Source organism: Artibeus jamaicensis, unplaced genomic scaffold, assembly GCF_021234435.1.
Source record: "Artibeus jamaicensis isolate MK-2021 breed Jamaican fruit bat unplaced genomic scaffold, CSHL_Jam_final contig_519, whole genome shotgun sequence".
Taxonomy (NCBI): Eukaryota; Metazoa; Chordata; class Mammalia; order Chiroptera; family Phyllostomidae; genus Artibeus; species Artibeus jamaicensis.
The window spans coordinates 23947688-24008635 of record NW_026521871.1 but is presented as its reverse complement, the minus strand read 5'-3'; the positions used below and the strand labels follow the sequence as shown (position 1 = coordinate 24008635).

The following is a 60948-nucleotide window of genomic DNA, read 5'->3' as shown; positions in this document are numbered from 1 at the left end:
GACTTGCAAAGTACCTGAGGTTCTCTGGGATGAGGTAGACCAGATGGAATGAAACATGGTCCCATTAGCTTCGTAATGAGTGGTCAAACACCGTGCCTGGCCTCAGGACAGTTCTGCAGCCCAAGCCCTTGGAAAATCTCAGCAATAGCTGATGGACCTAAAGCTAATGATGACCAGCTGGGCAGGCAGCTGTTGGGATATTGGTCTTGTGGCAGATGAATTATTTTAGCAGAATGGGACCATGAAAGACTAGGAGCCCAGCAACTCCTTGGCCAGATCATCTTAGACAATTATTTCTCCTCTCTAGCCTCAGTTCCCCTGTCCATAAAATGGAGTCAGTGAAACCTACACTACAAGGTTATTGTGGGGATCAGATAAAAATAACATATGTAATATAGTGTAATAAGGAAGAGGGAAACAAATATCAATTTCCCTCTTCAAAGTCTTTTCATTGTGTGGTTAATTGCTTAAAACTTGGGTGGACGGCAAATGTATTTTTAAACGTTTATGAAAGATAAAAGCCCTCCCTGGCCTCTGGTCTATACCCACACAGCTGGCCTTTGGCACACTAGGATCTCACTGCTGGTGGGAGTCGAACAACTCAATTATTTGTTTCCAGAACTTTGATTTCCTGGTGCATTATCTTATACGATATGAAGGAAACAAGGGAATTCTACTGTTATTTCTATGAATAGACCATGATTAAACTGTTGTCAGGAAATCAGAACAAAAGGAAAAGCTTTGCACTCGAAAGGCCCGTAATCAGCACTGAAAGGTCATACTGGCATCTGTCATCTGAGGCGGAATGAGGGTTTTCATTTCCCCTGCGGGTGACAGACTCTGGGTTTCCAGGTTTTAATCTCCCAGTTTCAGCCCCATTCAACAGCAGAGTCAGCCTGCTGCTCGGGGCTGAAACACAAGGTGGGCACATTTGGTTACTTCTGTTTTACTCAGAGCAGCAGTTTGGATTTGAAAGAATAATGAGGATGAGTGAACCAGCCCTCCATGCGGTTTTAGGAGGGACAGTCTGTCACAGGGTGTGATGGACTCATTCTCTCAGAAGTCAGCTTACAGAAACCCGGCAGAATAAGACTGCCCACAGGACCAGGATTTTGGAAACAATGTTTAAAACAAAAAAATATTTTACGGCAACTAGTTCTGTACGTCCAAGCAGTGAACTCAAAGCGCTGAGTTCCATGCCATGGAATTCAGGATTAATCAGAACAAATAACACATCTGCACACAGTCCAATTTCTTCCTCGATCACCTCTGTATTTCTGTATGACATCTGTATTTCTCACTGAGGTTCAGGTTTAGAAAAGATGGATATACAAGTGAACCTTGTACTTATGATATGGGAAGTTTTGAAGAACTTTTGTTTACCCAAACCCCAAGCACTCTAGGAAGAGCGATAGGGCTGTCTGGGAAAAGCAAACAGCAGGATATTCACAAGGGCTAGGACTAGCACCCCCGCGGTTAGAACTAATTTCCGCATTTAGCCTTTGTGCTCTGCTTCTGCCACGTAGCTAGAACTAACTTCCACATTCCGCTTCTGTATCCCGCTTTGCTATGTAGACAGGAAGACCCCGGAAACTATATAAACCTCAAGAATCCTTTGTTCGGGGCTCAGAATTTGGAGACTGACTCCTATGGGCCCGTGCATGTTAATAAACCTCATACTCCAGAATCCCTCAGTGTCTGGTTGCTTCACTTTCCTGTAACACTTAGGCTGGGGGTTTCAGAATTTAAAAATGCACAAAAGGTCCATGTCATAACTTTCCCAAGTCGGAGTTCTGAACCAGGAAAATTTACCTCCCTCCGGTGGGTATACATCTGAGGGGCTCGCTGTCATCCTCTTGACCCTCATGGACATCCTCGCTGTCGGGGGAGGGGGGTGAGGGAGCTCTGGTGGGCTGCGTTTTGGGTTGAATGCCATTAGGAAGTGATGACTATAAGGAATTAACAGCTTCCAAATAGTCAAGCATGGAAACCAAGCTCTTCAGCATTTGGGTCACTGGTAACCACGGGAGCGGTGGCTCGGCTCACTCCGTGAATGAGTGTGTGCATGTGTGTCGTGCAGGCATGCACACGCATTCGGTGGAATTAGAGAACTAAAATAAAAGGTTCCAAACAGTTAACTGCCCAATTAGCTGGCCTTGCAATTACGGGGATGTGACATTCAGTTAAAAACGCAGTGATTGTTTTAAATTAAATTGTCTGTTTTGAAAGCCATCTCCTGGTTCAGCTGCAATACCAACTGGTTCTTACTGTGGTGCCATGGCTTTCGAAGGGCAGGCACAATGGTTTCCCTCACACCAAGTCTGCGTCTGCTTTCTTAATTAACAAAGGTGAAGTGAGGGAGGGGACACACGCGGTTGGGAGCTGGGGGCCCAGGTGGACAAGCGTTGCTGTGATTTCTCAGGCTTGAGGGTGCCGCCCCCCCCCAGTCTGCATCTGAGGAAATATTGCAGGGGAAGGCAGGGCAGGCCGGGAAGGACGCCTGATCCAGGACGTCATTGTGCCATCAGCTAAGGCCTCTTTAAAGCAGGGTGGTATATGGGCAAAAATCAAAGACAAGGAATATGAGCAACACTCAGCTTCCAGAGACTCAGCAACATTATTGCTGGAGGTCTGGCTGCAGTCTTATCAGCATTCCCTGCTGGCACCCAGAAATCTGAGAAGGGGACAGAACCAGAAACTCTTCATCCTCCTTTTGGTTTTCGAGCACCTGGTCTCACAGACTGACCTGCTCGCCCACCCAGGGCCCAGCTCCAGGGGCACAAGAACCTTGGTTTTCTTCGCCATTCTTCCCTCCTGGCATAATGCCCACCCACTGCCCACTCAGAAAGACAGCACAGCCCTCAATTCAGTGGGGCTCACAGTTTCCATATGTATTGTTTTCAAATCCTTGAGCTCAGAAAGAAGGGGCCAAGGGGAATTGGGACTTTGAGGGGCCCTGGGAACTCCTCTGGGACAGGCCTCTTCTGCCTTGGGTGGCAGCTCAGACCCAGAGCTCAGGGAGGGCTCTGCACCCAGTGAATAGTTAATAAATGTAAGAGTGTCTGTCACCGTGTTCCCAAGAAAGCCCCTTTGGCTGTCACCTGTGCTATGAGCTGTGGCGTTCCTAATGGTCATACTGTAAGCAGGGCACGAGCTGAGTCAGGCTCTCCCCACCACCCCCAGCTTGTTCCTCAGTTCTTGCCTCACTTACAGGAGATGAATTCAAGCAAGAGACAGACATGTACAGTGGAAATGAGGCCGCCAGTGTATTTAGGGAACACACACGAGCGCAAAGCTGGAGGCAGGCACACAGCTAGTCTGAATTCCCCACGTGGGGAGGAAATGGAGTTGTTAGTATGTTAGTAAGTTTGTTCTGTACACGTTTGCTGAGGTTACAAGTGGGCACCCAGCTAATCCGAGTGTGCCAACTATTGGGGTTCAGGGGTTATATTCCTTAGTTGGCTTCTAGGTTCCTTCTCCTCTCCTTTCTTAATCTTGGGAATAACGCACAGTTACAATGGCTTTCTTTCTCAGCTCCTAAAGGCTCTTTGTCTTAAGTTAGTGAAATTGCTACAGAGGCTTCCTTTCCCAGCAGAGAGTCTCAAGGACTCCCCTTCTCCTCGCTATCCCTGCTGGTGTTGTCAGAATGCCTGGCAGTCGTGCTGGACCAGACTCAGGACCGTGAGTCCACGGGGAGGCACATCTCCCTCCTCCTCCTCCCTGCCTTGGTTTACTGCCCATTCTACCTAACAATATTATAGGTCAGGAGCCAGCACTTGCTTAAGAGTGAGGGGGGCTTTGGGATCTGGGCTTACTGCAGGCTCTGCTGCTTCCCAGCTGGGGGAACCCGGGCAGGTGACTTACATGTGCTGAGCAGCAGGGAACCTGTCTGTGAAAGGGATTTTCCTTTTTGGTACCTGCTTTACTGAGTTACCGTAAGAAAAGGAGATGCATAGGAGGGGTCCACCACTGGTAAGTACTCAAACCTGGTGGCTTGTGTGACTGTCTGTTTATTATTCCCTTCAAAGCCATGGCTCAGTGGCAAAGCTGGGCCTCCAGAGGAGATCCATCAACCCCTCAGCCTTGTGCAGAGGCTGGGGCCTGGATGCTGAGGCACAGACCGACGGGCCCACTGCAGAATCCACCCTGCACGTGGCCTCTGTTAGGGTCTTTCTAAAAATGGGACTGGAAAGCGTATCTCTCACACTACTTGAAGACCCTCAGTGGCTGCCACTGACCACAGGACCTAGGCAGGGCTTCTTGCAATGACAGAGGGCCCCTCAAGCCACATAAGATTCGGGCAGAGGCAAGGTCGGGAAGGGTCTGAGGGTCTGTGTGGGTCAGTCCAGTTCTAGGGAAGACCCAGGATCAGAAAAGAGACAGATTTGGGACAAGCATTTCAGGACCTGGGGCAGGCTGAGAGGAGGGGTCTGCATGCCAGCTGGACCTGAGTGGCCGGGGAGATTTTGAACTCTCTTGGTCCCATCGCTGTGTGGCCGCCTTTCCTCCTGCGTGTGAATGGACGTGGGGCAGCACCTGTGCGGTTTCAGTGGCTGGTGTGAGAAAGGGGCCCTCACCATGGGCAGGAGAGCTGGCAGGTTAGAGAAACTCCAAGTCCAATGGGTTTGGAAAATAGGGATGTTTTCCCCTCATGGTTCTAGAAGTCCACAGGAAAGGCAGGCTCTGGGTGAGGGACTACAGGTGGCTCAGCAATGTCATCAGGAATGCAGGTTCTCCCCAGGTCTCAGCTCTGCCATCCTTGCTGTGGCCACCCTCCTAAGACTTTTCTTTAGAGTCTCGACATAACTGACAGGGAAAATGGCAAGTCCCCACTTCCTTGTGAGCAGGGGATGAACCCAGGAGACCTCGCCCCAACTGTGTAATGTAAATCTTTCCCTTCAGCCTTCTGGGGCAACTGGGGGCACCCTGACTTCAACATGGTTTCCCTCTGGCGCTGGGTGGATCCCAGAACAAATCTGAGACTCACCTGGAAAACGGTCATGGGAGACTGTGGGTTGGGTATGCGAGCAACCTCTCCGCAGGTCCTAACAGACACATACCACACACCGCACATGGGAAGCAGGCCAGGTTTACAGGACTGTGAGGTCCTGGAGCTTCCCAAAGGCCCACAGCAACCTTGAGAAATGGGCAAGGATTTGTCTATCTGCTTGCCAGAAAAGGACTCAGAGAGGTTGAGAAACTGACTCAGGGTCACACAGGCAGAAGCTCAGCTGCAAGTTTTTCCTTGCTCTTCCTGCTCACTCGGAGCTTGTGGGTGGTCTAGAATCCTACACAGGCCCAGAGAGCAAGAGGGAGGCCTGGGGGTGATTAGGTTGATATGTGACAATCCACTCAGGAACAACCCCGCCATGTGCACATCCTCGAACTTCTGACTCTCTCCCAACGCCCACCCCTTAGCCACCAACCAACTGCCCTCTGGCACCGGCTTTTCCCGGCACCATCCCTGCTTCCTGCCCACAGGCCTGCTTTTTCATCTTTTCCCTCCCTGCCTTTGTGTGACCTTTGTCCCAAGACTCTCCATCATCAGCTAATGCCAAAGTCCTCCCTGCGTGGGTGTGACAGGCAGGGGACTGGGAGAGGAAGGACATTCCTGTGCAGAACGGCGGGGGCAGCTCCCCCAAAGCAGCCACGTGAGCAGATCTGGGTAGACTGGCCCAGGTGTTGTCAGCTGGAAGATCCACTCTATTAGGGCAAACACTGATTTGTCCATTTGAAGATGGGATTCCTTCCAAAAGGTTTCTTTGTTGATGTTTGGTGCAAACCAAGGGGTTGGGAACAGGGTGCTGGACCAGCTGGTTTTCGAAGTAGCCAAGGGACACAGTCTGCTTGTTGGCTGGTGGGGCTTACCTTTGCTCCTGAAGAGGGACAGGGAGATGGGTCTTTTTCTCCATATTCTCATTCTGATGGGAGAACCAGAATCAAGGAGGCTTCCCTTCCTCAGGGCCAGCAAGAGGCACGGGTTCCTCTGGCCTCTGTGATGCCCTCCGCCAGGCCCATGCAGTCGGAGGTGGCATCAGGGTCCACCTGGGTGTCCTGTTTGTCAGGATGGGCGGGGTAGGACAACATGGCGGCTGAACTACAACCCGGGAAAGACGGCTGACGTCCAATCAGAGAGCCAGAGCGACGGGCTTTGTGAAAACGGATATCCGCATAGCAACCGGAGCCTGAGGAAAGCCACCAATGATATGTTGCGCTTTGTTCAAAGGGGACCAATCCCCAGCTCCCATGAAGAGAGCCAACGAAGATAAAACCCTGCCACATTCCCTGCTGGGGCAGTGACTTCTCGGGCCAGCACTTTGTGGACCAGAGAACCTCGCCCCGGTGCGCAAACTCCAATAAAGCTCTGTACTGCCTGACTCTGTGAGTCATCGGCATTTCTTCCTCCGTGGAGCCTAAGAAAACCTTTCACTGTTCTTTCCAGGGTCCCTTCTCTTCTTTTCCAAAGGAAGTCTCCCAAACTTGGATGGGCCCCACTAGAGATTTCTAGATACCCTGCGGTTTTTCTGCCTTTTCTAATTCCTGGGTCTGGAATAACTGAGTTCCAGAGTTGCAGGGGAGGCTCTGGAACACTTGCTTTGTCCACGGGTTAGGAGAACAGTGGCTAAGCATTTGCTCAGCCTTAGCTCTCTGGGTGATTTGGGGACAATCAAGTAACCACTTTATGTCTGTTTCAAGGGGATTTTAATAGTTTGCCTTTTCTCCTGCTTTTTACAAAGATTACAGATGACAACAAGTGTGAAAATGCTGGGTAAACAGGAAGACGTGTCATAAATGTAAAGGTGACTCTTAGTAATCCCAGTGCAGTGCTGCACTTTATAATTACTCCCCATTTGAAAACAAGACCCTGGGAGGGGGCGTGGCTTTCGGATGGGTGGTTAGTTTCCTTAGGCTCCACAGTAACTGGGAAGAGTTCTGGAGTGGAGGTCAGGAGAACCTGAATTTGAGCCCCAGCGTCCTCCATCACTAAGTGATCTTAGCGAGTTCCTTCTCCCCCTTCTACAAGGGGTGGGGTCAGATGACCACTAAGCCCCTTCCTGGCTCCAGTTCTGTGAATTTTATTGAAGTCCTTCCTTATCCTTATAGTCAGAGTTTTAACCAGGTTCGCACTGGAGACTCTTGACTCAAACAAACAAACAAAACAAAAAAACAAACCAACAAACAAAAAGCTTTATTGAGGCGCAGTTGTCATACAACAAACTGGAAACCCGACTTGGAGAGACAGAGCTGCTTCCCAGCTCATGCCTTTGTTGGCTGCAGAAACTCACTCCGGGCAGAGCGGGCACTACCGCTTCTCCTGGCTCCCAGGGTTCCCACTGCTGGGAGCTCATTAACCTTCCCCAAATGTCATAATGGGGTGGAGAAGGGACCTCTGGGCCTGTGGTTGGAAGAAAAGAAACTGTGAGAGAATGATGACTTAACAATATTAACTAAATCCTTGGAATCCTGACTCTTTCTGCAAAGGAGAGGTTTTTTTTTGAACTCTTGCATGTTCCCAAGACAACCTACAAGACTGAGAGGGAGGAGGTGAGCCACACCCTGGCAACACCCCAAAGCCGGTCTGCAAACGAACCTCACAGGCAACTGCATCTATTCTGGGAAAAGCAGATGAACCCTATACTCATATTACACACAGAGAAAAGTCTTCCTCTGTATTCTAGATAATCAGCCAGGTGCTCAACCGCTCTGTAGCCACCGAAAATGTTATAAGAGAAAAACTAATGACACCAGGAAAGTCCCCACTAGACCAGCTCCTCACCTTCTGCTCCACTGACATTTGGGGCCAGATCGTGCCTGGTTGCAAGGGCTGCCCTGTGCATGGCAGGGTGTTTGGCGGCAACCCTGCCTTCACCTACGAGATGTCAGTAGCGCCCCACCCCCATATGACAACCAAAAACATCTCCAGACATTGCCGACTGTCCCCAGGGGTAAAATTGTCCTATTTCGGTTAAACAATGGTCCCACTTTGTTTTTTTTAAGAAAGTGATTAAGGACTGGTGTTTTAGCCACTGTTTATTGTGAGACCGCTATGTGCCAGGTGCCATGTGAAGGCCATCCAGACGGAGTCCTGATGGCTGGGACTAGTGGATTACCGGGGCCTCTCATCTTCTTCTCTTATTTTGAGAAACACATAAGGCAACAGGGTCTTCTGATTTCTCTAGTGAATTGGCAGGGTCTCCCTCTGCCTCCCACCTGCCCCAGCAAGGAGGAGGGGCAGTGTCGGCCGGGAAAAGACATTCCAGTCCTGGTCCTCGCCCTTCTTAGGAGCGTGCATTTAGAATCCTTCTCACCCTTTCTGAGCCTCATTTACAAAATGAGGCGAATGATACCTGCCTTGCTAAGCTGTGATGCTAAGAAACAAAATTTGTGAGGAGAGGGAACATACCGGCTTTGCTTACCACTACCTCCACCATGACTGGCCGCTGGGACCGGTTCATAGTAGATGATCAATAAACACTCCTTGGATGAATAGGTCGATGGACAAAAATGTCTGGCATCTGTCACAGGCACTGGCACCACTACGTACCCCATAAATACTCACTCACTGACTGTGTGTGCGAGGCAGCCAGGCAGAGGAAAGAGGCACCAGTGGGTGTCAGCTGCTAGACAGAGCAGGCCACTGACTGAAGCCACCTCTGCCCTTGTGGAATTTGTGATCCAGGAGGATGGGAAAACAGTGATCCAGGAGGATGGGCACACAAATTACAAACATTAAATAATTGCAGGTGTGCAAACTTAAGCAAAGCAGTGGCATCGCATGCACAGAAGCACACCCAGTCACAGGCAGCCAAGACCACTGCCCAGGGACCTTCGCTGTGGCACTGTGGTTAGCTAAGGGTCTAGGCTCTGGAGAAGTGTTACAGAGGTTTTCATTGTCTTTTTAAAGCTTAAAACAATGGACTTTAATTAAAGAAAACATTTCCATTGAGCTTGTAAATACTTAACAGGAGTTAAAAGTAATTAACCAGTCTGTTTTTTGTTCTAGTTCAATAAGTGCTTTCTTTTATTAACTTCATTGTCCTTTAAGATTGGGATTAAGGTTTTTCTGCATTTGGAAAAGGTCACGGTTGCCCAAAGATGGATGGGGACTGGAGTAAGGCAGCCTCTTGCACTGGGAACGCTGATGGGAGACCCGGCTCTGCGAAGCTGTGTCCGCCCCCTGGCCCTGCCACGTCCCGCCTTTTACCTTCCTCTCCCCACCTGCCAATCCTCAGTATTCTCCTGTGTGCGGGGATGGTGTTACCTCACGGGGCTGTGTTGAGGAGGAAGAAGATGAAGGGGCTGCGGTATGTACAGAAAGCACCTGGCTTTGGGTGACTGTGTGGCACACACAAGGAGGGGTCAGTTCATAATGATTCCTCTCGCCTCTTTCTTGTTCCCTTCCCTTCAGTGACAGCCTCTCCCAACCATGTTCTCTCTTTAACACGCAGATTGGGTGATAATGCCAGCCGGGGCGCGCTCACCCTCCTGCATCCTTGCACTGGTCTGAGCAGACTGGGAGCTCCTGGAGGGCAGCGGCTGGGAGGTGCTCATCTACATGCCCCTCAGAGTCCATTTGCTATCAGACACTCTCCCCTCCCTTCCCTGATCTGCTGGCACTGCCGGAAACTACATTTCCCAGGCTCCCTAGCAGCAGGGTTTGGCTAGTTTCCACCCCTGGGAGCACTAGTGGGAGATTGGGAAATGGAAAGAAAGGAGAAGCCAGAGTGCTTGTGTAGTCTTCCCTCTTCTCTGTTGGGGGTGGCAATTTGGGGGGAGCAATGGCTGTGTCTCCTCTGATAACCATGGTCCACCCCTGCCTGGCTGTGGCTTCTGATAACACCACTTTCCTCCCTGCATCCCTTTGTGCCTTGTGGGTGGTACTGGCAGCTCCCTATTGTTGCTAAGCTGTGAGCAGCTTCAATGTCTCCTATCTGGCTTCAAAGCTTTTCCACCTTCAGTGTAAGAACGAATTCCCTCCATGTAAAATGCCTCGCTCAGCTGTTTCCCTGACAGGAGCAGATCGACATAGTCTGTATCTCTAGCCTCTGGCCACCGAAGGAGCTCTCTGAGCTCTTATTGTCTGGGTGTAGTTCTGTTATAATTCTAGAAAAGGTGAATTTTGCTTATCTTTTCCAGGCCTTCTCCTTGGTCCCCCCTCACATTCCAGAACCTTAGCAATCCAGAGGCATGAGGAGCAACTAAAGTGAGGGCCAGCCCCAGAAAATCCATAAGCAAATCTTTAAAGTTCTTGAGAAGTTTGTGTGGTTCATTACTATTGCATTTTCTCAAGCCCCAGCATCTAATTGGATCCATCTACATAACAATTGTAATCAGTGAGCCAAAATTAAATATCCCCCACCTTTGCCCTTCTAATCAATCACAAATCACGAGTTTAAAGAGCCGGTTCAAGAGGAAAGATCGGCCCTGGGAGGCCAGCTCAGTCCATCAGTTCTGTTGGGTTCTGCACGGAGGCAGGACCTAACCCCCAGCCGGGAGACTGCAAACAAATCACTTTCAATGAGGTCCTGTCTGCAGCGGAATTAGTCTTGAAGGAGACTTACAGTGAATGCTGATTTAAGGAAAACACAACCTGATTACAGATGAGTGGGAGGGAATGGCTCTTGTGGCCTGAATGTGCCAGGGCTCTGAAGCCTGCTAGGGTAGGTCTGGATGCCCAGGAAGGGGGAGGACCACCCTGTCCCTGAAGGGGCCCCCTCTTTCATGGAGGGTCTCGGACTCTGAAGGCAGACTCACCTGGGTTCATAGTCTGCCTCCGTTACTCACCAGCTGTGGGGTCGGGGTGAGTGTTGGATCTGGTCTGAGCCTCAGTTTTCTCATCTGCAAAATGGGCTCCTCTGTCATAGACCCAGGAAGAGCTCCAGGACAGAAAAAGTTCTCCACAAAGGGCCTTTTATCATCTCCTTGAATACCCTTTAAGGACTCAAGCCAAGTCTCTAGAGGGCCTGTAAGCATACTTGCTCCGTGTTGACTTTGCTAGTCATATTTAAATAAACCTTCCTGTGCTTTGGGGGAGGTGGATAGAAACTAGAGGAAGTCCCTGGGGTGCATCTCAGCAGCTGTTGCTCTGGCTGTGGTCTGTGTAGCTGGGTTAGTCAGGACAGTTCGCTTCTGCTTGTCTTCTGCATTCCCTCACAGCGAGTCCATTCGCCCCAAGTCTGTCGTCCTCCTCCTCCTCTTCCCTCCCCTCCTTCTCCTGACTTTCCCGTTCTTTCCTCCTTCTCAGCCCTTTTCTTCTCCCTTCCTTTCCCATCCTTTCTCTCCCTCTTTTGTCTCCTCTTTCTCCTTCACTGCTCCTCCTTCCCCCATCCCTGGTGACATCACCACTTCCTGGCCTCAAAAGTGTCTGTGGAGGGCTGCCGGCTCCTTCAGTCCCAGCTCAGCCCTCCCTCCCTCCCTCCCTCCCCAGCCCAGGGAGGTACATGAGGGGGTAACATTTAACCCTTGGAGGGTGGCAGTGGGTGATGGGGGCACGTGGCCTTTGCGATCATTGCTGTGTTACTTCGCGTGTTAGGTCTAACCCGCATCTCTCTAGGGTCGCCCTCTGCTAAGCCATGTGGAGGATTATTCCCTCCCTCTCCCCAAACTCATGACCATCTTTATCGTCCCGCCTCCTCTGTGAGCTTCATGCAACTGCTGCCCGGTGCAGGGCTCCTTCAAGTGCCTCTCATGTTCTTCCCTCTCTTCCCATGACCACTCCCCAGCCTTGACATGAGCCTCTCCCCGATTCCCCCAGGAACATGTTACAACAGCCTCTGAACAGGTGAACCGGGGTCCCTCTCCCCACCTCCATCTGTCCTGCCGACATGGCTGGATCAATTTTCCTGGTCTGTGTATTGGATCATGTAACCTGTGCTCAGAAGCCTGCACTGGCTCCCATGATCCTCCCACTGAAGCCCAGCAAGGCTTTGATAGCCTGCCCTGCTTAGAGACAGAACCTTCCAGGTGCCTGGCCTCCCTTCTTCCATCAGGGCAGGCAGGGCACTCCCGCTTGCCCCAACCCTCTTTGCATTTTCACCTCATGCCTTCTGCACCGTGCCCTGTCCCCATCACCCATTGCCATGCCAGGGCTTTCAGTCACAAAGCTGCTCTGGAGTTCAACATCAGTTCTCTCACAGGGCTCCGCATGCACAGGCGGGGGCTCCGATACTCATCAGAAAGATGTGTAAAGCAGCTCACATGACCTTCTGCCACCTGTGGAGATGGATGGGGCTTTTGATTGAGAGAGAAAGAGAGTGTGTATGTAAATGCACATTTAAAATGAATCATGCCTTTAAAGAATAAAATAAAATAAATCATGCTTCAACTGAATGAGGTAGGTGTGCTTGCCAAGCCCCTGACAGCCACTCATCTGGGAAGCTTGTGACAACACAGGTTCCTGGGCCCTAACCATGACCTCAGAGCCAGAGTCTGGAAGGGGGAGGGAGCAGGGATCTGTTTTTAATAAGTCCTCCTGGTGATCTTCAGACCTGTGGAGAACTGGAGGAAGGATCTCAGTGTTAAAGCTTTTAGAAGGCAGAGCGTTGCGGAGACGGGGATCACTGCCTTTGCCACGCATGCGTGCGTCAGTGTGTGGGGCTGGGGCGGAGAGTGTGCCTGTACAGCAAGTGCTAACTTAACGTATCAGAAGGTCCTTGGAAATTGTTATTTTAAGCAAAACAATGTACAAGAAACCAGTTTTCCTCCAGGCTAACTGATATAGACAAGAGTTTATTTCCTATGGCATCTGATTACAAAAAAACCCACCAAACTTTTAAGTAAAGACCCAAAGCACATCTAATATCAAACATTGAAATAATGTGAGCTCTAAATACATTTAAGAAAGAGGAATAAGCGAAAGTAAGAGAATTACTTTCTACCTCTCTCATTCCAGGTCAGGGTCTTGGGTGGCTAGAGCCTATCCTGGCGGAAACCCACCTGGGCAGGACACCCTCCTATGGCGGGTGCTCTCACCCACACCCACCCACATTCGGACGGGGGCAAGGCAGACGCCCCGATGAACCTGCCCATCTTTGGAAGGTGGGAGGAAAATGGAATCTCCGGAGGAAACCCACAGACATGGAGACAACGTGCAAACTCCACGCCGGCTGTGGCCTTGGCCTGGAATCAATTTTTTATTTTCCCACGAATGTTATAATGAAACAATGTTATTCAAGGACCTGCGGTACGTGTGTGCATGTCTACTGTGTATGTCTGTATGTATACATTATATACATACACACACAAATATGGTATTAACTGTTTCAGTCAATGTGCTAAATCTTTTTTAAAGATTTTATTTATTTATGTATGTATGTATTTATTTATTGATTGATAGAGAGGGGAAGGGTGGGAGAAAGAGAGGAAGAGAAACATCGATGTGTGGTTGCCTCCCGTGCACCCCCTACTGGGGACCTGGCCCACAATCCAGGCTTGTGCCCTGACTGGAAATCCAAACAGCAGCCCATTGGTTCACAGGCTGGCACTCAATCCACTGAGCCACACCAGCCCTAAGATCTTCTTTTAAATTTAGTCTTCATTGTATTTTTTTCCATTACCATTTAGTCCCCTTATATCATCCTCCCCCGAGCAATCATAACACCATTGTCCATATCCATGGGTCCTTTTTCCTTTTTGTTCGATCCTTCTGTCCCTCCCCTCCCCCTACCTAGCTGTCATCTGTTCTCCATCTAAGAGTTGGTCCCCATTTTTCTCGTTAGTTTGGTTTGTTCATTAGATTCCACATGAGTGGAATTATATGGTATTTGTCTTTCTCTGACTGGCTTATTTCACTTAGCATAATGTTCTCCAGGTACATCCATATCGTTGCAAAGGGTAAAATTTTCTTTTTTTTATGGCCAACTAGTATTCCATTGTATAAATGTCCCACAGTTGTTTTATCCACTCATCTACTAATGGACACTTGGGCTGCTTCCATATCTTGGTGATTGTAAATAATGCTTCAATGAACATAGGGGTGCTTATATTCTTTCAAATTAGTGTTTTGGGTTCCTTCGGATACATTCCCAGAAGTGGAATAGCTGGATTGAAAGGCAGATGCCCTTTTAATTTTCTGAAGTATCTTCATACTGCTTTCTACAGTGGCTGCACCAGTCTGAGTTCCCACCAAGAGTGCAAAAGTCTTCCCCCTTCTCCACACCTTCACCAGCACTTGCTGTTGATGTATTGATGACAGCCATTCTGACAGGTGTGAAACGCTATCTCATTGTGGTTTTAATTTGCATTTCTCTGATGATTAGTGGTGCCATTGAGCATCTTTTCATATGTCTATTGTCCATTTGTATATCCCCTTTGAAGAAGTGTCTATTCAGGTCCTTTGCCCATTTTTTAATTGGGTTTTTCATTTTTCTTTTGGTGTTGAGTTTTGTAAGTTCTTTATAAATTTGGGATATTAACCACTTATCAGATATATTGGCAAATATATTCTCCCATTCTGTGAGTTGTCTTTTTATTTTGTTGATTTCCTTTGCTGTGCAAAAACTTCTTAGTTTGATGTAGTCCCATTTATTAATTTTTTTCTTTTGTTTCCCTTGCTTGGGGAGATATATCCACTAAAATATTGCTATGAGCAATGTCCAAGATTTTGCCGCCTATGTTTTCTTCTACAATTTTTGTGGTTTCTGGTCTAACATTTAAATCTTTGCTCCATTTTGAGTTTATTCTTGTGTGTGGCGTAAGAAGGTGGTCTAGTTTCATTTCTCTGCATGTGTCTGTCCAATTTTCCCAACACCATTTACTGAATAAACTATCATCAGCCCGTTGTGTGTGCTTGCTTCCTCTATCAGATTTTAATTGGCTATTTAGGTGTGGGTTTATTTCTGGGCTCTCTATTCGGTTCCATTGATCTATGTGCCTGTTTTTATGCCAGTACCAGGCTGTTTGGACTACTATGAAATTGAAGAAGATACAAATAGGTGGAAGCACATACTGTGTTTATGGATGGGAGGAATTAACATTAAAATGCCCATACTACCCAAAGCAATCTATGGGTATAATGCAATTCCTATCAAGATTCCAGTGATGTATTTCACAGAACTGGAACAAATATTTCAAAAATTTGTATGGAACCACAGAAGGCCCCAGACAGCAACAGGGATCCTGAGAAAGAAGAACAAAGTTGGAGGAATCACGCCGCCTATTATCAAACTGCACTGCAAGGCAATGTGCTAAGATCTTATTCAATCCTAATTAGCCCCTACGAAGCAGGTTTCACACTCCCCATTTTACAGAAGGACAAACAGAGGCTCAGGGAGGGGGAGTAGCTGCTGCCTGCTCACCCAGCTGGGGAGTGGTGGGGCAGGATTCGACCCAGGGGCTGATGTCCAAGTGCATGCTTGAGCCTCTGTGCAATGCTGCCCATTTGTGAGCCGGGACTTTCATGGGACAGGTTTTCTTTAACAGTCAAGACCAGGCCCCCTGGTTTATAGCTAACCCCACCCTCTCTCATGGTACTCCTGGAGGCTGGGCTTCTGGGGTTCTGAGAGTCTTACCCAGCAGGCCCACCCTTTCTCAGTATAATCCTCAGTGGATTATAAAAGATGACTCCTTTCACTTTGTTCCCGACAGCCTTGCCAATGCTGGGGCCGGGGGGAGCAGTCCTGTCATGGTCTGGTTTTGACATCTGCTGAGGGAACAGAACTATGAGGCAGGTGATGCTCTATCTCAGCCACAGTGAGCATTGGACTGGGAAGCAGGCTCTGGTCCCAAATAGGTACCTCGAATTTGACTGCTTCTAAATTCAGATGAATCTTCGTTGAAAAAGAATGATCAGTAGAATGAATACAGCCACGATCAGTCCTGCACACTATCTGTAAACAAACTCATTGTTACTCCTCATTTGTGGGAGAAACATACTGAGAAACTCCCACGAGAGAAGTGGGAGATTTAAATTATATTGTTTGTTCTCTGTAATTGAACAAGTGCTGTGTGCATGTAAGAAATGAGTACAGTGTTCTCAGAACACCCCGTGGACATGAAGCGCTGCCAGATAAAGGAATCCCAGGGTCGAAGGCTGGGCTTTGCTGTGAGTCTTTTCTGAGCTATAAAAACACTAATTCTCACTGCGAAATTCTAAGAAGGGAATATAGTTCTCAGCATTTCCAAGGTTCATTTGACCATGCATCTTTTTACAAAGGGTTAGCAGACCCTGGAATATATTTGCAAACCCTAGGATTAAAAATTACTAGTAAGTATAACTCCTTACATGCACAGAATGCTTTATAGCTGGTCCCCAATGAGCTTCCAGATATGATTTCATTCAGGGTTTTCTCAAGGGACGAAGGAGAGGGTCGTCTGAGATTGTGGTAGGCAAGAGCAAGACTGCAGGTGGCATCAGCAGAGGAACTTGGGCTCCGGAGAAGCTCCAGTGAAGCTGGGGAAAAAGGCCACTTCACTGGGTTCCCAGTCTCCCAAAAGAGATGGATCCTCAGGAGGGTCCCACTCTCCCTCAGAGCCCAAGGGAAGACCAACCCCCCACCAACCTCCCCTAGGTCTCCAGACAGCATGAGGTCCCAGCCAGGCACTTCTCTGGCTTTCTTGCTGCAGGAACACAGAATGATTGTTGGGGAACACAACCTTCCAGAAGGACCATGTCATGGCTGCCTGTCCTCAAGGGCTTGAGCCAAGGCTGGCTCTGGGCCACATGGCCGGATGTAGCCATTCTCTCTGCCTCCAATTATATTTAGGATGCTCAGGACCAATGAATGACCTGATCACTCAAATCATATCAGAGTGTGCTAATCCAACATGCTAACCCTCTTGGGATAAACTTACTTTTCAAGGGCAACGTTTGCCTAACGGTGGGATTGCAGGCCCTGCTGCAGAGTGATGGAGGGCACGTCTTTGATCTGCTGTGCCTTCCCAGGGCCCCATGAGCAATCCACTGTAAATCCATCCCCGTTAACCACTCTGCTTTTCCAGGTGCACCACTGTACTTGTGTATCCAGCAAAAAAATACAGTCTTCTCAGTTATGAACCTAATGTTCTGGACCCACCAGAAGGCCTTTGCTACCTAACAACCACTCATTTGCACCCCTGGGACTCTGCAGGGAGTAACCACATAATGACCACAGCAGGAACCAGGTCCTGTCTGAAGAACTTTGTATGTATTACCTTGCTTAAGTCTCACAGTGACCCAGTAGAAGAGATGGTGACTCCTCTGCAGAGATGCCAGTCTGCCCAGGGCTGAAGGGCAGAGGGCTGGTCTGGACCGAGAGCAGCTGGTATTGCAGACCTGCAGAGGCCTTTAGAAGTAGCTCCACCCATGCTGCTCAGGCAAAGTACAAACTGGAAGGCATATGCAACTTAAAACAGAGTCTCAGAGAAATAAATGTGCTATCAAAAGGAATGAATCTGAAATAGGCGATATTTAAGAATTAGTAGGGGAGGCTGTGTTGGCCAGAGAACATTTCCAGGTAAAACAGCTCCCTCCAAAACTAACAAAAATCTAACACACTGCCATGGCTAGTGTGTATCAGTGAATTGAGTGCCAGCCTGTGAACCGAAAGGTTGATGGTTTGATTCCCAGTCAGGGCATGTGCCTGGGTTGCAGGCCAGGTCCCCAGTTGGAAGAAACCTATAGATGTTTCTCTCACACATCAATGTTTCTCTCCCTCCCTTTCTCCCTCCCTTCCCCTCTCACTAAAAAAATAAAATTTTAAAAAACCTAACAAACCACACTAAACAAAACTAAAATATAAACAACAAAGCCCCACAGAAAATCACCAGCAGGCAATCACCTCTTCTGTGTGTGGATAAAACTTACAGTTCTAGAAATAAAGGGACAGAGATAAGAGTTCAAAGTATGGAAATACTTTTTTTTTCATTTAATGCCAGGTTTCAAAGCAGGAAGAATACATCTGTCACTGTTGTACATTCATTCTGTTTAAAACCCACCCAGACCCAGATGCCTGAATGGGCTTGCAGGAGTAGGAAGGTCCCCACGGCCGCTTCTCAAAGCCAGTGAAGAACTCTGCACTGGGAGTGTGGAGCACGCCCCCTCGTGGCCATCACTTCTTTTTGAACACCTGATGGCACACCTGGTCACCGCATGTCAGCTCCTGCAGCATCAGAAAGTGGACGAGTGATGAACAAGTGGGGCCTTTTCTTCCCCAGACCCCTGGCTCTCTTGGTGTCTGTGATTTGGGTGGGGAGGGTGGGGGGAGCTGTACTAAAGAAGACACTTATTCTGGGGAGAGAGCATCTCACAGATCCAATCAGCTGGCATGCCCTGCAGGTAGCAGTACTTTGATTTTGACACTTGACTTGAACTTAACTATAAAAATGAAAATTTCAAGGAAATTGCCCTCTTGGGTAGGATTTCTGCTACTTTCATCATTAAAACAACATCGCCTAATTTAGAAAAAGCAGCAACACCAAGGAGAAGAAAAGGATTCAGTGGGGAGAAGTGTTCAGATGACAAGAAACTAGGAAGATGCTGGCTGGTGAGCTATGTCCCTCCACTCTGTGAACTTTCTGGCCTCTGGACATTAGAACATTGGTTGGAGGTGGCCCAGGCAATGAAAGGGTGTGGTTGCAGAAGGGCCCCCAAGGCTGCCTGTGCAGGCAAGGTGCTGTTTTTCACCTAGAGAGAGGGAGCCCCCAGGCTTTCTGCACACCCCATGACCCTTTGAGGGAGGGGGAAAAACAGGAGTGTGGGGACCACCACGAGATCATTGCAGTTGACAATGAATCCATTGTCTTAACCACAAGGACTGTTGGGTGTTGTATTACAATTTAAAAGATTTGGCATCTAAACCAGAGCAGATAGGGAAAATAGTCAATGGCAAACACAGTGAATGCCTTTTATTTATCATCAGTCGTGACACTGCCTCCGAAATAAAGATCTCGATCTCAGGTGAGGCAAGGCTGGCTCTGAAGGGCACAACCGTGACCCTTCAGAGCCAGCCTGACCTCAGGCTGACCTCAGAGCCAGGGACCTGCCCAACACCACAGATGAATGAATGAATGAATGAATGAACGAACAAACAAAGAGCCATTCATTGAATGAACCACTCAGTTAACAAATGAGTGACTGAATGCACTAAGGAATGAATGATTTTTTCATTATTTGAATGTTTGACCCATAAATTGCCTTGAAAATTGAAGAATGAAAAATTAAGCTACCTATACAGATATAGTTTGAGGGTATCAGCAACAGTACCTACTGCTCTGTTCTAGTACCAAATAACCTAAAACATTTTGCAATCAGGTAGACATACCTTATGATAAGAGGACAATATATGTGGTCTACAAGCAGTTCAGAAGCCTAGCTGCCCCCCAATTTGTTCTACCTGCACCCCAACCCCTCTTTTTCCAGGTTCATATCACTGTGAAGAGGCCTGGTCCCACCTGCTTTTGGGACATATTAATTCTGTACCTCACATTCCTCCCCAGCTGGTCTTTAATGGGTCCCCTGCATTTCTCCATGTGTCTCAGCCCCTAACTCAGCATTTTGAACTTTCATTTTAATTGTAGCCATTCACAGAAATAGCCATATAAATTTCTTCCTGGAGTCCCCTGAGCCAGATAGGAATGGCTTTCTCCTGGGCTGGAGCTCAGGAGAGGAGTGCAGGGCCATTTTTCCTGTCAAACTGCCTGGCTAGATGAACAGGCAGTCGGCCTGAGCACAGTGAAAGGGAGCTGGGCTGACTCCGGGACTTACCAGGTGTAGCTTGTCCCCTTCCACCCACTGCCTCCAGCCACGGTTCTCCTTTTCTCCCTTCTGCACGCACACAAGGACATCGCCTTCCCAGGTGATCAGCGTCTGCAAGACAAGTTCCCATACAAATCAGCTGTCTGGTCTTGATTGGGGCCGAACAAACCTGCACCTGCCACTGCAGTCCTGAAACTGTTCCTGGGCTCCTGCTGGCCCTCCAGTCAGAGCCCTCTGTCTCGACCAAGATCCTTCCAGTTTCACTTTCCATATACACCTGCCGTTCCAGCCACACCAGCACATCACAGCTGGTTCTGTCCCCTGTTAAAGAATTCCACTCTTCCATTTTACCCTATGGCAAAGATAGCATTCCAAATGACAGGGGGGAGGGGGGAAATGATGAATTTGACTGTATGGTGATGTAAAATTTCTAGAAGATAAAAATACTTCAGAGGCAACAGATGAATAACAAACAGGGAAAAATAATTGTACCACATGTCAGGCAAAGATCTGATTCTCTTATATAAGGAGCTCCTATAAATCAATAAGAAAAAGATCATTAACCTAATAGGAAATTCAACAAAGGACGCCAACCAATAGCTTACAAGGGAAAAAAACACAACCCTAGCAGATGGCTTTTAAACATAAGATATTCAACTTCACTCATAATAAGAGAAATGCAAATGAAGGCTGTTTGTTTTTTTAGATACAATTCATCTTAGAGTCAAAGATGAAACAATGATAACACACTGCAGAGAAAGAAGCAGGCACCTTCGGGCATCCAGTCAGTATTAATCTTGTATTATCTTTCAAAATATAACATTACTATACTAGAACTTCTACTTTGGGGAATTTTCCCTACAGGAATCACATTGTGAGCAGTGCCCACTGCCTGTCTCGTTTGCAGGGGCCGCACTCACGGCTCTAGGGCCAGACTAGTCCTCCCGAAGTAGGAGGGTAGACCCGTCTCTGGTCCTGGGTCTCTTCCAGCAGCGGTGCCGGCTGGTTGGCATCACGGGGCGGCAGCAGAGAGGAAGAGCCTGTGTTGCCTGAGCAGCAGGTCGGAGAAGCCACAAATCTACTAAACCTCAAGAGGCTCAAATCCTTGTGCACATATTTAAAAATCACACATCCCCCCAACTTCTCCTCTGTTCCCCCTTTTACCTTTCCCAGCATGTGCCAGGGATAATCTTTACTCCCCACAGGTTCAGGGCCACCCATTTCTGTGCCAGAATTAGGCTTGCAGGCGCACCTCCTGAGATAAGGCGTCATTCCCACCCAAGCAGTGGTTTTGTGTGGGTGCTGACCTTCCTCAGGGATGTGCAAACCATATTACCCTTCTATGAACAATAATATGCTAAGGACTAGATGTTTACCTTTTTTTTTGTATCTTATAAACCTAGTTGGTGATGTACTGAACTATGTCTTTAATTGTACTGCTCTGCACATTCAGGTCCATTTTTTTTGCTACAATTCTGTTTTCTACAGATTGTTTAAGTCTACCTGTTTCTCAAATAATATTTGACCTTGATCATATTATATATTTTATATACAATTTTTTCCCTCATCCTGTTACTCCTCAACACATTGCTGCAATAGACTGGAAGCCTCAGAAATTCTGTCGGTGGGTGCCTGGTCGAATAGGGTATGGTTCCTCCCTGCTACGCAGCTCCTCGGGCAGTTCTACACTTAGGGAGAAGAGCAGTCCCCACAGTATACAGCTAGAGTCTAAAAGCCCAGAGCAGGCCCATGTGTGTAAAACCAGAGGGTTGTCTGCATGTGCATGTGTTTGCACAGGTTCCCTGAAAGGAGGGAAAACAACCTTTAATAGTGATTGTCCTGAGGAGCAAACTGAGAGGCTGGGGGCAAGGGTGGGAAGAAAATTTTAGTTTTCACTCTTCAATTCTGCTTAACTATCTGTATGTATTAATATTCCCCAAATTAACTTAGCAATGAAATTCTACATGCTTTCTAAAGCCTCACATCTTAGAATGTCTTGGAGATGCTTAATGTACAGGTTGTTCTAGACCTTCTGGGAGGGAGATGTTGGCTGGAATACTCCAGAGTCCCCTTCCAAACAGATGAGAAAGGAATACACACTTGTTGTGGCCTATCCTTGGTCTCGGACTCAGTCCCCTCCCAAATGGACGAGAAAGGACTTGTGTCTTCTATTTGGGCAGGGATTGTGTCTTCTAACCCCTTCTGCCCACAGTGCCTTACACATCAGGGACACCTAGTGCATGTTTATTGAATTAGTGTGTATCTCCCCTAATAGACAATAAGCTCCATGAAAGGAGATGCCATGTCCACTGTTCATTTCTGCAACCCCAGCCTCGGCACAGCCACCAGTGCATAGGAGGTGCTGGATAAACCCTGGTGAATGTATCTGTGTTTGATTTTGTTAAATGGGATCTTGAACTAAACCCACATAGGGGAATAAAGCAGCATGTGTATTCTTTTTTGATGATAGTTCTTGACGATGACTCAGCCAGCCTATCTCTTTGCCTTAGTTTCTATGGTAGCACTGGAGTGCATACGTGTCCATCAGATTGGACACTGGATGGTAATTGTCCATCTACCTGTCTTCTTTCATGAAGCTAGGAGATCTCTGAGAGCCAAAAAGGGGGTCTGATTCATCACTTCATCAATAGCTCCTGACCTGGAGCTTTGCAAATTTGTAATAAGAACAAAGGAGAAAAATGTCTGGTGCATGAGGGCCTGTCCTAATATTTTCTTTTAATAACTCATATTGGGAGGCAAAGTTAAAAGTTATTTCGACCCTCAAGTACATTGATTACCAATGAATCATGGCAACACCTACCTGTTACAGCCTCAACTTTACATAAAACAGGCAATAGTTGGTGTCCTTTATCCCCGTATCAGAGGGTGCTTTTAAAAGAGGCTCAGCTGCCTTAAAAGATCTTGAGGCTGAGGAAGTGGAAAACCATTGCTTCTGAGTGGAGGGTGGGAGAGGGAGAGCATTCCATGAGGATGAAGAGGATGTGCCTGCAGTGAGTTGAAGAAGGAAGCTGGGCCCACACTGTGATTTCACTCTTATGGTGTCCACCGTTGACATCGCTACAAACGGTCCTTTGTGGTAAATTAGATGCAGGTACTGTATCTACGTTAAATTTATAGAAGTTGATAAACATACTGTGGTTACATAAGAGAATATCCTAATTCTTAGAAAATACACACTGAGTTATTTAGGGGTAACAACAGATTGCTTAGAAAAAACAAGTATGTAATAGAGAGAGCATGCACAAGAAATAAAGCAAACGGAGCAAGATGGTGATAATAGGGAACTCTTGGTGAAGAGTGTAAGGATGGTCTTGGTCATATTCTTGAAGCTTTTCTGTAAATTTGAAACACTCCCATGTAAGTATGTTATTTTTTAAAGGGAAATAGCTCTCTGTTGAGCATTGAAGAACACTGTGAACACATTTAAACCCTCCCCAGTGCACCTGCCCCCCCGTAAGAGTTATTCCTGCAGGGCCCACCCTCCTCTCTGGCAAACCCTGTGGCAGGGGACCTTCCTGGAGGAGGCTGCTTCTCTTGGGCTCTTGGGTGACATTATTGGTTCTATTGGTCCTAGTTGCTATCATCCTTATCTGCTTTTCTCTGCCCCAATTACTTATTTTTAAAATTGAGATACGATTCACATATGATAAAATTCACCCTCATAAAGTATATGATTCAGTCAGTTGTGGCATACTCACAAGGTTGTAAAACCAACACCACTATCTAAATCCAGAACATTTTCACTGCCCCAGAAGAAACTCCACGCCCATTACCAATCACTCCCTTCTGTCTGCCCCTGGCAACCACCTTCTCTCTGCATGGATCTGCCTCTTCCAGACATTTCACAGAAGTCATACAACATGTGGCCTTTTGTGTCTGACTCCTCCCACTTGGCATAATGTTTTCCAGGTTCAACGGTGTTGTAGAATGAATCAGTACTTCATTCCTTTTTTTGCCTGCATGGTATTCTATTGAATGAATATACTTCTTTTAAATTCAATGTTATTTTGGGTGGCTTGTATATTTTTGAAAGAGACTTAAAATCCCCTTAGAAACAAATCACGGTAGGCAGTGAGAAATATGTGTGACCCACAGGAAGGAAGAAGGGGGTCCCCGGGCCCCTCACACAGGAGTCAACCTGGTGATCAGCGTGGTTTTGTTGCTTTTGCTTCGGGACGGCAAAGCACTGGGCATGTCAGGGCCTGACTGAACCTCTGCTGCCCCCTGCCCCCAGGCCTCTCCTTCAGACTGCCGAATGGGAGATGTTCAGGGGGGCTCCTGAGGGGGGTGACCAAGGAGTTGAGAAGTGGAGCCCTGGAGAATAGGAGCGTGGGGAGTACTACACAAACACACCTATGCACATGCACACACACATGGGCACACGGACACACAGTTTGTGTCTGCACTCAAGTGTGCCACCACTCCCTGTTGCCCCTTTCTTGCTTAAGGGTTCTAGTCAAGTTACAGGAAGTAGGTAGTCCCGGGGGCAACTGCTCTGTGCTGATGTTCTTGGGAACAGCCCTTTGCTAGAGACTGAGCAGACTCGGTCCTGGGTACCTGTCAGCCCCTACGAGAGTGAGAGTGAGTGAGTAAATGAGAGAGAGAGAGAGAGAGGGAGAGAGCGCCCCCCTATGTTTTCCTGTGGGCAAGCAGAAACATAAGGTGGGAAGGGGGCTTCTGTAGGGCTAAGAAATGATCCTGGGGCAAATGGGGTCTGGGGTCTGAGTGAAAAGCAGAGAGGCAGAAAAGAGTGGGTGTTAACAGTGTTAAGAGACGGAATCCTGTAAGAGTCAGAAACGGCCAAAGGAACATGATTTATTTTAGGAAGGGCAAGTTCTCTGCCATCCAAGGTGATAAAAAAAACAAGCCAAAGAGAACAGGCCAGTTTTTCAACCCCAAACGGAAAGACCAGGGGTAATAAATCATTGTGAACTGATTAGGTTAGGACAGAAGAATGATGCAAAAATTCAGAGCAAATTTTCCTATGAATTCTGATATCTGATGAATTGGCTTTCTAGCCGCACAGTTCAGAAAAGCCCTGTCGATCTATCAACCTCTCAGGGAGGGACTCACAAGGGGCCACTGCAGGGCTTGGAGGCTTAGGCGGTCGTGCCAAGTCTGCTCCGATGGAAGCATTTCCAAACTGCTTTTCATTTCCTACTCTTCTTTAGCAAGGAGCACTAAATAGAATTCAACCTTGTTGTGATGGCTGAGATTATGGATGCCACAGGACAACCCGAGAAATAAAATGTGTCCTGCTCTCTTGGTTTTGGAAGTCAATAACAAAGAATGACTAATTTTTTTCTTCCAAGCCCAGGAGAGATGCCAGAGCTCCTGTCCCTTGTTTTGGGGGAATAATTGAGACCTCTGACTTTGAAAGAGCTCCTGGAAACACGAGAGGAGAGGAACTCTGGGGAGACCCAGGCTCACGGTGAACTAGGAAGCTCAGCAGGGAGGGTCTTGCTTCCTGTGGTACTCCAAGGGGCTGGCCTCTGCTGAATGTGAGAGCACAGGTACCTGGGGACAGGATACCTGGCCCCACCAGCCCCGGCTTAGGAGCCATGGCAGAGGTCCCAGTGGCTACGTTGGCAGAGATGGGGTGGGTGGTATGTATATTCAAGCTACTCACCCTTGTATAAACTACATGGATACTGACAATGAGTGCTCAATGGTGACCATGCAAAATGACAAACCGGAAACCCTTTCCTGAACAATGTAACCCTTTGGGTTCTCATATGATGCTAAGATTGGGGTGGGAGAATCCTTAAATTTCACTGAGATGGACTTCTCCCCATTCCTATTTGTGGAGACTGACCAGGTGTAATTGAATTTGGAAAACCAAAGACAGGTAGGTGTGCTGAGTGTGAGTGTGGACAGTGCAACAGTTGGCCTCTTGGCTATGACAGCACAGGGTGGCCCTGGAAGAGAAAGAACCCGACCTCCTGTCACCCCTGCCTTCCCACCACCTCACTTCTCCCCGCTGCTTCCACTCGCTGCCTTATTGACAAACTGCTCCCCTGGGCGAGGTCCTGCTTCTTCTGAGCTCCGGTTCCTGGGCTGTGACCTAACTCCCCACGCTTGCACTCAGGGCTGTCTGCTCGCTTGCAGAACCTGACCTACATCCAAACTGTTCAAGCAGCTGGCAGCCTGGCCTTCTGATGCAGGGGGACTCCTTCCATTCTGTCCATGAGTTAAGGTGATGCTGACACAGGAGCCACAGACTTGCCTGAGATTTCTCTAAGTTACCACGGCTGGAGAAACCCTGACTTCATTTCTAAAGTATACTGAATTTTTGGTTTGCTTTGCATTGCATTTAAAAACAGCAGTGGGGTTCATTGATTGAGATATTTCATATAAAAACTATGAAGTCTCAACATCTCTTGGAAAGAAAAAATATATACCAACATGAGGCCTCAGTTCTTCATGGAAATGTGTGGCTGGTGCTGAGCAGGGTTGCCCCTCTGTTGAAGCTACACTATTCAGCTCACACAGTTGAATCCTCTCTGTTGATACTCCACCTTGCCCCTTTCTCTTTGCCTGCCAGCCCAGGTCAAACCCTGGGGAGGCCAGTATCCTTTAATCTCTCCTTTTCTTGTAAGCTCAGTGCAGACGCCAGCTTGCCTCTTCCTACATGAAATAACAATGCATATTGCCAGCATTATTAAGTCCATTCTGGTCCCCCTTCCCAGGTTGTTTCTGTTATTCTTTCTTTGTGAAGCCAAAGAGCCAGCCCCCATAGGGTGTATGAGTGAAAAACGCCCACCGAAGTTAGTACCTTAACATTCCGGTTGTCCATGCCCTTGGTATTCTCTTCAAACTCCACTCCAACAGTGAAGTCCAAGTCATAGTTGCGGAACGTGCTGTTGGTTTTTGTCTTGAAGTTATCGCCATCTTGATTAATGATCTTCGTCTGATTCAGGCGCACTGCGATCTTGCGGGTGGCAAAGTCGATATCTGTTGGCAAAAGGAGGTGTGGAGGTTCTGATGTGCTCGGCGAGACTCATTCATTTCCTTAACAAAGCCAAGCAATCAAGACCAGAGACACAGGTTGGGGCAGGTCACATTTCTTTGCCTAAGTGGGAAACAAGAGTTATTCTACACATGACCAGTATGGGCATCTCAGTCAACTGTTGGGGACCCCAGGGTTTCTCATGCCTTTCAGGAGCTCTGGTGGCAGGGGCAGGTCACAGGCAGGGCTCACGCCTGAGCTGCAACTCTCCAATCTGTGTTCATGGACACACATGCATGCACACATGCACACACACACACCTCCACCACAACATCTCCATTCTATTTATTTGACATATTGGGTTTCTTTTTAAGAGTTTGCTGAACATAAGACTTCATGTTTTAAAAAGAAAAAGGATTGTTTAAAAATAACTAACTGGTCTAGACAGTAAAGATGGATTTACTGGTCTAGGTAAAGATGGATTTTGTTAATGTCCACAGCAGGGAAGAACATATACAAACTTCCATTTTTAAAGCAGAGTAGGGGCTGACTCAGCTAGGCTGTCCTCCCCCACCCATCAGCCCCCAGGGCAGCAGTAAGCATACTCCAGACACTTAACAAAGACTTGCTTGGAGATTTGTTTTGTTGTTTTTCAGGAAAGGGTGGGTATTTGTTCATATTTTTATTATGAAAAATGTCAAACAAACAAAACTGGAGAGTGCTAGAAACTCTGTATTCATCACGTGGATTCAACAATTATCAAGATTTGCTTCATGTATTCTATCTATGGCTTTCCTTTGTCTTGATACTTTAAAGGGAATCTTATTTATTCCTTAGAGACAATTAGTAAGTAAAAGGAAGCATGCCCTTTAATGGAGTGTTTCATTTCCTAAGCTTTGCCTTTTACAGTAAGAAGTTAAGTGCTGAGCTCACCTCCTCACTAACCTCTGATTATACATAAAATATCACCCAAGCCAAAAAGTCACTATCCTGTGGAATAAACCTAGAAACAGGATAATTCTGGAACTGCTAAACTTCTTTCCTTGCTATGAACATCATTAAGCTCTTGGTCACTAGCCAAATTATATTTGGCCCCCTTTATGCTTTTAAATTCTCTAGATATCTTTGGATACCAAACTAAGTCTTTAATTTTTTAAAAAATCCACCTAGAAGATTTCAAAACCAATAAATTGATTCTATTACACCCCGAGGTAACCTCAAGGGCAAGGACAGGTCAGATGCATTGAGTGCTGTTTCTCCGAGACTTCCAGCCCCATCTCTGTGATAGTAGGCAATTAAACCTCACACTTTGTGCTCTCTAGTTGGGGGTAAATACTGTTGTGTCATGAGAGAGACCAGCAGTTACCAACAGTTCAGGACTTGGTCATTTTGGAGAATTAACGCCTCCTCTGGCTGCACCCCTACCCCTTCTGCTGCCCTTCCATGGGAGCCAAGCATCACTTCCCTCATCCTCGCTCCTCATTTCCTTTCTCACTCATTTCCTTCTGTGGCCACTATCACTCTCCTTCTCCGAGAGAATGAGGGAGAAGCCCAAGCTGGCTGCTTGGACAACAACAGATTCACATCTGCATGGGAAAGGGCCCTGGCTAGTCTTTTGGACCCTAAATTATATAAAGTCAGCTTTTATCATAAGAGAATAATTTTTTCTTTTTTTAAATATATTTTATTAATTATGCCATTACAGTTGTTCTATTTCCCCCTTCATTCCCCTCCACCCTGCACACCATTCCCCCTTTAGTTTATGACCACGTGTCTCAAGTTCTTTAGATTCTCTATTTCCCATACTATTCTTGCCCTCCCCCCTATTTTCTACCTACCATCTATGCTACTTATTTTCTATACCTTCTCCCCCTTCTCCTTCTCCCACTCCCCTGTTGCTAACCCTCCATGTGATCTTCATTTCTATGGTTCTGCTCCTGATCTAGCTATCCTCTTAGTTTGCTTTTGTTTTAGGTGTGGTTCTTAATAACTGTGGGTTTGCTGTCCCTTTCACCTTGAACAAATAATAAAGGAGAATTTCCCCAATCTGGCAAAGGAAATAGACTTCCAGGAAATCCAGGAAGCTCAGAGAGTCCCAAAGAAGTTGGACCCAAGAAGAAACACACCAAGGCACATTATAATTACATTAGCCAAGATTAAAATGAAGGAGAGACTCCTAGAAGCAGCAAGAGATAAGGGGACAGTCACCTACAAAAGAGTTCCCATCAGACTGTCAGTGGATTTCTCAAAAGAGACTCTACAGGCACGAAGGGGCTGGAAAGAGGTATTCCAAGTCATGAAATCCAAAGACCTACAACCAAGATTACTCTATCCAGCAAAACTTTCATTTAGAATGGAAGGACAGATAAGGTGCTTCTTAGATAAGATCAAATTCAAGGAGTTCATCATCACCAAGCCCTTATTATATGCAATGTTAAAGGGACTTACATAAGAGAATAATTTTAAGTAACATCAGTCATCCCAGGAGGTAAAAGGATATCATACCTGAATTCTAAGTTGAAAGGAGAAATCAGGTTCGAGTCAGCATGTGTTGAGCCTTAGATCAACTATTCTTCACTACTCTTTGTTGAGAACCTGCCACACCTAACAATTCACCAGTGAGTCCCCAAACTGGCTGCCCATCAGGATCGCCTGGGGAAATGTGAACATACAGATTTCTGTGCCCTGATCTAGACCCAGAATCTCTGGGTAGTTCTAGATCTTGGCTTTCCTCATAAGGAGCTGTTTGGAGAAAGACTTCCAAGGTTTAAAAAATCTAAAATCTACTGTTTAAGCATTTAGGTGATGATGAGGGGGCCTCGAGTGACTTGTCTGAACACACCCAGCTAGAACTGCAATCACAAGGGTGTGCTAACTCGAAGGACCCCGTGGAGCAATCAAGTGGGAAAGAGAAAACTGGTTTTGAGCGTGGGTGACCTAGGTGGGAGGAGCCAGGGAAATCAGAGACTGAACTAGTTTTATGGGGGAACACAGGAGATGAGTTTTGGGTAAGGTGAATCTGGGGGCCATGCTATGTGGATCCTGATCATATTTGGGGTGGTAGTTAAGGTATGTCTTGGAACCACTCTGGAATGGTGCCCCATGGTGAACCTTCCTTGAGAAACCTCTAACTTTGATCTCCCAACAAACCCATGAGACAAATATTATATTAGCTCCATTTTACTGAAGAGGAAATGGGCTCAAAGAAGCTCTGTCCCTTGTCCTGGCTTATCCAGTGAGGAAGCTATGGAGGCAAAACTTGAACCCAGGACAGCCTGTCTCCCAGGCCAGCACTGGGCTGCACAAGCTCTGGGCTGACCTGTCTCATCAGGTCAGGATCCCAGTTTGGCACTTTCCATGGTTCCCAGGACACCAGTAACTCTGACTCTCCTTATGCTTCCCCTAGAGCTGTGAGGACTTCTGGATCCTGCTGGAAGAGACCTCCCTCATTGGGACAGCCCATGTGTCCCAGCACACTAGTGCACTGTCCCCACCAGACAGCGGTTGTTTGCAGGGCCCAAGGCTCCCTAAGAAGTGCAAGGTGGAGCAGTGACACTTGAACTCCTGTATGTTCCCTGGTGCTCGATAAGCTTCAGCTCTGTGGCTTATGCAGCTGTACCTGGGCGCATCCACACCACACAGCCTGTAGGCTACAGGACATGGGTGAGACAAAAGCTCTCTCTGGGGCCTTTTGTGCTGTGAACACTTCTAGGCACCACATTCACGGAGCCCAGGTGCCCCAATGTGTTGGCCAAGGGGCTCAGGCCCATGCGACATTTGGTGGTCAAGAAAAAGCTCATAATCCTCATAATCAACTAAGTTTGGAAAATGAGAAACGAAAATTGAGATCTTGTTTCTGTGCTGAAGAACTTCATGAAGCCTTTAAACTAGGAAAGATGCTGTGTAGCTCCAATAGCAGGATACAGGATATAGCCTTTCCCCATCTTTTGTGGCCACAGGATGGCTCTGTGGCAGGACCCCCAGCTGGCCAGGTGTTCCATAGGACATAACACAGAGCTGACAAAACCCCCTCTGAGGAATTTATTTCAGTCGCCTGGGCCCTGCAATTATGGAAACGTGGGTTTAATTTTTCTCCTTCCAAGGCAACTGCCAGACTGTTTGGAAGGGAGAAGACTAGACAGGACCAAGTAGTCAAGGATCTCTGACTTAAAAGTGAATCCTTCTTTAAAATTGCTGAATGCCACTAAGGAATGTCTTCCCTACTCTAGTCAGTATAAACACAGGCTTGAGCCAGGCAAAGGGCTAACATGTCACATCCCGACTAGTGTTTCTCTCCTTCTATGTCAGGTACACAGTCTACTGCATCAGGTGATGTCTGCGTGTCTAACTGCCGTCTTGCTGTTGGACACTTGAGTCCAGCTCTAGAAGCAGCAGAGAGCAGTGGCCATGGTGGAGCTTCGTAGCTGCGTCAGGTTATTTTGAGGATGAAGTTTGACAGTGTTTGTGAAGAGCTCTGTCCACTGGCTGGTGGCTTATGGTAATGGCCCCATACATGGTAGCTGCTGACACCACCATCATCATCACTAAGTCCCCTGATTTCACCAGCTGGCTGGCTTGGAGCACCTTTCCCAGGGCTCCCTGTATGTTTGCTCCCAAATTTCTGCCCCTGTGCTCCCTGCTCTCCAGATCTCATAAGGCCCAGCCCCAGACCGGCCTTCTCCAGCCTGTTCCGCTCTTTCTTGCCCTCTTTCTCACCTGCTATGCAGACCATATGGTTTACTCCCCTGGAGATACTACCTAGTATTTCCCTCTGACTTTTTCATGGGGTTCATTGCTTTTTCCTCCAAAGTCTCACCTCTAAGTGGACAAGAAACATGCTGTCTCCTTGCTCTGTGTCCTCATAGAACCAGGCCTGGAGCTTAGCACAAAGTACGTGCCCAAGAAACACTTATGAATTGGCTAATGGGGCAAAGGGAGACTTTGTGTGTGTGTGTGTGTGTGTGTGTGTGTGTGTGTGTGTGTGTGTGCTTCAACAACTTTCCTAATTTCAATCTATACAAAGGATAAATTTTGGGAGGAAAAACAAAGGAGGTTACACAGAGCCCTAGCGTTGGCTCTGTATAAATAGTTTAAATCATCTGTTTAGTGTACAGTCCTATGACATAAGCTATTTTTTCTTCTTTTACAATAAAAATGCATGTATTCAAGAAGCATACAGAAAAAATGTTTCTTAACTGACTAAATGTAATTTGTAAGAATATCAGAATTTTAACACTAGGATATATCACAAATAATTGGAGAAGTCTGATTTTCGGAGAGGTCCCTTGGCTGGCAGCATCTCGGTACCTGGGACCTCTTAGAAATGTCCGTTCTGGGCCCACCCGAGACCTACAAGGGGTTGGACTCTGCTTGGTTTTATAAACCTCCCAAGTGATTCTGAGCATGCTAAAATTTAGAACCACAGGTATAAAAGAGTGAGGGGGAGGGTCAGATCCAGGGATATCCCCTGGCCCTGATTTGCCAGCTATGTAAACTCCATGAAGTTGCTCCCTTCCTGAACCTCAGTTTTTTTCCACAGTAAAGTGGGGAAAAGAAGGTTCATCTCAGACAGTTATTTAATGTAAGGATTCATTGAAAGTAATGGAACAGTGCTTCACACAGTGCCAAGGGGCTTGTGGGCATTTGATGCACACTGGCATCCGAGCCTTGGCCTTCTCTGTTTGGGTCAAACACAGTGACAAGATCGACTTTCATTGTGGAGTGAGATACTTAGGTCATGTTTATACAACTGCTGCCTCATGCTCCGAGGGCCCTGGACTCGGAAGAACAGTCAGAGTGGCAGCCGATCCGCTCTCATCCACATGGCCCTGGCCTGTCACATAGTCCTGGCCTGTCACATGGGCATTTTATCAGCTCCCCTACTCCATCGTTTGGCCGATGGGCAGACACAACTTTAGCCCCTTCTCTGGCCTTCTGTGCGGAGGAGTGTGCTGTGCTGTATCCTGCTGCTGGGACTACAGTTAGGAGATGGGAAAAACCAACCAACCACAGGCCACATATTAACTAGATGAACCAAAGAAGAGGGCCCCTCCAGGCAAAACTACTCAGAAAGAATTGGGGCTTGCAGAGAAATTTAGAGCTGAAGTGTTCCTCAGAGAACAGGTCTATGTTTACTGCCCGCATGTGGATAGCAAGGCCCAGAGATGCTAAATGGTGGTTTCAGTTACTCAGCTAGGCTGGAGCTCCCAACAGTTTGTCTGCAAATACATTCCGTTCATCATTCACAACTAAGACTTTGCTAACAGAAAATGTTGCTTGTCCTTGACTGCTTAGAAAAAGAGATCGTGGTTCAATGCCTGTAGCTTAGGGAACCGGTTTGTCCTGGAGATACCATCCCTCGTCAGTCCGTCTGGCCAGTGCCGGAGGCATATTATTACAGGTTCCATGCAAATGGGGCCAAACACTACTTCTCCAGATTGGAAAATGCCGTGGCCTCTCGGCGACCCTTTAGGGTTTACAAGGGCTAGTTAATCATGTCACCTCTGCTCCACTTCGTGGAAGGGAGCCCAACGTTCAGTGGGTGGATGCGTGATGTTTCTGGTCAAAAGGAAAGGTTCACCTGCAGCTGTAGAGCACACACGCACATACTCATGCCGGTTACAAAAACACCTTCTCTTTGTATTTTGCAGAGAAAATTATTTTCCCGATATGGTATTTTAACACCAGGGTTATCAAGTATGCTTTATCTGCTTTTCTGGATTAAAGCTCTGAGCCTGATTTACAGCCAGGTGAAATGAAATTCTATCTCTGAGGAAAAGGTCCAAAGGCAGGCTATTTCTGAATAATATATATGGCTTGTAGCTGCTGCCGAAGAAAAAAACAACACTGGAGTGACTTTATTAAAAGCATACTTTTCATAACTGCATTTTGAACAATGCGAGCCATAAAGTTGAAATATGACTATGGTACTCAACATTAAAATGTTTTGTACTGTGCTCATGAAGAAAGCTAAAGTTGCAGGCTAAAAGGGCTGGCACTCTGCAAATTAAAGAGCAGAGATGCACGCATATTCATCATATGAAATCTGAGACCCATTCCAAGTCCAGTTTGGATGGGCTTCAAGCCTGGACTCCTTAATTCTCAAATCATCAGCACTCTTAGGCAATTGTGAGAGACAGAGTGGAGGAATAATCTTCTCCGTTTTTCCATGCCATTTCCTCCTCCAGATAACACATTCAGGGAGGAATTAGCCTGGCCACCTGCCTGCCTCCTCCTCTCACTCCTCAAGGACATCTCCAGATACGTTTTAAACTTTCCCTGGCCAACAGAGGCAGGCTAGAGATCTTGGGGTGCCTCCTTGCTCCCCTTGCATTATTTCACCTCCTTACCGGTAGTCCAGGACTCCCACTGGGAAGGTGGTCACAGTGGAGGTGCTTCCAGTACACATAAGGAAGGCACCAAACTTGTCTTCACCCGGGCTTCTTCCATCCCCAGCACGTTCCAGTTTGAAAGTGCAGTCAGGAACCACGTGGTTTTTGTAAAGGCTTTGGCAAAGGGTATGAACTCATTGGCTCGTGAGCACAACAGGAATCCAATTTTTTTGTGATGCTAACTCTACCTTGGGTCATTAGACAGTCTTTCTAATTTCTTTCTTCTTTCCTCCCTTCTCTCTCTCTCTCCCTCCCTTCCTTTCTTTTCACTCACTCACTCATTTTTACCAGAGACTTGCAGTGTCTTTCTTGTAATGTTTCTAAGGTCCTACGTGTCTACTTTGGGTATCCCCATCCTGACAACCTTCACTCAGAATGGAGGCCCTCCTCCCCTAACCCCGTTCTTGGGGTTCTGGGTGTTAGAATCAGATAGACCGGGCTCCTCTCTCCACTCCACCATTTCCCAGCCACAAACGACCCCAGGCTTCTCTGGGCTTCAGCTCCTTCCCCTTGTAAGAGGAAAAGCATTCCTTCCATCCTCATTCCTGACTGCAACTCTGTGCTCTAGACTGTATGTAAGTGTGCCAGTTTCAATAGCGCACTTAGACATATGAGCATCTAGACCTGAAACATGCCCAGAGCCTTTGCACTTGGTGTCCCCTGTGCCCAGAATGATGCTTCTCAACATTTAAGCTTTGGCTTTGATGTGAGCACCCGCCACTTTCCACCCAATCATCCCTTCTTATTTTCTTTAATGCACTTACCACTGCCTAAAATCATCTTAAACCAGAAATTCTCATTCCTTTTTCACCTCATGGCACACATAAACTAATTACTAAAATTCTACAGCACAAAAAGCATATTTTTTGGCCAATCTGACAAAAAAACCCATTGATATAATTTTTAATTTATAAATAATATATAAAAATAGTAATTACTTACCCTTCTTTCCTCCAAAGTGACTATTTAAAAAGTCAGGTGCCTATTCTTATATGTAAGGATTTCTGGTACCAAGAATTAACTAATCAGATGTAAAGTTATTATGTAACATGACCAATAAGATGTAATTCCATTATATCGCCTATATATTTATGGTTCAAAACAGGGCATTCACACCAAACAGCTACTGTTGTGTTGGTAGTTGTCATTTTTTTAATTCCACAATCTTGGGGAAAAGAGGTCAGCGCCCCTGACTAAATAGTCAGGTACTGCACGTTTTAAAAATCCTTGTAGCACACCAGTGTGCCGTGGCACTCTGGGTCAAAACTGCCGTCTTAAACTATTTACTCTCCCTCCCACTAGCTCGTGCCTCCACAGGGGCAGGGAACTTGTTGCTGGGTTTCCAGCGTATTGCCAATGCTTAGAGGTCTTGGCATGGCAGGTGAGAGTGGCCTGACTTTGGCCTCTAAGATTAACCCCTTCCTGGTTGAATTTTCTAGAGACCCACAGGGATCTCTAGAAAATTTGTGGTAGCCACTGCTCTCTTAAATCTGTACACATTGATTTAAACAAAGAGATGGTCTTCATATAACATTATCCTCATCTTCTTTGGTGAATTAAGAACTGGATTTTCCTAGTATTTATAATTTATGGAATAAAGATTTCCTGAAAGATACCTAAATATGACATTAACTGAGCATTTTTAGGACACATACCTTCTGTTATATGTCCTCATCTTTTTGATTAAAGTTACATGGTGGTGTTTCATTTTCTAGGCTGTCTTCAGCTGACCACCAATTCTAGTCTATTTCCCGCTCTGGACGTCCCCTGTCCCCTTTTTAGAACTGCTCTCATCATCTCCCAGGGCCATCAGGCACCTCTTCAGATCGCTGACAGTCTCTGCTTATCTGTTCAGCAGCGGGCTGTGAGAGTGAGCCCTCACGGCTTCTCTCCTGCATATATTCCTCTCCTTGCAGGACGGTGTCCACGTGTGATACAAAGCTCCTTCAGACTCCGGCCCTACCACCTTCTCTGACCCTTCTCACACTTCAACCTCTGGCAATACAGCTCTTTCTGCTCCCCCTGCATACACCAGTCCATACTGGCCCGACCCTGGCACAGGCCCGCAGGGCCACGCCTGATTCCATCTCTGAGTAGAACACTCCTCTCCTTCCTGCAAAACCCCATCCCAAAGTACTCAGGAAGTCTTCAGTGACCTGTGCACTGCAGCTCCCTCCACCACTACCCTGCACACACTTGTTACTATCATTCTATTGTTGTCACTACAGTCCTTTTAAGCCCGAGAGACAGAATCACCCACTGTCCCACCTGGGCCAGATTGTATTTTATTAAATGGCTGCAGTACGACTTCTCATCCTACATGCCATTCTCTCGATGTGATTTGGACATTCTTCCTATTAAGGCGTGGTCTTTGTACTCTTTCCCTGGATATGGGTGGGCTTTGACCAATAGAACACGACGGCAGTGATGCTACATGATTTCTGAGCCTGGGTCATCAAGGCCATTCAGCTCCCATGCTTTCTCCCTTGGAACACAGCCACCATGCCTGTGTGGAAACCCAGGCCCCACAAGGACACCACATGCAAATGTCGACGGTCTCAGCTGCTGGCCATCTCCAACTGCCAGCCCCAGCCAGTATCCAGCAACAATCGAACAAGAGCTCCCAGCAAGAGTCACCTGGGTGCACCTGGTCAGCCCCCATAACTATATGAGATAACAATAAAATGATGGTCACCATTTCAAGACGCTACATTTTGGGGGTGACTTGTCACACTGTAACAGAAAACAGGAACACCATTTGTGCAGAGCTCTAATGTGACTGTCTGCACCGGTCTAGACTCCCTGGGAACAGAGGCTGGGCTTCATTCTGCCTCCAATGGCACAGTTCCCAGCTTCCACAGGTGGGCACTCGATCTTTGGGAGAGAAGCTGAATGGCTTCCCTGTGTAGTATTGGCCTCCCTCCTGGGTAGGGCGTGGCTCTCTCCCAGCCTTCTGTCATGGCATTGGGACATCACTGTGAGATCTCCCCTCAGTGGGCTCCCTTTTAAAATGAAGCACTCCTCCCGCTCCCTGGGGCCCTGATGCAGCCTGAAGGAGGACCTCAGGACATGCACATTCCTCAGGGTAAGTGAGTTTACCAGCTGCTTTCCTCACCATCAATAAAGAATCTAGGGCCTCAAGAAACACTGGTATCTAAGATGGCAAGAGAGGAGGTACCATTGACCTTTGGCACTCACTCTTTGAACAGTTAATGACTTTGACAATTTGGGGCAAGCCCAAAGGTTGTCATGACATGTCACTCTGCTGAGGTTGGCAAGTGGGTCATGTGTGGAGGCTGGTGTGTGGAATGAGTCACTGGGAGTCTCTCCTTCCTAATGAATCGAGCCCACAGAGAAAGCCAACTCCCTGGCACTGGGGGTTAAGGTCTAAGAAAGTGACCATTCTTTAGCAGAATGTGGAGTTATACTTAATGATATTTACATATGCTGAGATTGGCTGATATCCCCTCATGTGTTTTCCCCAAACACAAGGGTCTCATGCTCAAAAGGGCAAGGAAGGCCACTTTCATTGACTTGCCATTTCTGGGAAAGCCGCCCCTGCCTTGTAGGGTGGGTGTGGAGGAAATTGTACAGACCTGCAGGGTTGCTTTCAGCAGGTGAAGTTGATAGGATGGCCCCACCTCAGCTGCTTCCTGCTGAGATCCTGGAGACCCGTGTTTGTTCCTGCCAGTGCCTGCCCTTTCCCCCACCCAGGGCTCCCTGGGAAGGTGAGAGGGGCCAGGTATCCCATCTCCACGATGTGGGGGTCAGTGAGCACTCAAGCTGGAGCAACTTCCAGGGGCTCTATGAAACTGTGGGCTGTCAGCAGCTGGGTCAACTGAGGCATTGAACACATCCACATTTTGGGTTTAACGAGTACAACCACCTACGGTATTAACCTTAATCAGCAGAGTGTCAGCCTACCTCCTCTAAACTGCAGAGACTCTGGTACAAACACATCCAACAGTTTCCTCATTAGAGCAAAACCAGTGTAGTATGGCACCAAACTGGAAGTTCTGACTGAAGCTGTAAGAAACGTAGGTGTCTGATACCGAAAACACCTGTGCCAGAGCTATCCCAGTAACACACGCACAAGTCGGCAGCCCCTCTCCCACACTGAGGATGTGAACTGGTGTGGAAGAGTCCAGAGGAGGCTGTTTTGGAAAGAGGATTTTTTGAAGAGTAGTGACAGAGTAGATGTCCTTGAACCATAAACCTAGAGCGAGGGACTCCATCCTGCAGAGATCAAACTACACTGAGGCTATTTTACACCTAAGTCACTGTGGGCTGCTGAAATGCTGAAGCGCACAGACAGACCTCTGTCCAAGGGCTTCCCATCATTCCGAACGACAAGCTCTTCCAGCATCACTGGGAGAAACAGGCAGGGCTGGTGCTATTATCCCGACTTGGCAGATAAGGAAAATAGTTCCGAAAGGTCAAGGTCGGAGAGAAAGCCTCAGCTATGTTGGCTCCCCTGGTTTGGTTTCTTCCTCTGATGATGTTCAGATTTATAGCTAAGCTCAAGACCATTTATTTACCCACAGATAGAATCAAAATTCAATTTCTATTGCTTAAGCAGGGCACTAAAAACAGATGTAACAGAGTTATGATTCTTACCTCCTCCCTCCTCTTCCAAGTATAATATATTGAGGTAAAATTCTCATAGTCAGGAGGGGAAAAAGCTATCCAGTGCTGGAAACATGTTTCAAGTACATGAAGAAAGTTCCAGGCTCCATAAACTGTCAAACATGTGACAGCCCTCCTTGTTCACGGGCACAGTGGGAATGTTCATGAAGCTAGAAGTTAACAATACAGGAAAACCCATAATACCCATTCTTGGTGAGACATCCTATCGCCATATCCACGCTAATCACCATATCCAAGCCATTGGGCCTCCGACCACACCCATAGCCACTTTGTTCGTGTTTTGTGTGGGTGAGTTCCAGCTAGAAACTCCTTACGTGGAGGAGGGTGCCAAGCAGGAAAAGTGATCGGGAGGCTGCTGCAGGATGAATTGGGATGGTCTCCAGAGCTTCTTGCTCACTGCCTGGGCCCTGACAGCTGCCCAGCACAGTGAGCTCCCCCTGTGGGCCCAGCTCTTCTGGCTCCCAGTGTTTTCTGTCTCCGGCCCACCCCGCCACACCTCTCAGCCTCAAGAGATCACATAAGAGAGTCAACTCAGGACACCTTGAGCCCCTGATTGAGCCCCTGGTGCAGAGTCTAGTTCAGAAGTCAGTACTCTGGATGAGATAAGCAGCACTACATGGTTGGATCTATACGAACAAAGCCTTTCCCAGCCTTCTGTAGGCTTGAAGTTCTGGCCCGAAAGATTTGTTGGCCACTGCTCCCCCTCTCCAAGACTGACAAATGAGCAATGCAGGGTTGTTTGTGGATAATATCAGGTATAACTGATGATCTAAGAGATGGCAGTCACAAGGCAGGGGAGCATTATCCTCTCAAGTTTGGCTTCACTCTTATACGCATGTGTGTCTGTGCACACTCACATGTGTGTGCATACATGTGACTGTGTGTGCGTATTCTCCATTCAGTGCATCGTTTTTGTGTGCCAGGTATTGTGCTAAGGACATTCTAGACATAATCTCATTTGCTACTATTCCCTACTTGCAGACCAGGAATCTGAGCCTCAGAAAATTTATATCACTTGCCTGATGTCACGCAGCTATCAGCGAGGAGCGAGGCTTGCTCTCAGGTCTGTGGAACTCCACAGCTGCACCGTCTGGAAGGCCAGACCACCGTCCTTCTGATGTTGCCTTCCCTGTTCCACCCCCGGCTGCCCCCTTACCCAGGGCCTTCATGTAGCCTTCAAAGTTGTCATTACTCTCCATCTCCCAGGTTCCATTCTGGTCCCTTGTCATGGTGGTGGCTTCCGGTTCCCGTGGGTGTGTGGTGGATGTCAAGGGGCAGGCTGCAGGGAGAACATGCTGAAATGAGCCTCTTTTATATTAGGTTTATGGCTGTGAAGATAACAGGTTCAAAGGTGATCAGCACAGCCCAAAGGGATATCCGTTTGCCTTGCGAAGTTCAGAAGGACTACAGGCAACCCCCATGTTCAAAGTCCTGGCCTGGCCAAGCATGAGTGTTCTGGTGAACCTTACCATACGCACAGCCATACTCGCAGCCCTGGGAAAGCTCATTTTTGGCTGGCTGGGTTCCCCCAGAGCCCTGAGGCCCCCACACAGAACTGTCCATTCAGCACTGGAGGTAAATAAAGACAGTACCTACACCAACATGCTTTAAACCTGGAATCTGTCAGCCATGTAGCTAGCACTTCCAGTCTGGCTGAGGAAGCCAAGATGATGGGAACTCACAACTGTGGGCCTCTGCTCTACTCTGTACACTGTGCTGGCCAGTGTACATTTTTTGCCTTGTTTTATCTCACAAGAGCTCTGCATTACATTTAGCCATCTCCATTTTACAGACGGGAGCAGATCAAGGAGGTTAAGTCACATGCCTAATAACACCTGGTAAGTGGCTAAGCTGGGATTCAAACCCAGGCCTGTCTGGCTCCAAAGCTCTTTCCTTAAGAGTGTGCTAAGTTTCACTTGGAAAAGTTAGAGGTTGACTTGGGAGCGTGACTTTCACTTGCCTCCCTGAGGGCCTCTAAAACGGCAGGATTACTCAAGAATAGTATGTTCTAGGAGAATGAATCTGCTGAAAGCAAGCAGAACATGGAGGGAGGCCAGCTGGCAGGCAGAGAAGCAGTGGGACTCTGCTTCAAGACCCAGGAGCAAGCTGAAGTTCACCTTGACCAAGGTGGGGAGCCTAATTGACATTTGGATAAGGACTCTTAGCTCAGGGCTGTTCTTCAATCTGGTTGTCCAACTGGGTCAGAAAATGGGTTGGTTTACTGCTCTGCCACATGGTTCTGAGAGACGGGGCCTGATCAGGGGCCCCTACACTCTGAAGATGGGGGTGTAGTCTGGAGACAGACAAACCATGAGTATCCAAAAATGTGGCCAAATTTCACTGACACTTAGAGGCCCTAAAGTGAAATCTAAGTAAATGGTTCTGTCTGAACATAGTTTGGGGGATATAAGATAGCACTTGACTCTGTAAGTACAGTGGAGTCAAGAAGACACACAGGAAGAGGCCGTGCAGGAAAAAGGGAAGAAGGGAGTAAAGGACAACTTCCCCACAACTGGAAAATGAGTGAAAGCAGAAGTGGACCAAAAGGGAACCTTGGGTTTCATCCTTTCAGGTCCAGCGGAAGCTTCTGTAGGCTGAGCACTTATCCTCCTGGGTTGGAAAAGTAGGTGTTCCCCTCCAGGTTCAGATTCAAGGGTCTCCACACTGCCCCTCCTACCCTATCTGAGTCCCCTATAGGCCTCTCTTGTAAGGAAGCAACAAAAAGCTGGCCTGGTAGGGGGAGAGGTTGGGGGCAAAAACCTTGGCTAATTGCAATAAGCCAAGGACTTGGGTTTTAATGGGCATGGAGGGTTACTCACCCTGTATAAGGCAGGAAGTTGAAACTGAGATGCTTGCACAAACACAAAACACTTGAGGGACTACTTCTCCAGTGAGTGTGAAATAGCCTAAGCTGCCCAGAGAGGGCAAGAGTGTTTATCTATTTGGCCTGGGGTCTATGTGAGTTACAGTGAAGTTCTGCCCTGTTCTAACTCTGGTTTGGAGTTTGTATTTATGCTTTCTGCTAGCCAAAATATTAAAATGAATAAAGCCCTGAGCTTGCAGTCCTTATAGACAGCTGGAAAGAAGTAAGTGTAAAAACTTTCTGGAGGGACACACCTTTGAACAACACCAACCAGAATTCTCTGTAAGAAAGCCATGGCAAATATGATTTCATAATCCCAAATGGCAAAACACACATGAAAATCATCTGCCTAAAGCAAACATCAGCAGAAACAGGCAGTCAAATTAAACTTTCAAAAACTTTAGATAAAAAAAAAGATCAGATACAAACAATAAAATAAGCATGTGTAGTGTAAAGAAAATTATAAGCACTTACAAACATAAAAAGGATAAAGTGATGTTTTTTAAAGCTAGATTAAAAAATAACCAGAGAGTAGTTGTAGAAATTAAAAAAATATAGTCATTAAAATCTAAAAGGTAATAGATGAGTTAAACGCAACTGAAAGGAGAATTAGTAAACTGGAATGTAGAGCCAAGAAAACTACCCCAATGTTTGTAACATAGAACATACTGGTGGAAATTCAGAACATCAGAATAAAAATAAAATACTGAATCTTCCAGAGAAAAAAATAAATCATATAGATTACTTATGAAGAAACAATATAAAACAATCTCATTTACAATTGCATCAAACAGCATAAAATACCTAGGAATTTAATTGAAGTGGTGAAAGTTGTTCTCTGAAAACTATAAGACATTAAAGTAAGAAAATGAAGAATATACAAATAAATGGAAGAATATACCTTGCTAATAGACTGGAGGGATTAATATTTTTCAAATATTCTTACTACCTAAAGCAATATACAGATTCAATGCAATCCTGTTAAAACACAAGTGGTTTTCTTCTCAGAATTAGAACTAATCCTAAAATTCATATGGAACCACAGAAGTCCCTGAATAGCCAAAGAAATCTTGAGAAAGAATAAAGTGGAAGGTCTTACACTCTCTCATATAAAACTATACTACAGAGCTACAATAGTCAAAATAACATAGCATTGGCATAAAAACAGATATAAGCTCATTGGAATGTAATAGAGAGCTCAGAAAAGAAACCTCACTTACATGCTCAATTAATCTACAGCAAAAGAGGGCAGGATATACAACGGAGAAAAGACCGTTTCTTCAATAAATGGTGTAGGAAAAACTGGACAGATACATGAAAAGAAAATGAAATTGAACCACTTTCTTACATTAAACAGAAAAATAAACTCTAGTTGGATTAAAGACCTGAACTCATAAGACTCCTAGAAGAAAACACAGGCAGTGAATTCTTTGACATCGACACACACACACACACAATGGAATATTATTCAGCAATATCTTTTTGAATGTTTCCCTGGGCAAGGAAAACAAAATAAATAAATAAATAAATGGAACTATATCAAACTAAAAAGGTTTTGCACAGAGAAGAAAATCACTAATAGAATGAAAAGACAACCTGCCTAATGGGAGAAGGTATTCACCAATGATACATCCAATAAGGGGTTAATATCCAAGATATATAAGGAACTCATACAACTAAACACCAAAACAGAACAAAAAGGAATAATCCAACTTAAAGATGAGCAGAGGATATGAATAAACATTTCTCCAAAGAAGACACATAGAGGTGGCCAACAGACATGAAAAGATAATTACCATCACCAATCATCAAGGAAATGCAAATTAAAACCACAATGAAATATTGCCTCACAACCTGTCAGAATGGCTATCATCAGTAAATCAACAAATAAGTGCTGGTGAGAATGTGGAGAAAAGGAAACCCTCATACACAGTTGGTGGGATTAAAAATTAGTGCAGCCACTATGGAAAACAGTATGAAGGGTCCTTAAAAAATTAAAAATAGAACTGCCATACAAACCATCAATTCCATTTCTGGGGATTTAGCTGAAAGAAACAAAAACACGAATTGGAGAAGATATATGCACCTCTATAATGTATTGCAGAATTACTGGTAATAGCCAAGATATGGAAGCAACCTAGATGCCTATCAGTAGATGAATGGATAAAGAAGATGTGGTACATATACACAAATAAGATATTATTCAACAATAAAAAAATGAAATCTTGCCATTTGTGACAACATGGATGGACCTAGAGGGTATCATATAATTAGCAAAATAAGTCAGACAAAGACAAATACCATATGATTTTACTTACATATGGAATCTAATGAACAAAACAGAAACAGAGCCATAGATACAGAGAACAAGCGGATGGTTGCCAAAGAGAAGGGCAGTGGGGATGGGGTAAAATAAAACAACTCAGACATTTAAAAAAAGAAGCAAGACAAAAATCAGATTGATATCAGACTTTTTAATAAATGATGGGAGACAGCAATGGAACAATATCTTACGATGATGAGAGAAAATACTTTCAAATTAGAATTCTAAACCCAGCCAACTTCATTAAAATATGATGGTTTTAAGAATTAAAGTAGTTTCAGATATAATAGCCCCAAACTGGGAACAAGTGAAACATCTATCAACCAGTTAGTGGAGAAACAAACTGCGGTATATTCACACAACAGAGTACTACCCAACAGTAAAAAGGAACAACCTCCTGACACACATAACAACACGGGTGAATCCAGTGACATCATGCTGAGGGCGAGCAGCTTGACACAAAAGGTCACATACTGTATGGTCCCATTTATAGGAAACTCAGAAAAAAACCCCAAAGCTAATCTACAGTGATATAACAGATCTGTAACTTGAAGGGTATGGGGACTGGAAGGGCACAAGGGAAATTTCTTGGGGAGGCAGGGTGGAAATGCTCTCTAGGGGAGGTGGTGATCCTGTGACGATTGTCAAAGCTCGAACTCTACAAATGACACGTTTCCATTCACTGCATAAGCTACACTTTAGTAAAAGGGAATGCCATTGCTTTCTATTCATGTATTGATTCATGATTATTTATAGAAAAAGGATTTAGTATTCACCCCAAAATCCCATATTATACCCACATGAGAAGTTGGCTGATCGATAGGAAGTAAACTGTACTAAAGAGGCTGTAATTAGCAATTGACTAGATGTTTGTAAGAAATATAAGCTTAAGTATTAGCTTAAAAACTTAAGAGGAACCTCTAGGACAGTGGTTCCCAAACTCTAGCAAGTGTCAGATTCACCTGAGGGGCTTTATTAAAATGCAGATTGTTGGGTACTACCCTTGAACTTCTGATTTGATCTAGGGCCCAGGAGTTCACATTTTTAATAGGTCCCCAGGTGGCGGGATTCTGCTTGGCCAAGACCACAATTTGAGGACTACTATTGGAGAGTAATGAAAATAGAAGAGGAAACCAGTGGAGAGGGGAAATAAAATCTTTTAAAAAGTTTTGGATTGGCCACACCAAGTTTTGAATCCAGGTTTCACTCCTTTCTACCAGTGGGACCCCTGGACACTTACCTTCTTTGAATGTCAGGTTCATTCTTTGAGTGCCAGGATCATTGTAAGAATTAAAGTTGATAAACATAAAGCTCTTAGCAGAGTCCCTGGCATATAGCAGGCATTTATTCCAAAGCTGTGGCTGTGGAATGGGATTGTAGGCTAAACTCCTAGCGAGTGTTCAACTTGTCCTCAACAAAACATAGCTTCAGCATGTTCTTAGGTCTCAGATCTGTGTATATAGAAGTTGGAGCAGTGGTGAGGGACAGTGGATTAAAGATGGCAATTGCCAATCAACCACTCAGCCAGTACTGTCCCCTATGCCTCCCATTCAAGGATGCCCACCTATCTTAGAATTGATAGCAGAGCCCCAATTTCAAAAGTTCTATCCCAGGGCCCCTTAACTCTCCACTCATACTAACAAATCACATATCCGAGTGCTCCATTTTCTCAGCTGCCTGTCTCCTCTTCTGCACTTATTTGCATAACTCTTTGTGGAATCTCTTAGGTGACTGGGAAAACTCATCAGCCATAAACCAATATTTCTAGGTTGCAAGAACTTCTCTGGAGACCATAATAAAAAGTGAAGGTAGGGGTGTCCCAAGAAGCTTGGGTCCAGATACATCAATCGGCTAAAGGCAGGCACAGCAGAGACCCCCCTGGACACTTACCTACAGTCCTCAGGAGCATCTGACTGCAGCAGCTGGGCTCCTGCTGCCTCCGGGAAGCCAGGCAGCTTCTCAGGCCCAGGCCTGCAAAGGTGTTTTTTCAGCAGGCAAATGGCATCAGTGGGATCCTGACTCAGATTCTCTGTAGAACCCACTCCTACCACACCCTGTGACTTGCACACCTGGCCCAACTAACTGTGCTTGCTATGGGAACAAGTTATTCCATCAGATTTGGTTCACCTGAAGACTCAGGAGGACGGGGACCTGGGATTTCTTCAGCTGCGAGGCGGCATAGGGCCTTGCTTTAGTTGTTAAACAAGTTGTGCTGCTTTTCCACCTTTGCTTCCAAAGGGCAGGCAGGAGAGCAAGACGTCTCAAGCAGTCTTCTCTCCCAGGGCCACAGGGATTGAATTGCTCTGGCCCAGGAAGGAGCCCATGTGCAACCCCTGTTGTAGGGAGTTGCCGGTGGTCAGTCCAGACCATCTCTTCCCCAGGGGGCTGTCCCAGCCTCTTGTCCAAGCACTGTTGGAGGCCCCTGGCAGTCTCACCAGTAGAAACCGAGGAGGAAAAGGGGCCCCATGCTAAGCCTGACAAGCTCAAGGGTGGCCTGTATGGTGGCCTTATTAACCCAGGGCCCTAAAGTAACCACAATGAATGGTCTGAAATGAAAACTTATTAACTAAAAGCAGTTTAGGGATGGAAGTCATGTCCTAGGCTAGAATCTTCCCTGATAAAAGTCGATCTCTGCCTTAATTAAGCCTATCTATTGTCTTGCATCTACAATAACATACCTTTGGAATGTCAAAGTAATTTTCTTTTTTCAGACACCTCAAAGCAGATACTACACCAGTGCACCAAAGCAGAAATCACAAATGTCCTTGTTGTCATTGGTTAATTGTTGACTGTTAACCATCTTGTCTCTACCAGTATAAAAGAAGTATGCATCTACTGTTTTACTTTTTATCCAAACCCAGAAGTTCTCTGCTCCCCCAACCCCTGCAATCCCCGTGTTTTGCTTTCTCCTGCCTCCTGATCTATCACCAATGGATTTCAGGTAACCCACACACAGTTTTCCCTTTTGATTGGGATTTATAAAGCAGCGCGCAGAACTGCCGTTCTCTGGAGCATTTCCTCAATCCACTGAGGTTTCACTTCCCCGCAATTTTAATCAGTTTGGCTCAAATAAGCTCATAAACGTTCTTACAAGTTTCTTTGGACGTTTCTCACCTGAACAAAGCTGTTTGCACCAAACCTCAAGAAAGTCTGACATCTCCCAGATTGGGCAACATCTGTTTGTTTATTGTCTCTCTCCCTGAGATTAGGGCTGTTTCCTGTTTCACCACAATATCCCTAGTGCCTAGCGCAGGGCAGATGAGGAATGAACAAGTGTCTTGTAGAGCGAAGACTGCGAGTGTGGAGGGCGAGGGAGGGTGGGCCTTTCCACTGCAGAGCCGATTGTCTGCACGCTGTATGGAAGGCTGGGCAGAAGGACTTTGCCAACCCGTGAAGCTGTGAGCTACGAGCAATCTTTCTTTTCAAAACTTCCAATTAAATAAAAACATTGGTGGGTTAATCAATAAAATATTGGCCCACATACTCTCCCACCATTTATCAAATGCTGTTTGATGTGTTAAAATCAATGGAGATGTGCCCTTTCAAAAACTTTTATTACGTAGTGTTTTGTTTCCAATAAGTGGTTTGACCTGTGATTAGAATAACAATTGTGACCTTTTGTTGTGAGTGTTGAGCTCTTCTCCAGGCTTGTTTCATTTAACCTTGTTAACAGCTCTTCAAGGGAGGAGTGTCAGTAAAGTCCCGCTTGTATAGGATGATGTAGTTGAGGTTCAGGGAGGTTAGCTACCTTCCCAAGGTCACACAGCCAGCAAGAAGACAGTGGCTTTGAACCCAAACTCTCTTTTATCTGTCCTGTTAGGCCTTTATTTTCTAATGGAGGAACATAGTATTTACCTCTTAAGGCAGTGTTGAGGATTAAGTTGGATAACGTTTAAAAAGAGTTTAGCAAAGTAGTTCTCCAACCATGGTCCTATCAGAACCACCTGGTGAACTTGGTAAAACCACAGGCCAGTATCTCTGCTATTGAAGGACCCTGGGCCTTATCAGCCGCCATGTGATTCTGACACCCACCAAGTGTGGGGACCATCTGTGCCGCACATTGTACAGGGTGTGGCAAGAGTGGCGTATGGTTGTGAATATATGCAACATGGAGTTTATCCTCGTATTATTATTTCTTAATTATTATATGATTCCCCCATGAATAACTATAAATTTACTTTTGCCCACCATGTATACACTAAAACATGGGGGAGCTAGAAAACAAGCAAATACAAAATTCCCGTGAGGCCCAGGTATAAGCCGAGGGCGGCCAGAGATGTTGGACCAGAGAAAACATCAGCCTTTCACGGTCTCCTCAGTGCCCCATATTCTGTGCTGCTGCCCCCTGGACTTAGAAGGGCCAGGCCTCAGAAACTGGTATTCGTAAAGGCCACAACCCCATGGCTGCCTGTGCCAACGGGAGCCTCGAGGCAGCCTCTGGCAGCATGTCCCTGCGTCTGGGCCACTGCTGGGCTGCTGGCGAGGGGCACCAGGCTGTGCTGCTCTTCCTGACTGGGCAGACTACACACCCCAGCCTTGCTCATGAATCAGGCTGAATGTTTCCCCACCAGACACCCCCTGAGGCTCCCTGGGTCAGGCAAATCTGTTCCCTGTGCTGACAGAGGTGAGACCCCAGACGCAGGGCACCCTTGGGGCACTGAGTAAATAAATGTGTGGTGCTGCTCAGGCTGGGGTAGGAGCCATCAGGTTTATCTTCACCTAGAGACCCAGAAGGAAGGGGACCTGGAAGTTCCTTCAGCTACCAGGCAGCACTGGGCCTTGCTGTAGTTTTTACCTAGATTGTGATTCTTCACTTTGCTCTCAGAAGTCAGGCCAGGAGAGCAGGAGGTCACAAACCCTTGTCCTTCCCAGGGCCACAGGGACCACATTGCTCTGGCCCAGGAAGGAAGGGGCCCATTTGCAAGCCCCTGTCCTCCCCACCTTCTCCCACCCCCTTACCAACAGTCAGGAGTGGGGAGCTGGCAGGGGTCACTCAAGACCACCTCTTCCCAAGGGGCTGTCCCTGCTTCTCCTCCAAGAATCCCTGGACTGCCTTTGGCAATCCCACCTGATGTAAACCTCCTATCGACCTTTTCTTCCACCAGACCTAAGGAATGTTTGACATTTATATTTAATATATCTTGGAAATATTTTCAAATCAGCACGCATTATATATCTCCTTCATTCTTATTTGTCTATCTATTCATACTTTATTGCATTTTTGAATAGGTAACATTCGCATAGTTGGAAATTCAAGGAGTGTGAACAAATCTACAGTGAAAAATGTTCAGCTGCATTCAGTTCCCACTACTGCTACTGCCAACAAGAAACTGTTTGTATAATTTTTTTGTGGTTCTTTCAAAAGTTTCTTTATTGCACATAAAGTCAAACATGAAGATATTTTCTTTCTCTTGCCTTTTTATCCAAACGGAAAAATATAACAAACGGGTTAGCATTTTTCTTTTTCCTTATCTTGGCCACCTTTCCGTAATAGTACAGAGAGAGCGTTCTCGTTTTTTCTGACTGCTGCCTAGTATCTCCCTGCTTGTAAGTACCATAATTTATTTAGCCAGACCTGAGCTGAAGGTCATTTGGGTTGTTTAGTCGCACCTGTAACTATGAACACTGCTGTTCTAATCTGCGTCGGGCACATGTTTCTGTGTGCATGAGGAAACGGCCAAGCGCCTGTCCAGTAGGCCGTCCCAATATATTACGTTCTTTTTCCATCATGTTCCTGGCAATCCTGTGTATTAGCTAAGAATTTTTAAAAATCTGTGTCAATCAGATAAGTATATAAAATGTATTTTATTGTTTCAAAGTGGATTTCTTTTAAGTACAATTGAGCGTATTTTCAAATATTTGTGAACTTTTTTTATCTGAGCTGCTTTTTCATACCCTTCATTCATTTTTTTATTGAAGATTTTATTTATTTATTTTTAGAGAGAAGGGAAGGGAGGGAGAAAGAGAGAGAGAAACATCCACGTGAGAGAGAAACATTGAATGATTGGTTCAATTGCCTCTCACACGTGCCCCAACTGGGAACCGAACCCCCAACCTAGGCATGTGCCCTGATGGGGAATCAAACGTGCAACTGTTCGCTTTGCAGGACAACACTCAGACAACTGAGCCACACTGGTCAGAGCTCCTTTGTTCATTTTAAACTGGGTCGTTAGTCGTTTTCACTGATTTATAAAGAGCTTTATATATATTAAGGAACTTAATCTTACCATATAACTGTTATAAATATTTCCCTCAGTTCCTTATTTGCCTTTTACCCTTCTGTGTGACACTTTCCCCCCATACTTTTCCATTTTTCTCAAAACAGCATATTCAGATATTACAAAAGTCGAAGTGCTATAAGGTATCAAAGAGAAAAACACAGGTCCCAAGGGGCGTCACTTGTGCTAAAAACCCATGATGCCACATGGACATTTAATACCTGATTTAATTGCAGTTTCAACCTCTCTCAGAAATATAATCTTAACCAACCAGTCTGGAGTTTTCTGGTCGAGCACCAGTAAGGTAAACAGTCACATGGGCCTTGTCCGTCCCCCAAAGTAAGAAGAGGTGATCTGCGTGAAAAAACCCTCGCTGTTCTCTCCCCACTAGAAAATGTTCTGGTCTAAAAATAATCGCTATTTTCTTTTGCTAATAACTTCCCTGCAAAACCCTTCTCCCTATAAAAACCTTCCATCTGTCCCACCCCTCGGAGGGCCCTTCCATTTACTGGATGGGATGCTGCCTGATCCATGAAGCGCTGACTAAAGCCAATTTGGTCTTCCCAGAAGCAACTGTTTTTTAACCACTTTTACCTGTTTCACTGGCACCTCCCTCTACTTTCCTAAATAAATTTATATCACTTTTCTTCATTATATCAATTTTAGACATTTTATAGTAATTTCTGTTAATGGCCATTGGAGATTTAGCATGTTTTTACCAGCTCCTTCTTCCCTTTTCTCTATTCGTTCTCTCTCTCTCTATAGATAGATAGATGATAGACAGATAGATATATAGATATAGATATCCCTCTATATATCTATGTATATTCCAATTTTTGATTAGTTCATTATTTTGTGTTTACATTATTTCCATTATTTAAATATTGGTTATAATAGAGCTGAACAATTTAATGCGATTAAATTTCCATTCCTATACAGATCTTTGTTTTTTCTGGAGTTAACAATTGCCTCAGTTTTTTGTATGCTTGAAATTGTTAGTTTTGGTAGATCCAAAACAGTTGACTATTATTGGTTTCATATGTTTCAACTTCAGAGGTTCAGAAAGCTTCACCCCAAAATGTGCCTCTGTGGCATGCAGATTGTTCCAAGTTAAAGGCAACTTTAGCAGCAGACTCAGAAGAAACTTTTGCCCTTTCTTTAATGACCAGAAGAACCTGAATCAGGGGCCTTGCATATTATAAGAGATTATCATAGAGAACCTCTTCTGACCTATTTATAGGACAGGCCAAACTACTATTAAACTACTACTTACTAAGCTTCTATTCTTATCATCCTGTAACTGACCCTTTGAAGCTCCTGAGGGGCATTACCCCACCCCTGGTTCAGAATGTCTTACGTCCTCCTTTTGATCCCTGAATCTCTCGTGCATGGAGGGTCTCTGACACTTTCATGTATGTGGGCTTTCCATACATATATATGTATTAAATTTGGTTACTTTCTCTTGCTGACCTGCCTCTTGTCTATTTGATTATTACACCAGCCAGAAGAACCCTGAGGAGAGATGAAACTGTTCCTCCCCCACACAGCTTAATACATGTCTAACTAATTCTTCCCAAACTCCCAATTATAGTGTAAAATTACTTTCAATAGAATCAAGCATATCAAGTAAGTCACTTTTTCTTGAAGGTTCTGTCCTGGTTTCTTTCATCCCCCTACTGTAGCCCAGCTGTTTAGGGGGCACCTTAACCCATGTGGGCTCTGCCTGCCCCCATGTCTGTAAATCTAGAAGCCCATGGGGACAAGTCCCTAGAGAGTAAACCTGTAGTTTTTGATGGGGCGAGGTAGGCATAGTCACTTTCCTGGATGGAATAGAGGTGAAAATACAGGATCCTCGTTGTTCCTTTTGTAGATACACGTGTACTTGATGCTTCTGCTTTCAGTCTTCCCTGCCTTCTGGGGAATTCTGTACTTCTGACTTCTGTGCCCCGCAGAAGGTTCTGTGGGCGCATTGGGTTGTTTTTCACTGGCATCTCCTTTGTGACTCTTGAGTTTCCTTTTCCTGCCCTGCTAGGTCAGTTACCACACTCATTTCACCACGTTTCCATTTTCCCCATCACTAAACTGCTCTCTTACTTTCTTCACTTTTGTGGATTTATACCATTTTGATTATTTTCTGAAAAATGTAAAAAAAAATTTCAATGGGCAAGAAAATATGAGTGGATGTTTTCTCTAGCCCACCTATTTAGGTTATCTTTGCCTTTGGGTATCTTTTATTAGGCTATTTTCCAACTTTGCAGAGATAGAAGTGAACTTGTAGAACTGATTGTAATGCTAGTGTTTCTGGTCGATAGCCACACAGTGGACTCCCAATCGGCAATGCAAATAGGTTTCATCCAGTGGAGAACACAAATCTCCGTAAATCAAATCCTCCTTTGGACCAGTTGTAACATTTAACTGGTTGCCTGATTAATTAATGAGTTAATCTAAGAATCGTTGCTAGCTGTTCACTTTCTATTTCTATAAAGACATAGAAATATAGATTTCGTCTTTTAGAAAAAAATATCTTTGAACAACGTTGGAGTCCCTGCTGAGGTGCACAATAGTCGTTGATGGAGCCGGGCGGACTGCGTTCCCGGGGGCGGGGAGTGCGTGCGCAGCTTAAGCCCCCGCCCACTTTTTCCTTGGCTCTTGCAGGTGGACCCTGGTGTCAATAGAACTTGAACTTTGCCAACTCTGTGTTCTCTGGTAGTTTCCCTCTCTTAATTAGTTCTGTGTTTTGATTTGGGTTCATTTACAGCCCATAAGTTGTACCTCTTTTGTGATAGCAGTGACAGGGAATTTTGCATGATGTTCTGACTGTTGGTGATTTCTGTAGATAAGTGATATAGATATGTATTCTCTGTGAGGTAAGGTGACGGAGAATCTGGTTTGTTAGGTTTTTTAAAATTTATTTGCTTATGTGTTTGTCTATTTTAAATACAAATTAATTTAAAAATTTACGTCCACTAGGAAGGAGAACAGCTCTCTGCCTGTGTCACTTTACCTGTGGCTAAAATTGTAGAATTAAGCTCTCAGTATGTATGTGTGTATTTTCACATGCCTGGGGATATAAGTAAATTAGATTGCAAAGTTTTTTAAATTAAAAGAGCTTTGTTCTAATTGGCTTACGGAATAAATAAGTGCCTGCATAAAATTATGGAAAATAAGATAAACTTCTAATTCTTTAAATAGGCTGTATAAACGTACTCAAAATTGTTCTTCCTGAAGCCAACTTAGAAAACTTTTAAGAATCCAAATTCACATAAAGTAAATGATAGGCAACAAGACGCATTTACTAATGCGCATTTAGAAGAAACAGCTTTGTCTTCCCTGATGTATCGCTGCTGAGTGTAATACGGGCAGAGTGGAAGTGAAGACTTAAAACTGTCGTTGTCTGAGGTGATGCAATCACTTGTCTAGGAAACATCAGAATGAACACACAGTCTGTTAGAACTGATAAGAGGATTCAGAAAGTTTGCCAGATATAAGAGCCAACTATAAAATTAATAGCGTTGCGTTGTACTGCCCGTAACTTCCTAGAAAATATAATAAAAAAGAAATTGTTCACAAGGGCAATAAACCTATAAAGAGCATGTGAATGGAGAGAAACAAAAATATACAAAATCTCTATGGAAAAAAATTTTTAAATACCTCTTTTACCCCTCTTTCTTATATTAAAGAGACTATTTTTTTTAAATACAGAATTTCTCTTTCACTCATGCAATGTCCCTAATAGAAGTCCACTAGCAAAAAAAAAAAGTGGGGAAAAACATATATGGTGATTCATCAATGAGAGAAACCACATCTGGGGACGAACGCTGACTTCGGTGCCCCAGCGAAGACGAGGACAGCTGATGTTGCCGGACACTTAGGTGAGGGATGTGAGGCCATCCATTTGGTCTCCTTCTTGGTCTTAACTTTTTCAGATGCTGGACTGGACCAGGAGGGAGATTTTCTATGTAGAAATCTTAAAACTTCTATTAAAGGACATGCAGTCTGGGCAAAAGTGGTTTTATAGTTGTGAGGATGTGAGACACAGGGTTGATAAAAGCCATTGTGATAGTAACAACCTGTATGTATTTTCCCCCATGAACAACTGTAAACCTATTTTTGTCCACCCCTGTGTTACAATGATTAATTAAATCAAACGGGAGGCATTTGGATTAGAGAATGTAACATTCTGAAGTTTTCTAGTTCCCACAAATTCATCCATTAATTGAACGTACTCCCAAACAAATTTCCAGGTGGAATTTATTTGGGGGGGGAGCATGATAAAATTGCTCTAAAATTTACATGGAGGAATCAAAGTCCAGGACTAGCTTAGTCTAAGACTGGAGGGTGAGAATTTGTGTTAACAATATTAACATATACTACGATGTCAAAGTAACAAATACATTGTAGGAGTAACAATGGTGCAGACAGAACAAAGGAATGGAATAGAGTTCAGAGACAGATTCATTGATTTGTCTCTAATTCTTGGTTGAGTAACATTAATTATTTAAGGCTATAAATATTTCTTCTGAGCTCTGTTTTAATAGTATCCCTTAGATTTTATATTTAGTATTTTTTTAAAAAAACCTTTTTATTTGGATATAATTAGACTCACTAAAAGTTACAAAAAGAGTACAGACAGGTCCCACAAACTGACCACTCAGCTTCCTCCAGTGGTGACATCTTCTATAACTACAGAGCATTATCAAAAGCAGGAAATTGTTTGGCACGATTAGTACAATGGACCACAAGTCTTACTCGGGCTTTATCATTTTGCATGCCCTCATTGTTGGTATGTTTTGTGTGCAATCCTATGATATGTAACCACATGGGTAGATTCATGTAACTACTGCCACAATAGAGACACAGAACTATTCTGCCCCCACAAAGGAACTCCGTCATTATTCTGCCCCTTTATGGTCATATTCTCCTGCCTTGTCTATAACCCCATCAAACACTGAAGTGTCCTTCATCTCTCTAATGGCATCATTTAGATAATGTCATATAAATGAAATCAAACAGTTTATAACTTTTGAGATTGGCTTTTTTTCACTTTGCTTACTGCCCTAAGATCTGTCCAAATTATTGTAAATATCAATGGTTTGTTCCTTTAATTTCTGAGTAGTAGTCCATTGTATGAATGTACTCTAGTGTGTTTAATCTTTCATCTGCTGAAAGACATTTGAGTTTTTTGAGTCTCTAGTTATGACAAATAAAACAGCTATGTACATTCGTGCATGGGTTTTTGTGTGAATATAAGGTTTTATTTCTCTGGGAAAAAATACCCAGAAGTATTATTTCTGGGATAGATAAAAACAGAATGTTTAATATTTTAAGAAACTGTCAGGCTCATTTCCAGAGTGGCTCTACCATTTTATGTTCCCACCAAAAACGTACGTGTGATCTACTCTCTCTGAATCCTTGTCAGTACTTGATGTTATCAGATTTTAATTTTAGCCATTCTAACAAATCTATGGAGGTATGTTATTGTGATTTAATTTGAATTTTTTAAGAGCTAATGTTGTTGAACATTATTGTTTTTTACTTCCGATGCTTATATCTTCATTAGTGAACTGTATATTCAAGCCTTTTGCCCATTTTATAATTGGATTGTTTTTTTACTATTGAGTTTAGAGTGTTTTTTACATATATTGTATAGAAGTCCTCTGTCAGACATGTGATTTGCAAATATTTTCTCCCATATAGTCTTTCCTTATCAATTTTTATTTTGACATTCCTGTTTTCATTTGCTGTTGGATCCAAAAGTTTTTAAAGAGAGTTGATGGGCCACAAAAAGAATGGAATTTAATGACACAACAACAGCCCGAAGAGACCTCATTCAGGCCTGAGGGGGAAAGCACTTCACTTAGGCAGGGCCTTTAGCTCAGTCTTGAAGAATAGGTAGGGCTTGGGGGGAAGTATCTGTAGTGATTACGGCAACCCTGAGGGTTATCAGTTAGGAGATATGAAATGGTGAGAGTCCTAAAGTGCAAAATAGCAGAGATTCTCTTAAGACATCCCCAGGTGTCTTGACACCCCAAATAAGGTGAGGCAATGCCCACCTCATCCTTAGAGCAGCACCTGCCGAGCGGTGGCCTCTATTGTGGATCAAAGGTCTCCACCTGTTGCTGAGTGGCAGAAAGACTTCTTAACATAGTCTGGAGGTCTCCTTAGAAGGGCCATAAATGGAAACGTGGCCAAGGTTGGGCTGATAATCAAAGTGTGTAGAGTGTGGGCTATTAATTAACTTATATGCACAGTCCGGTAATTAAGAGGACACAGGGCGAAGTGAGGATGGAGAGAACAGCATGAAGCCAGGTCCCACCCGGCCAGAGAAAGTCTGAGGAAGGCTGTGTGCTGATCAACGAGGAAGAACTCCTGGCACATGCAACTTGACCTGGCCTTTCTCTGCCAAGGTCACAGCAGCACCAAACCAATCAAAACTGCGTGGAATGAGTTATGAATGAGTCAGTCAGAGAAGCCTTCATGGAGAAAGAGCTTACCAAGCAGTATCATGAGAATTTGCCAGAAAGGGAAGAACTGGGCACTTGGAGGGGGAGGGAATGAGAAGAACAACAACACAATGCGGCAACATTCACTTCAGGAGACAAGCTCGACTCAGACAGAAAGGGCACGTTCAGGAGCTGCAGAGAGGGACTTCTTATGGAAGTTGTGAACACCCAGATGAGGAGGGCAGATGCTACAGGACAGGAATTCAAGTGCCCCTTGTGGGCACAGGCAGTTCCCCATGCCCTCTCACCCCTGCTCCCGTCATGGATCTGAGACCAGGAAGTCTAAAACCATTTCTTAGATTAAGACATTGCCCCCTTCAGTTTCTTTTTTTAGAAGCAAAAAGCCTATTCTTTCATTACTCCCACATGCCACCCACACAATGGACCAGCTCAAAGTGCATCACCTGGGGCTACCTACATCTGCTAAAAATTTCCCTTTCTTACATTTACAAATATCTACCAGCTTGCCCAGCCCACCCACTGCAGAAGGTCTTTCTAGATTCCTGCATTCCACACTGCTCTCTCTATGCCAGGAGCGCTGGTAACACTGGCCATCTGAGGCACTTATTTGGCCCCTGAACCCAACGTGGCATTTCCCATGTGAGTGGCCCTGCCATGGCCCTGGCCTGATCAGGTGATCACTATGCATGTATGGAGGAATGCAAGACAGCAGGGGACATTGAAGTCCACTAAAGCCATTTTGAAACTGGTATCTGATGTTGCCTCACCTATTTAATAGCATCGATAGGGGTTTTGGGGGGCAGGGGTTAATTTTAGCTTAAAATAATGGGAATTCTCTCAGTTCAGGAGGCTGGAAGTCAAAAATCTAGGTATTGGCAGGGTTGGATCCTTCTGGAGGTTCTGAGCAAGAATCAGTTTAGTACCTCTCTCTTAGCTTCTCATGGTCGCTGGCAATCCATGGCATTCCTTGGCTTGTGGACGCATCACTCCAATTTTTGCTTCCATACTAAAATCCCCCTCTTCTGTGTGTGTTCCTTTCTGTCTTCTATAAAGATTAGAATGTTGTTGGATTTAGGGCCTACCCCAATCCAGTATGATTTTATCATAATCTCTACTATAGTCATATCTCCATTAGGTTTTCAGTAAATTAATAAGAGAACTACCACTTTATTTTATCCTCTAACTCTTGGCCTCTCTAGGATTCAAAAGAGCAATCTGAGGTTAGTTAGCTCTTCCGTGTCCCTCTTCTAGCTCCTTGTTGTCCAGACTCTGAAATGTGTCCTCATGGATCAAGCACAGTCTTTGGCTTCACAAAGACGAGGAGCCAATCCCAGTGCTGCCTCTCGGTTCTGCCCGTAAAACCTCACAGGGAAGAAAGGGAGTCTTGCCATTGGCTGATATGTCATACTTGCGAGGTCCAGAGGGTGGGCTACAGCCATTCTTCATGGTTTCCGCTAAGATCTTGTCACTCCACAGAGACCACTCTGATCCTATATCTGAGTTCCTGTAACAAACTAGCCCATAACTTAGTGGCTTAAAATAACATAAACAGCTATTATCTCATGATTTCTATGGGCCAGGAGCTTGAGAGTAGCTTAGGTGGGCTGGAGGATCTGCTTTTAGAGCTGGTTGTGGTGAGGGGCTTCTCCACAGGGCTGCTCCAGTGTCCTCATGACATGGACTGGCTCCCCTCAGCTCAGTGATCCGAGAGAAAGAGCTAGGAGAGTGTTCTATTTTTTCATGACCCAGCCTCAGAAGTCAATACCATCACTTCTGACACCAGTTCACATCCAAAAGGGGGGTGGGGGGAAATTAGGTTCTGCCTTTTGAAAGAAGACATGTCAAAGAATTTCTAAAAACCACCAGCGATCTCTTCACCACTAGATCTCCATCCTTCTTTTCCTTCGTCTTCAATAACTTGGTCTCATTAATGCTCTGTCTCCCCTACCCTGTACCCTCACCCCCAGGGGCCAGGACCTCTGCCAGGGTGGTATGAGTGTGATGGTGGGGGTGGGTGCTGAATTAGCTCACAAAAATCTCTTGTCTCATAGTCCAAAGAACATTCTCAGTAAAAGGTGAGTGAGGAGAAAAAGAAAGGGGTGAGGGAAAATCATCCTGTTTTGACACATGAAAGTGCATAACTTTAAACAGTTTCACTAACTTGTCAGAGAGATTCAGTTTTTTTTCATCAGGAGTTGGGGATAATAACATATATCTCACAAGGTTGTTATATCAGGACTATTTTAGTCTCAAATATCTGAACCCCAACTCATACTGGTCAAAGAAAAACAAAGGATTTAATTGGCTTAGAAATAAAAAGCCAAGGGTTAAGACTGGCGTCAGTCAGGGCTGGATCCTGATGCACAAATCATGAAGCATCTCTTCATCTCTTGCCACTGCTTTCCTCCACAAAGCCTTTACTTCAGTAAGACTCTGCATGTGATGGCTCTCAGCAGCTCCAGGCTGACATTCAACCCCATTAACATCCACGAATGATAGGAGCATCTCTTCCCCCATGGCTTAAACTAAAAATCCGAGATTATGTACTTGTGCCAGGCCCAGTGATCCTGGGTTTGACTGGCTAGGCCTGTGCTGTGTGCCCAGCCTGGGAAGGGGCTGGGGCAAGGGAGGTAAGCCCTGTCTGAACCGCATGGATTGACTGTCACTGCCAGAAGAAAGGGGACCAGACTTGGAACGAGCACACGGACAGTAGTCTATCTACTACACTGGTGAAGACTGAAGGAGATAAATGTTTTTATGGCATTTCATGGAAAATGGTTGATTTTTTTCTGGATTTTTCTCTTTTCTTTCCTCTCCATATTTAATAATTTGATAAGTCCATGGGTTCTCCCTTAGCATGTTGCTTGCAGTTGCCCCTTCTCTCCAACCCGCTGCCTTGCTGGGGTCTCTGACTGCCCCTCCCCTGGACTGTGTTGGAACAGCCTCTCACTGACCCCAAACCACCTCTCTCAGTGCACCTACACCTGAATCTAGCTTTGAAAGACCCATTGTCTTCATGTACTTTCCAGTGCCCCCTTGGCTACAGATGTCTAGGTGGAAGGTCTATGGCAGAGAAAGCTGACTGCAAATTAGCTGGGATGGAGTAGACACGTAGCAGCCATGGTACCACAGTTCCCATTGCTGTGCTGGAGACCAGAGGGAGACCAGATGGCCAGAGTGCACTGCAGCTTCTTAGTCTACACATCCAGGCAGCTTCACCCACCATCTCCCCCAGAGCAGAAGCAATTGCTTTCCAAGCTTTGATCTAAAATGGAAAGTGCCTGGCTAACCCTGCTGATCAGCTCTGCAAGGGTATTTATAGTTAAGCCAGATGGAGTTTGGTTTTATGTGGGGTCATTTATTTATTTACATTTTATTTATTTTACTAGTTCTTAAGAAATTTTTATCGCTGTATACTTGAAACTAGTACAAAATAATATTGAATGTAAACTAATTGACAAGTAAAATTAAAAATAATAACTTTTACAAAAGCAAATTAAGAGGACAGCTAGATCAGGAGTGAACCATAGAAATGAAGATCACGTGGAGGATTAGCAACAGGGGAGTGGGAGAAGGAGAAGGGGGGAGAAGGTACAGAAAATAAGTAGCATAGACAGTAGATAGAAAATAGATAGGGGGGAGAGTAAGAATAGTAGGGGAAATACAGAATCTAAAGAACTTGAGACACGTGTTCATAAACTAAAGGGGGGAATGGTGAGGGAGGGGTGTGCAGGGTGGAGGGGAATGGAGGGGGGAATAGAACAAATGTAATGGCATAATCAATAAAAATAATAATAATAAAAATGAAAAGTAAGGTTTTTTTATGGAATATTTCAAACACCTACACATGCAGACAGAGTAGTTGAAGAAACTCCATATATTCATTACCCAGCTCCAACATTTATCAAGTCATGGCCAGTCTTATTTCATCACTATTCCTACTATTTCTCCCCTCCCCAATTATCTTGAAACGAATCCTGGGTATTACGCCTTATACCTATAAACATTTCAGTGTATATCTCTAACGGTAAGAACTCTTAGAATGCATGACTGTGATGCCACTATCACACCTAAAATTTTAATAGTATTTCTGGTAATATCATCAAATATTATCAGTGTAAAAATTTCCCTAATTATCACATATCCTTTTTTTAGTTTGTTTTTACAGTTTATTTGTTTGAATTAGGATTCAAATGAAGGCCCTATAGTATGATTCACTGATATGCTTCCCGAGTTTCTTTTTGGTTACTGGTTCCCTCTCCATATCTTTCTTATTCATTGTGATTTGTTTGTTGAAGAAACCAGGTTGTTTGTCCTGGTTTTCCTGATTGCATCCCTAAAATGCCCTTTAATATTTCCTGTAAATATGTAGTAACATTTAAAAAACTGACCAGGTGCAA

General features: G+C 45.3%; 1 protein-coding gene across 1 annotated transcript; it reads right to left on the bottom strand.

The window, feature by feature from the left end:
• Positions 1–17855: 17855 nt before the first annotated feature.
• RBP2 (retinol binding protein 2) lies at positions 17856–39951 on the bottom strand. Its single transcript, XM_037139275.2, has 4 exons — positions 39837–39951; positions 26469–26647; positions 19682–19783; positions 17856–18077 (listed from the first exon to the last, which is right to left on the bottom strand). The coding sequence occupies exons 1-4, from the start codon at positions 39907–39909 to the stop codon at positions 18027–18029; spliced, it is 405 nt and encodes a 134-aa protein (XP_036995170.1). The 5' UTR covers positions 39910–39951; the 3' UTR covers positions 17856–18026.
• Positions 39952–60948: the final 20997 nt, after the last annotated feature.

Excerpts from the sequence above, each read along its gene's own strand:
- RBP2 (XM_037139275.2), bottom strand. The coding sequence starts at position 39,909 with ATGACAAGGGACCAGAATGGAACCTGGGAGATGGAGAGTAATGACAAC. Across the intron at positions 26,648-39,836 it reads AGGCTACATGAAGGCCCTGG|ATATCGACTTTGCCACCCGC; the intron begins GTAAGGGGGCAG and ends TTTTGCCAACAG. Across the intron at positions 18,078-19,681 it reads AAGGGGACAAGCTACACCTG|GAGCTGACATGCGGTGACCA; the intron begins GTAAGTCCCGGA and ends CTGATGCTGCAG.